The sequence below is a fragment of the Vombatus ursinus genome, unplaced genomic scaffold (genome assembly GCF_900497805.2).
Source record: "Vombatus ursinus unplaced genomic scaffold, bare-nosed wombat genome assembly UNPS02014786.1, whole genome shotgun sequence".
Classification (NCBI taxonomy): Eukaryota; Metazoa; Chordata; class Mammalia; order Diprotodontia; family Vombatidae; genus Vombatus; species Vombatus ursinus.
Genome location: NW_020954564.1, coordinates 44,001,767 through 44,073,855, shown reverse-complemented (window position 1 = coordinate 44,073,855; position 72,089 = coordinate 44,001,767). Strand labels below are relative to the sequence as shown.

Here is a 72,089-nt window from a genome sequence, read left to right as displayed (position 1 = left end):
GATGATGCAGTTGAGGATAGAAGCATGATATAGATATATATTCAGGTATTACTATACCATGAGTGTGTTTAATACCAAAGGAGGGATGTTGTGTAAAATCAATCGCTAATGCAGTCATTCTTGAAATGACCCGATGGTTTAACTTTACTTGATTTTGGCTATGGAAAACCAGTGTTCAAGAGAGAGCAATCATACAGGAGAGGGTGGTCCAATCTCCCTAGAGTAATCCCTTGGTAATCCCTAGATGGGATTACCATCTTCTCATAAGGAGTACCTGCTACACATGCTCATTTATTCCATCAACTCATTTAAATGTGTACCAATTATATTCAGGGAGGAGATGAAGCAGACTAAGCTCCTGAGTGAAACATGAATGAATCAGGATTGTCTTTCCCTTATATGGAAGTTGTTTAGTCCTGTCAATAAAAGCTATGTAAGAACTCAGAAGTGTAGTGGCTACCAGTTATGTGTTTGCCACCTTTGGTATAAAAAACTGAATAAAGTATCAGTCTTTTTTTAAATGTTTACATATATTTATATTTATATCTTAGCTAGTTTTGCTATTTTTCCTCTTTTTTATTCTTTCTTATGAGAGTTGGCTCCCAAAGAAGCAGGGAGAGGTTAAGAACACATTGGAAAATGTAGGTAATATAAATAAAAAAGATATCAATAAAATCATTATTAATACCTATAGTATCTCCTTACAGAGTTGTAAGGATCAAATGAAAAAATGGCTGTAAAGTACTTTTAAACCTTGAAACACTATGTAAATCTCAGCTATTATTATTTTAATATTTTATGGGTACAAATGCAACGGACTCTTATTATTCCTTGTTCTCACTACACTATGAAGTCATCTCTTTTCTCTGCTAAGTTTATCACCTTCTGATGGAAGGAGTCATGAAAATATCACCTGAATTCCTAAATCTTTTCACTCCCTATTCAGAATTTCATAATTCCTAGATATTCTTTCTAAATCAGATAGTGTGGCACAGTAAAAGGCAATGTGGAATAGTGGAATTACAGTTTACTAGAAATTAAGCTCTAAAGTCAGCTCATTGGGTAAAAAAAATGGATATAGTCAAAATTTTCCTCAAAAATCTTTTAAATCATCCACAAGGTACAATACAGGGTGTTCTAAAAGTCTTAGTGCAGCTTTTATGCAATTAAAACTTTTGGGACATCTGGACAGTATCTCTAAACACTTACAGCTTGAAAGGTCTCTTTAAAAGAAGACAGTTTCAGAGAGCAGATGGATCTGAAATTGGTACTACAGAAACAACTAAATGTCAGTTTTATTTTTCTCAACACCAAGTCAAGTTACTGAGAAACTACAACTTCTACTAAAGTAGAAAATAAAAAAGCAAGTGATGACTTAGCCTGGAAGAAATCTTCGAAGCGCTTCAGAGAGCAGGGCTTCTTAACCTTTTGGGGTAGCATGGACCCTTTTGACAGTCTGGTGAAGCCTTTGGACTCCTTCTCAGAATAAAGTTTTTAAATGAACAATATAAAATACATGGAACAACCAAGAAAATCAAAAGCTGGTGAAAATAAAGATGTAATTTTTTTTCCCAACCAAGTTCTCAGACTAGCTACATGGGTCCATGGACCCCAGGTTAAGACTCCCTGTATTAGAAGGTAACTGTTCCTTCTTTCTGCTTCTCCAGGTAGCAGGAGTAGACCCAAGGAAATCAAGGGGAACAGCAGGGGCTTTAGCAGATCAGAAATGCTAGGAGGCTGGTATCTTAAGGATGGATTGCTCATTAATTAGTTCTACCACTCAAAGTAACAGATGAATAAACTGTAGGCATGATGAAAAAGAGACTCTAAATCACCACCCAGAGTAGCAAGATGCTCCCACTACAAAAGGCATACAAGAAGTGGCTGACTGGAGAAGTAATTGATTTACACCTTCTATAACATTCACTTCAGGAAATGCAGTCATTGAGTAGATGTGCTCATTACACAGTGAATTGAATAGAATGGTGGGGAATTGCCAACTCTATTTAACTGCTTAAGATTTTCTCCTTCCTCCCCTTCTTTTCCATCTTCCTCTGCCTCTCTTTCTCTTTCTCTTTCTCTCCCTAGCTGCTCCTCCACCTCCACCTCTCTCTCCAAGCAACAGTAGTGAATTGCATTTGGCAACTTGCTGTTGTCATTCAATGATGTCTGACTGTGACACCGTTTGGGGTTTTCCTGGCAAAGATATTGGAGTGCTTTGCCATTTCCTTCTCCAGATAAGTTTACAGATGAGGAAAAAGGAGGCAAATAGAGTTAAGTGACTTGCCCAGGATCATACAACTAGTGAAATATCTGAGGTCATATTTGAATTTAGGTCTTCCTAACTCTAGGCCTGGTGCTGTATCCATAGCACCCCTAGCTGCTCATTTGACAAGTTAGAGAGGTCTTAACAGAATTTCTGTCACTCTCAGAAGTGTACTCTCAGAAGATAACATACCTTCTAATCAATCAAGTCAGGCCTATGGACCCTCCAAAATGGCCCCTAGACTCTAAGGACTCAGAAAGTCCAACTTTGTCCTTCTTGGGATAAACCTCATGCCTATTGTATAGTTTCAGTGGCTCACAGTCTCATCTTCTTCCCATTCTCATCTGCCACATTCTTCCACTTGTCAACCCCATGACAGTGGTTTCAATTCCTGTCTGCTACCCCAGAATCTCTTCCTTCCTGATTTCCTTTTGAGTTATTTCTTCCATTCTGAAGAGTAACTCTTGGCTCAGATTCTTAAAATCTGTCCCATTTGCATTAGCGATACAAATGCTTAGATTCCTTAAGAGTCTTTCCCATATGGCTGATCTCTAATACACCTTGTCTTTGGCTGAAAGAAGGCTTGGGTCAAATTCATTCAGGCAGGATCTACATGTCATGATTTTGGGGATCTAGCACCCCTAAACCTCAACATTTTGGTGGCCTGTATGGGGAAGCTGCCTAACCCCAACTTCTTCTCCAGTCAAGACTGGGAAGTATGTAAGCCTCCCTCCCTGCCCCCCCCACCCCTTTCTTGCCCTGCAATTGGGGTGGGTTGCTCTCCAAGCACCTAGGAAGGCTTGGAGGTGCTTTTTGGGCAGACAGTTACAAGGCTGTCTCACACTCAGCCTGACACTCTCAGGCTCTCAGTGCACTGGTTCGGTTTGAGGCCATGGACCTGGGTACACCCTCCACAGAGTTGAGGACAAGGACAGATGCCCTATCCAGAAGCATATGCCCAATTCTGTCAGTTCTCTCAGCAATAGGGAACTGGGAAAACTGCAGGTGCTTTTTGTTCCCTGAGGCTTACTTACTCCCTTCCCTCTACGCCCCTGAATCCTCCTTCATGGAGGCTGCAGGATAAGTTAGAACAGCTAAAAACATCTTAGGCAGATTTTGTGATTGATCATTAAGGAGTTTTGAAACAGCTCTTTACAATGCTGGTTACTCCCTTCACCCACTCCCTTCCCTTGAGTTAAGAGGGTATCTCTGTTAATCCCTCTCAAAGAAGAAGAGATTTTCACCCTTTCCCCCTCACTTTGAAATTCACCCTCCTCCACCTGGTGAAAGGAAAGGGGTGGGGAGCAGCAGTTACTCTGTGAGCCCCACTGGCAATGGCCTTGGGCCCTGGGGCAACATTTGCCTGAAAGCATCACCCAGGTTCCTGCACATCCTGCTCATTCCCCCACCCCCTCCTCAACCCCCAACAGCTGTGGGAAGAGAGGGAAGGAGGATGGGTTAAGGTAAAGAAGCTAGCCTCTGAACTTGGATAAGCATGCTCTGCTAAAGTTGTAGTTTTAATTGTTAATGATAAGATGCCAATTCTCTGTGTAGAGTAATTTGAAAATGTATTTAACAAAATTGAAGTCACCTGATTGGTATAAGTTTCAGATTGGTAAACTTTTTGTATCAGTTGTGTGAAGCAACTTTTCATAATTTGGTTACAGCTTAATCAATTTGGCTATTGTTGGTTATTGTTTTATCTGTAAACTTGCCAAAAAGCTTGTTTGGGTTATGGTTTGCTGAGAATTTGCAAGTATACAGAAATAATCTCTAATGACTGGTTTTTTAAACCAGGACAAATTTAAACTTGAGATGTAAATCCTGGAAAAGTTTTTCCTAAACTATGATTACAGGTAAAAGTTTATGGGATCATAAATGATTTCATTATGAGTTGTCTGGTGGATCATAATAATCCACCAATAATCAATAATCCACCATCTGAGAGAAATGCCACAAGCTACTCAGAGAGAATGTGATACTTCTGGGAAGTCTGCATTGGGAAAAGCTGAGAGGACAATTTTAGCCTCAGTCTAAGATGGGATCCTCTTGGCTCAGTTTCCGCATTGTGTTCCTTTGAAAAGGAATGTTACCCACTTAGCTATTCCTGAGACTGGCTATGAGGTGGGTTTGATTCTGCATGGTTGGAAAATGATGAATTATATGAATTCAAGCAGAGCTAAGGATGTTTTATCCTGAAATATTTGGGTCCTACATCTAGTCCCTGCTTTATCCTTTTATAGCAAATTTCTATAATCAGTAAGTGGTCAGTAAAAGATCAATGCAAGTATGAAAGCTTGCTGTTTTGACCTGAATGCATAGTCATTCAATACCCCCAAACAACTGAAATTAAATCAGAAACATCTTCAGTTTGGTTTGGGGAGGAGAATTTCAATGATAATTGAAGTGAAAGTCAATCTCTTAGCAAATTCATTTGTGTAACTATTGAATCCAGGGGTGGAAAACTTCTACTTGCAAAAGTGTTACTTAAACTTTTGAAAAAGTAACAAGATCAAACAGTCCTGCAGGTCAAATGTAAATTATTTTAATGGGGTTCTTACACTTTTATTTCTCCCTATATCTGGGCCCTGCAGTCTTTTCTGTCAGATTTGTGTCAGTTGGTAGCAAACAGTGGGTACCAGCCAATGTCCCTCCATTATCCCCTGGATGTAGACTGTGCTCAGTTCCAGTTAATCTCCTCTTTGGGTCCCCCTCGAGGTAGGGACAGCTTTATGCTCCTTGCCAGCATGAAGCAGTTTCAGAAGTCAAGAGCTTCACCCCTCACCTCAAAAGAATTTAGGTCCTATTTGATTGAGGAGGAAATGATGAGGATGGGATCTGAACTCCTATAAAGGAAAAGACCATGTCTTTGGGATCTGGACCCCAAAAAGGAAAATCCCTGAACTTTCCCAAATCCCTGGCATTTGCCTGAGGCTGTAATCCACTGAACTGGCCTTTCATTGAGGCTACTCCCAATCTCCCAATTCTGTTCTGTTACCTCCAGATTGCACCTGGCCACTTCCTACCCTTAATCCTATCTAGATTACATTCTCCCTTGGTCACCTGGTCCAGGTCCCTGGTGTTCTGTTCACCCCAGCTTACTGGCCACTCCCATCCAGATCCTCCTTAGACCCCTCCACCAGTCATCCCAGACTACTTGACTACTCCTGGATCCTTCCCACAGTCTTTCTGTATATAAGATTCATCGTAGGGGCACCGAGATGGTGCAGTAGATAGAACACTGGCCCTGGAATCAGGAGGACCTGAGTTCAAATCCAACCTCAAACACATAACACTCACTAGCTGTGTGACTCTGGGCAAGTCACTTAACTCCAATTGCCCTCACCAAAAAAAAAAAAAAAAAGGCTTGGATTCTTAAAATCTGGTCTGTTTGCATTAGTGATACAAAAGCTTGGATTCCTTAAAAGTCTGCCCAATTTAGCTGATCTTTAATAAATCTTGTCTTTTGCTGGGGGGGAGGGGAAAGAGTAACTCTTTATCATATCAAATTCTCATGTGTCTGAACCAAATTAAAATGTAATTGGGAAATATCTAGCAAAATAAAAATACAATACAACATAGATAATGTTAATTTGTGGTTTTCTAAGTCAGCATGTGACCTGCAGGAATCTGTTTCTATCTGAGTTTGACACCATTGGCCTAGACCTAGGAGGTGCTTAAAAAACACAGTCTAATTGAGTGGATGGCCTAACCATGTTCCCTTCTGCTACAATGAGTGAGGCTGCTCTGGAAGGACTCCCAGGCTTCTTAAAGAGCTGGGATTTATGATTTAGAGTTGGAAGGAACTATAGAGACTATCTAGTCCACCCCCTTCATTTTACAGATGAGGAAACTAAGTCCCAGAGACATCAAGGGATTTGGCCAAGGACAGACAGGTAGTAAATAACAGAGCCAGGATTTGAACCCATATTCTCTGATGACAAGACCACTAGTCTGAGCTCTGGTTGACAACCTTACTTCTATACATTCCCTGTAGCTCAAAGAACAGGGAATGAGCTGTACTCCAGAACTTCTTCAGAACTTTGAGATGTCTTAAGATAGAAAGCAGAAGCACATAGCTGTGGCCTGGGTGGTCAGCTGGAAACTGGAGGACTGGGTGGTGGACGGGGAGAATCAGTAGCCTCAACTCTTCTTTATCAGACTACACTCAATTCCCTTAGAACCCTCAGGACCCCAGACTCTTCCTTTTTCCTGCCTGGTTCTGGCAATACCTGTATCCCCCAAATTGGCAGAATCTTAGAATAGTAAATGACCTTTTAGATTCTTAAATATAAACTCCCAATCCCTCCTCTGCTTTGCAGAGAGGAAGACTGAAGCCCAGAAAGGGAAAAGGGACTGGAAAAGGGAAAGCCCAGAAAGACACTTGCTTAAGATTATTTGTCAACTTGGTGGCATAGGTGGAACAAATAAGAGCTCAAGTCCCAGACTGGAAATAGTATAGAATAATGGAAACACCAATGAATTCATCCAAAATCCCTGGCCCCAATCTTGGGTCAGCTGTTTACTTACCTGTGTGATCTGGAGCACATCACTACCTCTCCCTCTGTCTCAGTTTCCTTTAAAGACCCTGGCAAGTTTAATAATTTGTGTTTGATACAATGTACAAAGCATGGGATTTAGAGTCAGAAGACATAGCTTGGAATCTTGCCTTGCTTAACTGGCTACCTGTGTTGGCTACAACAGGCTTTATTTTTCTGTTCTTCTTTTTCCTTAGGTAAGGAAGTGGAGGGTTGGACTACTAAAGCAGAAGTTTTTAACCGGGACTGCTTGAATTTATTTCTTATTTTGAAACATTTTTATAACTGCATTTAAATAGAATTGTTTCCCTTTGTAATTCTATGCATTTTATTTTATGCATATATAAACATTTAGGGAGAAGGTGACCATAGGTTTCACCAGACCGCCAAAGGAGGGGGAGTCCATGACACAGATGAGATTAAGAACCCTAATTGAAGGTCTCTTCAAACTTCAAAAATCCATATGATCCTGTGGTCCAGTAATTCCTGATCCAGAGGTCTTTTTTCCCCTATATCTGAGGAAGTTCCCACTACTTTAAGATCCCAGGAGTTTGAACCCACTGTGAGTCCAGGTGCTTGCCCTTCCATAGGAGAAATTTGCTTCCTCACTAGAGAGTATCACACACACACACAAGAGCTCTAAGACTGCTGCAGATGGGTGATGGGTGAAGAGAGGGGATCTAAGTTTAGCATGTCAAAGAACTGGTCTTTTCTGTTAGTGAAGACTCTTTTCCTTTACATTACAGACACCAACAACCAGGGGTCACCACCCTGGGAATTTATAAGTCTGATAGACACTGGAGTTTTCAGGAGAAGGCACAAAGGGCTAGAATCCTACTTGAGAAATCTAACCCTAACCCTTCTATGCCAAAACTCAGGAAAGCCAAGGGGAACTTGATTAGGGATGTGCAGGGATTAGGCCTACCTGAGGCATTCCCCAACCAGGTGTGTACTAAGTGTAAGCTGATCTCACTGTAGTGAGAAGGAATATGGCAATTAGTATAATTTGTCCCAGTTACTGCATAGGAAAGCAGAAAATGGATTGGCAAAGGAAAAGGTAGTACCAGTACCATTCTGAATTGAAAAAGATACAGTGGGAGACACTAAGAGTTCAGGAAGTAGACTGCCAAAAGTCCTGGGGAAAACAGGTAATTTAGATTCCTTTAACATTAACTTACTGATAATAGACAATATCAGCCTTGAGTGATCTAAGTAAGAGTAGGTAGGTCCTCATAGTACCTGAGACCTTTTACATAGAGAACAAGACGTTGGGACCAAGGCAAAAGTACAGAAAGTCTAGAATCATTCTGACCCTGGGCATGCCTGAAAGAGCTAGACAGTTTCTAAGAGCCAAGAATTATGTTTGCCCTGCATATTTCATCTGAAAGAGCTACAACACTTTTCTGAGCAGAGACAATACTGTGGGAGACTGGAATAGCAATATCAAACTGAGGACAAGGATAAGCAGAACTATGTTGGCTGCTGATCAGATTGAGGATCAAGATGAAGCATGGAGGGAGAGCAAATCCAGACTTTGCTCCTTAAAAATGTTACCAGTAAACCAGGATTGCATGGATTCCTGAAAAGATAGAAGCTAAAAAGATGCATGCTGAGTGTGACAACTCTAGCCCCCTGACTTATTTCATTTGTGGAAGATGGTGCAAATCACCTAATGAAGTGCTACAGGTTAAGATGAGGACCTAAGAAATAGAGTGGTAGATCAGTGGAATAGATTAGGTATATAATACACAGTAGCAAATGACCACAATGAACTAGTGTTTGATAAACCTAAAGACCCAAGCTTTCAGGACAAGAACTTACTATTTGACAAAAACTGCTGAGAAAACTAGAAAACAGTATGGCAGAAACTAGGTATAGAACAACATCTTACACCATATACCAAGACAAGGTCAAAATGGGTACATGATGTAGACATAAAGGGTAATACCATAAACAAATTAGGAGAGCAAGGAATAGTTTACCTGTCAGATCTATGGAGAGGGGAAGAATTTATGACCAAGCAAGAGATAGAGAGCATTATAAAATGTAAAATGGAGAATTTGATTATAGTAAATTTAAAATCAATGCAACCAAAATTAGAAGGAAAAAAGGAAACTATGAAAAAAAATTTATAACAAGTTTCTCTGATAAAGCTTTCATTTCTCAAATAAATAGATAACAGAGTCAAATTTATAAAATAAGAGCCATTTCCCAGTTGAATAGTGGCCAAAGGATATAAACAAGCAGTTTTCAGAAGAAGAAATCAAAGCTATCAATAGTCACATGAAAAAATTTTCCTAGTAACTACTGATTAGGGAGATACAAATTAAAATAAATACCACCTCATACCTATAGGTTTGGCTAATATGAAAGAAAAGGGAAATGACAAATGCTGGAGGGGATATGGAAAATTGGGACTCTAATGTACTGTTAGAGTTCTGAACTGATCAAGCCATTCTGGAGAGCAATCTGAAACTATGCCCAAAGGGCTATAAAGCTGCACCCCCTTTGATCCAGTAATACCACTTCTAGGTTTCTATCCCCCAAAAAAAGTGTTTTATAAAAAAGGAAAAAGGATCTATTTGTACAAAAATATTTATAAAAGCTCTTTTTCTGGTGGTAAATAATTGGAAATTGAGGGGATATCCAACAATTGGAGAATGGCAAAACAAGTTGTGGTATATAGTTTTAATGGAGTACTATTGTGCTGTAAGGAATGACAAGCAGGATCGTTGAAGAGAAACCTGGGGGAAGTAAGAAGATCCAGGAGATCATTGTACACAACAACAGCAATATTGTGAAGATGATCAACTATGAATGACTTAGCTTAGCCACTCTAATCAAAACAGTAATCCAAGATAATTCCAAAGGACCCATGAAGAAAACTGCTGTGCACCTCTAGAGAGAGAAATAATGAACTCTGAATGCGGATTGAAGAATACTGTTTTTATTTTCTTTATTTTTATTGTTTTATTTTGTTTGTGTTTTCTTTTGCAACATGGCTAATATGGAGAGATGTTTTGCATTATTTCACATGTATAATCGATAACAAATTGCCTGCCTTCTCAAGGGGTGGGGAAAGAGAATTTTGAAATAAAAAATTTTTAAATGAATGTTAAAATTTGTTTTTATAGATAATTGGGAAAAATATTTTTAAAAGATGAGAACAGAGGTCTACTTGTTTTGTTAATTTGAGTATTTTGTATCTCAAAAAATAATGCTCCGTTTCCTTTAGAATGATGCAACAAACATTTCCAAGTTTGCAAGCAATACTACAGAATTCTTTATCTGGAAGTGTCTATACTCCAAGCCCTCTCCCTAAAGGAATCCCCACCACAAAATACCCAACAAGTGCTATTCTAAGCTCAACCTGAAGATTACCAATGAAACCCATTCCACTTCTGGTTATCTCAATTATTAGGAATTTTTTTCCTTACATCAATCCTGAATTTTGCTCTTTGCAATTTCCACTTATTGCTACTAGTTTTGTCTTTTAGAATCAAACAGAACAAGTCTAATATCTCTTCCACCTAACAGCTGCCATCAAATAACTGAAGACAACTATAATGTCCTTTCTGAGTCTTCTCTTCTTGAAACTAAACAGTCCTAATTCCTTCACCCACTCATCCCATAGATTCAAATGGATTCAACATCCTGATTGCCTTTCTCTGGATGCTTTGAACTTATCGGTGCCCTCAGACTATAGTTTTTAAAACTAAACACGTTCCTCTGTGTGGTCTGATTAGAACGAAGTACAGAGGACCATCACTTCCTTATTCCTAGAAACTAGAAATCTAGACATTAGGAATCCTAGAATTCTAGACTAGAATTCCTAAGAACCTATCTGAATGCAGCCCCAAATAACATTAGTTTTGAGGAGCTGCCACATGATTTTATGGACTCACACTGAGCTCTCAGTCCACAAAAGCCCAAAATCTTTTTCATACTATTGTCTACTCATGTCTTCTGCATCTTGTGCTTACAAAGTTGATTTTTTTTAAGGCAAACATAACATTTTTTATTTGATCCTACTAAATTGCATTTTACTAGATTAAGCTCAAGGCTCTAACCTCTCCAGATTATTTTAATTCTCTCATCCAATATGTTAACTAATCTTTATAGCTTTGTGTCATCTGCAAATATGATGAACACCTTATCTATGTTTTCATCCAAGTCATAGATAAAAATGTGAAGCAGCATAAGGCCAAGCACAGATTCCCCAAATTCTTCCTGGAGATCTCCTGCCAGATTAACATAGAATCCAGCCATTCAGACAGTTCTGAATCCATTTAATTGTCTCATTATCTAGTCCATATCTACTAGAATAGTATGAAATACTTCATTCATTGTTTTGCTATGGTCTAGCCAAACTGTATCTACAGCACTCCCTTGATCTACAATTTTAGTAACTTGGCACAAAGAGGAATAAGGTCAGTCTGGCATAACCAACCTGTTATTGATAAAATCAGGCTGGCTCTTTGAAATCACCATTTCCTTTTTTAGGTGCTCACTAACCATCTCTTTAATGATCTGTTCTAGTAATCAAAGTTCAGCTTATCTACATATGAGTATAGTATATAGTTACATGTAGTAATCTCTAACCATATCCTTGATTTATTTCAAAGTCGTAAGTTTATCATTGCAATTTTGGAGTTTGAGGAATCAATTTTATTGGCCTTGACAAAAACAGCTCTGGGTTTTATTTATCATCAATTGTTTTCTTATTTAAAGATAAATACAATATAATGAATATCAAACAGCTCTTTCCAGATCTATTTAAGGAAGGGCACAAGATAGCTAGCTTCCTCATCATTTTCCTCTTCATTTTCCTCATCATTTCCCATGTGGCTATACACAGGGACTTCATGACATAGTCTCTAGAAACTTACCTTCCTGTAAGATCACATCAACTCTGAAATTCATACCTTCTCAGTATTTCCTGCCCTTTGGACTCCTCCTTTCCTTTAGATTGGAGAGGGTGGAGAGTAACCATGAAGAACTCCTCCAAAATCCTCTATTTAATGAGAGGGCCCAGGGGAGCCACCTTGTCACTTCCCATCTGGCTACAGGACTTCATCATACTCCCCATGCCAGACACCTTCTTTCTCCCCCTTCCCATGCCTCTGATTTTCAGCTTCTTTTTATGTATTATCATCTCCCATTAGATTATGAGTTCCTTTCTTTGCATTCCCGGTCTTAGCACAGGGTCTGTCACATAGTAGGTGTTTAAACTGTTTATTAAGACTGATTGGTATGGAAACTTTAATCGGTTCTTTTTTTCTGACCTGATTGGTTCACCCCTCCTTAGCGAACCTGATGACCTCCCACTCCCGGGGATTCAGTATATTAGCGCCAGACTTGGTGCAGCTATCCAATTGGTTTTAACTCTACTGAAGCTCAGAACTGCTGAATCCAAGAGATCCACGCACTCAGCCTCTTCCAGTAGCGGTAGTTACAGGCATGTGTGACCATGTCCATCTAAACTGCTCCAAATTTCACCCCCTCCCTCACTGTGCTTCATTATGAAAATGGCTATAGATGGAATTCATCTTTATGGGGTCAAGTGTGCAGAATTTCCCATTTTGTCCACCTAAAAAGGGCTAAAAGACAATCTCCATATGAGGCCTCCAATTGATTCAACTGATTTGTTAAAAAGGTGATCATTCCTAAGCTCTGCCAAGTTGAAGAAATCCTGCAATTAACATGCCCTAAATCACCCCTATTAGACCACACTGAGTACATGGAGAAAATTTCATTGTGTCTATCTTGTCTCCACTGGCACCATGTCTTCTGGTGATTTAAGAGATACCAGCATACCACATTGCCTGAAATCCTACCATTAGAACTTCATTCCTTTGAGATAAAGCACTGTCTCCTACTCAAATGTAAATACTGTTGGGTGGAGCTACAATGATCAGTTATTGACACCTCTCTGTGGATAAGCTGATCAAGTCACTGGGCAGGCATCTGGCCCATCTCAACCCTATCCAATCAGAGGGAGGGTAGGGCCCAGTCAGTATTTGGTTCAATTTGTTTTTCCTAGGAAGGATTTCAATGTATTTTCATCATCCTTCTTTAGGATCAATTAAATTCTCTTTCATATTACAATGGTTTCATAGGCAGAGATCTGAAAGAGGCCCCACTTCCAGGGGGCATTGAAGTCTACCATTATATTGAGGTGTACTGGTAACTGAACCAGATGAGGCCATACCAGCAAAACCCTTAGATCAGATGGTGGCTCATATAAGAGGCAAGGGGAGGTGGGGTGGAGATTAACTCAAAGAAAATTTAGAATCCAGCCTCTTCAGTCAAATTTTTAGGGATATATTGGATGGGAAAAAATGCAGATGGTTCCACATGTAGTCTATAATAAACTATTAACACTTGCTCTTTCAAAGAATAAGGAGGAGGTTTTCCTTGAGCTCTGGAGAACTTATATTCCACATTTGGGTATTTTAATGCCTTTCATTTATTGAATTACTAGTAAGTCTGTCTCTTTTAAATGGAGGTCAGGTTATAGCCCTGAGAGAATTAAAGCCAGCTTTCCAGCAGTCTCTTTTCTTGAGCCCTTGTGATTCTATGAACATTATATTCCTAGAGGTCTGTGGTCATAATGACCAAGACAAGTAGAAGTTTTTGTAGGCACCAAAGGGTGGCCAGATTAAATAACAAATGGACTTCTGGAACTATAAATTCCCTGAGGCAGCTGCTTGTTATACTATTTTAAGAAGAAAAAAAAATTCTTTCATGTCATTGAGTCCTACTTGCTACTGAACCATATCATCACCAGATTTGCCCATTATAAATTGGATAATGCAAGATGGGCCCTCTAACAAGATAGGTAAGGTACAAGAGGCTTCTATTACTAAATGGAAATGGTACTCTAAGACTGTAATTGTTCAGGCCTCTCTATAGCATGAGTGTCCTTCATGAATAGGTTGTAACATTGACAGAGGCTGAGACTTCTAGTCCCAACCCCAATACTTTGCCTCCTTCACTAATCCAATAGTCCCCTATATATGTGGTCCCAGCTCTTGAAAAATATTTTTCTTTTGTTTAATGATAGCTTTATCCATTATGAGAAAATGTATGCAACTGGACTTTGGCAGCAATTAACCCAGTAGCTGGGAATAACTTAAGGGATGGGGTTGTGACAAGTCCTTCCAATGGGCTGAGCTGTGAGCTGACCAGAGATTGTCTGTAGGAGGATAGGGATTGAGTTGCTGTGTAGCATTACATGGTATTCTAAATTTTATCTATTGAAGCAACTTATATATGTGCCACCAGGACATATGGTCAAGAAGTCACTCCATTATTTAATAAACTCCAGTGACTCCCTATTACCTCTAGCATCAAAAATAGACTTCTCTGTTTGATCTTTAAAACCCTCACAACCTGGTTCCAATATATCTATCCAAACTTACTAAACATTAATCCCCTTCAACACTCTATAGTCCCATCTAAACTGGCTTTCTTACCAGTCTTCACACAAGACATTCCATTCCCCATCTTCCTGTCTTTGAATAGGTTGTTTTCCATACCTGGAATTAGTTCTCTCTTCATTTCTGCCTCTAAGAACTCCTAGTTCCCTTCAAAGTTCAGCCCCAACATCACTTTCTACATGAAGCGTTTCCAGATTTCCCAGAGCTGCTAGCACCTTTTCCAACAGCAGAAAATTATGTTATATTTATGTAATTATTTTGTATATATTTATATATGTACATGTTGTCTCCCCAATAGATTAGTTCCCTAATGGAAGGGACTTTTTTTGTCTTAGTATTCCCAGGGATCAGCATAAGCTATAACACATGGTATACTTAAATACTTCTCAATTGATAGACATGTATATAAACTTCCAAAATATGGAATGGGACTTACTATATACACTCTTTACTGAAAATATTTATCTTAAATATGGGATAAAAATGCCAAGAAAATCCTCTAGCAGACAGTTCCTCACAATCACTATTGTTACCAGTACCCAAACAACTTTTCCACTTTAGACTGATTTCAGGACCCCAGACTCGTTTTTACTCCTTTTTAATGTCTCCTTTCCATAGTGAATTGTTCAACACTCCTATATCAAACCTGTTATGTTGTTCCTCCACTTACATCAGGCCTATACAACATATGGCTCTTGGGCAGCCTGCAACCCAACAAAGGATTTCAGGTGGCTGTTCCCTGACCCACAGAAACCAACCATTGTCAGTCTGTCTAACCTATCTGTGGCCTGAAGAAGTTTAGTCTATTTTAATTTTGGCTCCTACCTACTACCAAGTTGTGCAGGTCTGATTTACATCAGTGAAATCTTAGAGATAATGAAGGTGTAGGTTATTTGATGGCCCCTTTGCTATGCATTGTCTTCACCTACGAAGCATCATCATCATCCTAAAAATCCCCTCAGTCACAGAAAAACACAGAACCTTTCCAATCCATGGCTCCTATCTCACTATGATGACCCTGTTTTATGGGAGCATTATCTGTATCTATTTCCAGTCTCTGCCTAGATAAACAATCAAGGACAAGGCAGAGATGGTCATCTGTACTGAGCCTATCTCTATACTTCATCTTTTATGTACAGTCTGAGAAATAATGACATGAAGCAGGATCTATGAAGGCTTCTAGGCAAGATGAAGTCCTAGATCTCATTAGAATATCCCTCCATTCCTAGAGAATCCTTCGTTTCCTCTCAAACCTGAGGTTTTCTGAATCTTACTGTTCAAAGTTAAATGCCAAAGATCAATAGTCTCAGTGCATGAATGTTGTGGCTAAACACGTTCATTGAACGTCCTAAGTCACACATGCAGCAGACAGACTAGGGTGTTTGTAATTCCATGTCATATGGTCTTTAATTGTTGACCCTGATTGAACCACTTTTTGTCTATAGCTTGGTTCCTATTAGCCCAATCTTTGTCTCATTCTCCCTTACCCCTTCTTTCTACCAAATCATATCCTCTCCATTCCTTCTAAACTTAAAAAAAAAATACCATTCCTTTCATCAAACGGAAAGTTTCCCTTGGACAGGGACTGTATCTCCCCCATAAGACTAACTGAGAATCCAAAGACCATAGGATCATAGGGTTTTTAATTAAAGGGACCTTAGAGGTCATCCAATCCAACAATCTTATTTTACAGATATTTAAACTGAGGCCCTTGCTGTGTTTCAGCCTCAGATATGCTACTTAACTCCCTGTGTGATCTTAATTTTTCTGAGATTCAGTCACCGCTTTTTTTTTTTTAACAGAGAGTTGCACTCTACGATCCAGGGTGCTCTGCATCAAATTGATAAGCAGCCTGTGTGCAAAGACCAGTAACTCTCTTCCTCTGTATTTTCTGTCTGGACCATTGAACCACATACTGTAAATAACAGTTGCTTAATACATGTTGCCAGTCAGCTCCTACATCTGCCCATTTGAAGGCCTTTTCAGTACAGAGCCTGAACTCTCTCCTACCATGAAGCTTTTTCTGTTCCTTCTCAACTGTGTATTCTGTATTTATTTTATATTTACTTTGTATATAATTATCTACGAACATATTATATGCACTTCTCTGATACAATGTAAGTTCTTTGAGGGCAAGAACGTTTTCATTTTTTTTTTATTTTGTGTTCTCAATACCAAGCTCAATGCCTGGCACATAGTAGGTGCTTACTAAATGTTTATTGTCTGAATAATTGCATCTATCCCTCAGATTTTTCCCCTAAACCCAGCCCATTCCTAATCCCTCTTGAGCCTCCTCACTGGTGTAGAGGAAAGGGGAAATCCTGAAGGCAATCTGTGGGGACTTAAAATTTACCCAAAGACCAAATACTGAATGGATGTGTGAATACATACGTGGATAGAATGAAGCCACATTTGGACATTATATCTTAGAAACGATATTAATAAGCTGGAGAGCTGCTAGAGGAGAGCAATGAGAATGGGAAGGGTCTTAAGGCCAAACCACGTGAGGGTCTAGAATTGAGGATGTGGGAAAGTTTAGCTTGGAAAAGCATGGAAAGCTACCATTAAATATTTGAAGGGCTGTGCATGAAAAACGGATTAGACTTGTTCTACTTGGTTCAAAAGATTAAACTAGGAACAGAAGGGAGGGAAGTGGCCAAGAGCAAGTTTGGGCTTGATATAGAGAAAAGCTCCATGACAATCAGAGCTGTCCAAAAGTGAAATGCACTTTTGCAGTGGCAGTGGGTTTCCCCCTCATTGTAAGTGTTCAGACAGAAACCAGATGACTACTTGTAAGGTCTGCTAGAGAAAAAGATTCCTATTCAGGCATGAGTTAGAATAGATGGCCTCTGAAGTCCCTGCTGATTCAGGGAACAAGTCAAGAGCAAATGTTTGGGCAAAAAAGATGAATCCTGTATACCCCAGGCCTGGTCCCAGCATTAGCCCCCAGTGCCGGACTGGGCTGCCCTTAGCCTCCCACACATCTGTTGTTCTGGCCCTAATGCTGTCCTTCATCATGCTAGCTACCTAAGTGGTGTCTTTCTTTTTTTTCAATTAGAATCTAAAGAGAGAAGGCAAGAATGAAGACTATGCTGGGTTAATCCTTGGGAACATCCTTTTTGTTTGCCAGCCCCTCCCTCTCCTTGGTACCAAACCCCTTCCCCAAGAGCTAAGCCTCCTCTTTCGCCTTCTCCAGACTCTCAAGCCTACCTACTCACAGTCTTACACTTTGTCTTGTTCTCCATCACCCTCTTTCAAGTCTCGAAAGCTGCTTATTCACACAGAGGTATCAATGATCATTATAACCACACACCATAGAATTTACATGGGAGTAGGAAGCAATGCCTTATCTCAAAGAAATGAAGCACTAATGGTGGGATTTCAGGGATAGGGGCACTCTGGTACCCCTTAAATACCACTCCAAATCAAGTTGACATAGTTCTAGTCAAGACAAGATGTGCGCAATGAAAATTTTTCCATATATTCAAAAGGCCAGCTTTTACTTCAGGCATCTGAACCAAGGGATAGTAATACTCTCATAAAAATGTTAGACCTGGAAGTTACTTTAAGAACACAACATTAGACAGACTAGTACAGTGGATAGGGTACATCGATTCAGGATGACCTGCTTTCAGATGCCGCCTCTGCTACTGCCTGTGTGGCCTTGGGGCAAGTCATTTAACTTCCCTGGGCCTCAGTTTCCTCAGCTATAAAATGAAGGGGTTGGACTAGATGGTGTCAGTGGTCTCGTCAAGATTTAGATCTAAAATCCCGTGATAAACATAGGCTGTCAGAAGTAAAAGGGACCTTAGATAAATCACCCAGTCTAGCCTTTTAATTTTATAATGATGAAACTGACACTAAAAAGGATGCCAGAGAAATGCCTTCAAATCACCCAGCAAATTAGGGGCAGAGCCTGGTACTAGAACCCAAGTGGACAAGATGAAACAGTGTGATAACTCCTTGCATTTACATAGTGTTTTAATTTACCAAAAAATAATTTACAAACATTGTCTCATTTGATCCTCACAACAACCCTGTGAGGTGAGTAGATTAAGCATTATTTTACAAGGGAGAAACCAAGGGAAGTAACTTGGCTAATGTACACAGATTAGGAATAGAGTCAAGGGCTGGAACCCAGATGGCTATATACACCAATAAAAGCCTAGGGTGGCAGTTCTGTTTCTCAGCATGAGATGGGTCTGTATGATGCAAAATAATGTGTGTTATTGAGAAGAGTCTCTCTCTCTCTAGCACTGGAGATTTTGTGGTAGCTTCAGGGAAATGGATAAGTAAAGAGACTGGTTCAGTGGGTTTCCAATTAGCCACTTGTTCAGGAGAAGTGAAACTTTCAATGAATTCAATTAGTTGAGTGATAGAGATTTCCCACTCCTAGGTTGGGGGATTAGTATCAAAATCAGAGAAACAGGCATTTCCAGAGTGACCTTCCCATGGCCTTGTTAGCTAGGCCACACTGGAGAACTCACCACGAAGAGAAAACTTTCTTTATGGGAGCTATCCAATTTCTCCAGTGGGCCATCTCCTTTAATCCTGACTCCCTCTCTGGGCTTGGAGTCAGAAAAGTTACCTCTGAGAGACCAGAGGGAAGAGACCAGTCATTCACATCCCTTATGGAGACCTCACTTCCCCTCCTCCCATCTAGTGGCTTATGCTTTAGCCCACCTGCTCTGATCTTCAGTATAAAGACCAGGTTCCCTCCCCTCACTCCTGCCAACAAAAAGACTGAGATCATAGGGGCAGCTAGGTGGCGCAGTGGATAGAGCACCAGCCTTGAAGTCAGGAGGACCTGAGTTCAAATCCGGCCTCAGACCAAACACTTGATACTTACTAGCTGTGTGACCCTGGGCAAGTCACTTAACCCCAATTGCCCAAAAGAAGAAGAAGAAGAAGTGTACAAGACTGAGCTCATAATGTCTTGGCAAGGGCCATAAATTCAGAGTCAGAGATCTGACTTCAAGTACTGACTTAGGTGGGTCCCTCCCATCCACTGGACTTCGGTTTCCTCAACTAGAAAACAGAAAGATTAGTTAAATAATCTCTAAGGTCCCATGCAAATCTAACATTCTAAATTCCAAGATCTTTTCCATTTCTAATATCTTATGTGCAAGGTTCTTTTCAGCTCTGAAATTATATAATTCCACAACTTATTGTATCTCTAAAGCCTAGTCTAAGGCTAAGCTTAGAAGTCAAGAATCTCTGAGGTGAAAGAAACTTCAGAGGTCATCTAGATCAACTTTACCTAAACCAGAACACCCTTCTACCCTGAATAGGAGCATCTCGCCTCTCCTCTGCAGGCTTCAGAGATGGTAACTGGTTCCACTTTGGGCCAACTTCAAGTGCTAGGAAATTCTTCATTCACTTAAACCCAAGTCTCTCTCTGCAACTTCCATCCATGGTTATTCATTCCTACCAAGCCGATCAAGGTGCTTGGTAAATTCTTACCATTTTTTTCATGACCCTATCATGCCAGAATTAGGCCTATTGTCCATCATCCTTCCCCCCAGAGATGAGCCAGGCTTAAGAGTCCTGAGCTATCTCCTTTCTGGGCAGCAACTGTGTGGCGGGAAGAATGATGGTCAAGGGGTCAGAGACTCAAATACTGCCTGGGTGGCTCTGGGCAAGCCATTTAACTTCTCGAAGCCTCACCTCAATTAATTCACCTGTAAAATCAGATAATAATTGTACTCCCTACCTCACAAGTTGTTGTGAGAAAAGTGCTTTTGAGATATTATTTATTATTAATCCCTGTTTCGCATCTTCCTAGCCATGATACCTTTATGGACTTCAACTTCCCAATCTAGAAAATGGGTATGACAATTCTCTGCTCTGTGCAGCTAATCTATAGGGTTATTGTAAGGATCAGATGAGATAACATATGTGAAATTGTCTTGAAAACTCATGCATTATTCAAGGTATTTTCAGTCTTCTATACACACACACACACACACACACACATATACACACACACACACACAAACACATACATATTTCATCTTTCCTTTCCAGGAGGAAAACATCTAATAAATACCTTCTCACCAAGGTAAGTGATCTTGAAAAAAATCACCTAACTCTCTTGGATTCAGTTTTCTTATCCATAAGAGATACTAATAATACTTGTACTACCTATCTTATAAGGTTTTTGTGAGGAAATTGCTTTGTAAAATGGAAAGTGCTATAAAAATATTGTTATTGTTGTTCTCATTAAGACCCCTTATGAAAACCCAGAAAGGAAAGAGCTTAGTGAAAAAGTTCAAAGACAAAAATCAATGCAGCTAAAAATAAAAACAAAATAGGTAACTGGAATGGGGGGGAATCTTTGTAGCGATTTTCTGTAATAAAGGTCTCCTTTCTAAGACATATAAAGAAATTGATTCAAGTTTATAAGAATAAGAATCACTCTCCAAATAACAAGTGGCCAAAGGACATTGAAAAGGCAGCTATCTAAAGAAGAAATCCAAGCTATGAATAGTCATATTGAAAAAAAAATAATCCATATCAAAAATAATTAACTAAATGTAAATCAAAGAAAGTCTGAGGTCCTACCCCAGTCATCAGACTGGTAAAGTTGACCCAAAAAAAGGAAAATGATAAACGTTGAAGAGGCTATGTGAAAAACAGGCTCATTAATGCACTATTAGTGGAACTATGCAATTGGTACAATAATTCTAGAAAGCAGTTTGGAATTATACCCAAAAAATCACTAAACAATATATACTCTTTGAACTACCCCTACCAGGCATAAACTGCAAAAAGATCAAAGAAAAAAGGAAAGGATCACATGTATGAGAATATTTATAGCTGCACTTATTTTGTAGCAAGGAACTGGAAACAAAGTGGATATTCATTCATCAATTAGGAAATAACTGAACCAATTATGATATATGAAAGCAATGAAATGCTATTGTGTTGTAAGAAATAATGAAAAAGTTTCAGAGAAACCTGGGAAGACTTGTATGAACTGATACAGAGTAAAGTGAGTGGAAAGAGAATAATTATAAAATAACAAACAATTTTGAAAGGCTTAAAAACTCTGATCAATGCAATGACCAATCACAATTCCAGAGGACTGATAATGAATCAATCCTATCCACCCCCTGATGGAGAGGTGATGGATGAATTCAGGGTACAGAATAAAACACATTTTTTCAGATATACACAATGTACAGATTTGTTTTGTTTGACTGTATTTGTTACAATAGTTTTTTTTCTTTTTTCTTTTCTTTTTTTTTAATGGCAGGAGAAATGAGAGAGAGAAAACTAGACTTTTGTTCATCAAAAAAAAAAAATAGCTAGGAAAAGGATTTGAGCCATAATGGTATTTAAAGCACTATGATCACCAGATCAACATGGGTAAATCAGAGAGGTTTAGAGGAAAAATACCATTCACCTCACATTGCATAGAAAAGTGACAGAAGGAAAATAGTACAAATAGGGCCAGGCACATGGTGGTATGTACACACCTGTTTCTAGGGTCAAGAAGGCAGTGGAGGAGCTGCAGTTCCAAGTGAGCAGGAGACAAGCAGGAAGCAACTTTGAAAAGATAATTTTATTAGCCTCAGCTGAAGACCCAGGACCTCTTGGGAAATCCAGGGCCAGAGATGAGTACATACTGTCAGGGTCAGCTGCTCCCTCTTCCTGTCCATGGTAACTATCACCAACAATCCCCCAGAAATCCACAATGCAAACACACTAGACTGGACATGAGGGCCATGAAAAGATCCCACTTTGCCCCCTTTCTCCAGCAACCCCACCTCATATCTGAGGTCAATGGCATTTCCCTGGGCCCTGAGCTCATGGAAGAGTCCTTCCCTAGATGAGCAAAGTTCTCTGAGTGACTCATTTGGAGAGGACAGAGGAAATCAGTGCTTTAGAAAACCACATTAGGTTCTGGGGGTTCCAGAAAGCCAGTCAATATTCAGGAATGTCTATCAGAAACCAAAGTTCTAGAGGACTATTCAAGAAATCCAACACTCTGGAACACTAGCTAGGAGTGCAGTGCTCCAGAACATCTGGGAAAGCCAACTAAGGATCCAACACTCTGGAACATGAAACCAAGAACCCAAATTCCAGATCGCAGAACAGGAACCACAGACAGCCTTCTGGAATACCAATGCTTCTCTCACAGTTCAGTAGATGGCCTCTTTACCTTCTGCTTGTCCACTTGGTCTGGGTCAGGCACATGGAATGAGACATAAGGACATGTTTTGACGTTGAGACAAACTAGTTTCTGCAACGTGGCTGTCTTGACAATATTGAAGCCTGTCTCACCACCAAATGTGCTTGGCTTCCAATACTCAGGAGAGCATATGGGGTTCCCCAAGAGCCCTTTGAGGGAGAAGGGGGCCCCAATCTCCACCATGCTCTCCCCAAAGATAGAATTAGGCAGAGATTTCTCTAGAAGCAAGCCTGGGTAGAACTCCAAGGCATCGATGTCTCCATATAGCTCCTCCAGCTCTGCTGAATTCTGCTTCTCTCCTACAAAGAGGGAAGGAGGAAACAGATCAGATCAGTTCCTCCCCATATCTTAGAAATAAAAAGGCATATGCCCAGGGCAACATTGGGAAGTAACCTTCCCTATACACCCTTAGAGGCAGTGTGGTCTATGAGAAAGAACAATAGACTTGGGATCAGACAATTTGGTGGAGTAGTGAGTAGTGTCAGACCTAGAGTCAAAGTCCTGAATTCTACCTCAGATATGTAGTAGCTGTAGGAATCTGATCATTTAACCACTCTCAGTCTATTTCCTCATCTGTATAATGAAAATAATCACAGCACCTGCTTCACAGAGTTTCAGGGGTCAAGTGAGATGATAAGTATTGAGTACTTTGTAAACCTTGAAGTGCTTTATAAGTCTAAAATATTATCATCATTGTCACCATCATCTTAGATTTTTCACTTCTGGGCCATGTAATATTGGGCAGGACACTCAATATAGAGGTAGCATGCCATAGTGGCTTAGAGTCAGGAAGACCTGGGTTCAAATCCTACTTCAGACATTCACTAACTGTAACTCTGGGCAAGTCATCTAACCTCTATGTGCCTTAATTTCCTCATCTATAAAATAAGGGAGTTGGATTCAGTGGCATCTAAGGACCCTTCCAGCTCTAAATCTGTGACTCTATGAGCCTGTGATCTGTATATGAGCCTTAGTTTCTTCTTCTGAAAAATAAGGACAACATCAACCCTCCCTTTAACACAAGAGTATTAGGCTAGGCCCAAATGTGATTTTTGGTGGGAAAACTCACTATGGGCAACAGATAACATGAACTAAGAAATGCATATTTTCAGGAAAGATTAAAATTTAAAATACACAGGAAGTCCTTCAGATCTATTATCTAACAAATGTATCAATAGTTAGAAATTTAATCTCTATAAATGAATTTGAATCTAAGTCTACTACATAGAGAATTGGAGCTAGCCAGGTGCTAAGAGAGACAAAAGAGAAAGTACAGAGAAAAGGATGACAAGGACGGTAATTATCTATGTTTCGTGCTAGCCCAGTCCATCAAGGACCAACAAAGTTGAATTGGGCTCATAGCCCAATTCATTGGCCCACTCCAATATCAGGTCATTCATTAAATGGCTACATAAGATTGTATAAAATGCTTAAATCATCAAACATCCAAGCTACTCTGAGTCTCCAGGGCCTTGACTTGACTCAAGGAGAAGCCAAGAGAAGACGGTCATAGGAGGTAAATGGATATGAAAGTTCTTGGGAAAGTATAAGGCATCATATAAGTGTAGAGCCTCCCCCGTTTGGAGCTCAAGTGTCATTCCTGGTGACCATGTAGAAATTTAGAGTAAGTCATATCTAACAACATCACTGGGTTAAGGCCCTGTTATTGAATGCTGATACAGAATTCCATGGATATACAAAAAAAATGGATATACTGCCCATTTGAAGGAAGGACAACTTGGAGCTGTCTAGAGGATCAGGTAGGGGGTACCTGGAATACAGCCTCCTCCTTATGTATCTTATTTCCTTAGGTACAGAGCCTTGTGAAAACTCCAAAGGACTGGAGACCTACAGTCACAGCAGCAGAGGTGGTATACCCTAGAAAGGCAGTTTCTGACAATAGGAAAAAGTACCTGCTTGGAGCAAGTCAACTGTCACCAGGAGAAAGAGCCAAAGCTAGGGTGGCACCAAGGCAGGAATCAGTATCAGAGAGATCACAAATACCAAGCTCAGTGGATTGATGTGAATAGGTTAACGTAAGTGAAATGTAACATGGCTAATTAGCAATCTGGCAAAAACTGTCCTAGGTCTCAGTGGGGCTTGAATAATATTAGACTCCCACATGAGCTTCTGAACTCTGTTCTGGTCATTCTACAGTGTTCACTTATGATTCTCTTGTGTTCATCATGACTTTGTTCAAATAGGAAGAAATTGCCTATTCTATTCCCAATTCATGTTTGTACTTTCAGTACCTCTTTTACTTCTGTCCCCTTTTGGGGGAAGGAATCGTAGGCGACAGCCCAAAACAGACATGTCTGAGAAGTAGCCAGGGTGAAGGTAATGAGAAACTGAACATGAGTGGGGTGGAACCCAATATTCTGAGGAACAGCCAGGCTTCCCTAGCAATGAATCAGGCATACAAGCAGATGGTTAGATTACAGAACAGGGAAAGCCAGGTACCCTGAGATTCTGTGAGTCCTAGTAGTGGTTGCCTGTAGCCTCCACGCCAGACAAATGGAACAGATTATTAATGCTAGTAGTAGTGGTGGTGGTGGTGGTGGTGGTGGTAGTAATAGTAGTAGTATGCCTCCCCTCAAGTCTTCCTTGGGAGGCTTTGTTGTGTTTGAAGGTGACCCTGGGGATGCAAAGGCCAAGCCCCTAAGACACAAGTGTTTGTAGGTCCTACACCAAGTTGAAAAGGCTTGAATTATGTTCCCAGTAATAGACCATCCATCTATTGTCCAAGGACCAGCACCAAGTACAGGTGACCAAAATTTTGCCACAGATGCTTAGGAAGACCACACATATTAAAAGTAAAGAGGCTAGCACCTCTCCCTAACAAGAAAGGATCCTCTAAGTATTACGATTCTCAGTACTATTACTGTTAAATTTCAGCCTTATTCCCACAGCCTCCTTTTCCCTTCATCTATTCCAATGCTCAGCCCATGTCATAAACTCCCTTTCTTCTCTGGGGTCAGAGGCTGGGGGAAGCACGGTGCCACTGACCTGTGAGCTCCTGGAAGGAGGTATAGGGCTTCATGCCAAACCGTTTGCGGTATTCATTGAAGGACTGCAGCCTCAGCTCCCGTGACTCCTTAATGGTGCTCACAGCCACATATAACACATGATCGTTGATGTTCCTGACCCCACCAATCTAGGGAAGAAGAGGCACAACCATGTCACAGCCAGAGAGTAGGAGCCATGTCCAAGCATTTAAAAAAAAAAGATCTCTGATTTATGATTTTGGTTCATTAAAACTATGGGTTAGTGAATAAGGTACAATGATACCTATTTATTCCTATATATAGGAGTACTCATAAGATCTAGAACTAGAAGGAACCTTAGGGATCATCTAATCTGATTTTGATAGCTAGGTGGCACAGTCAATAGTGTGCCAGGCCTGGAATCAGGAAGACCTGAGTTCAAATCCGGCCTCAGATACTTACTAGCTGTGTGACCCTGGGCAAGTCACTTCACCCTGTCTACTTCAGTTCCTCATCTGTAAAATGAGCTGGAGAAGGAAATAGCAAACCACTGTAGTATCTTTGCCAAGAAAACCCCAAATGGGGTCACAAAGAGTCAAATATGGTTGAAATGACTCAACAACGACAGCCTGACCTCCTTCTCCCCTTTCTACACATGGAAAACAGATCCAGAACAGTTAAGGGACTTGCCCAATATCAGCTGAAAACGGTAGAGACAGGACTTAAAAACCTGAGTTTTCTGACTCCTCTTTAGACTATTTTCCCACTTCACACTGTCTATAAGGAATAAATTCATCAGGTGAAAAGTGTCAGAGGTTTTCCTACAGAAAACTGTCTTTCCCTGTTTTTTAAAAGCACAGGTGAATGGGAGAGCATCCCCTTTTTCCAGTTACCTGTACCTGCAGGGAGCCTAGCTATTGGGACTGTAAAGCCAGAAGGCAGAAACCACCAGCTACATCCACCTGGTGGCAGCTTTTTAACCACAGGAGAAATAGCCAGGATCCCATAAAGGCAGCTGGGTGGCACAGTGGCCAGGAGTCAGGAAGACCTGAGTTTAAATCTGGCTCAGAAACTTAGCTGGGTAACCCTGGGCAAATAACTTAATACTGTTTGTCTCAGTTTCCTCATCTGTAAAATGAGCTGGAGAAGGAAATGGCAAACCATTCCAGTATCTTTGCCAAGAAAACCCCAAATGTGGTCATGTAGAGTCAGACAGGACTGAACAACAACAATAAATGCCATAGGACTGAAGATCATGTGCTTAGATCTGGGGGACTTAAGAGGTCATCTAATTCAGCCTTTTCATTCTTACAGAGAAGTAAACTGAGGCTCAGAGGGAGGTAGCTTGCCCAGAATCACACAAGTAATAAGTGATAAGGCTGGGATTTGAATCTAGGTAATAATAATAATAATAGCTAGCATTTATATAGTATCTTAAGGTTTGCAAAAACACCTCACAAATATTATCTGATTTGATCATCACAACAACTCTGGGAGGTAGGTGCTATTATGATCACTATTTTACACCTGGGGAAACTGAGGTAGACAGAAGTTAAGTGACTTGCTCTCAGGATCACACACCTAGTATCCACATTTGAACTCAAATCTTCCTGACTCCACATCCAGCAATCTATTCACTGCATCACCAAATCTACCATACACTCCACTCTAGTGTTACAATAATTTGTTAATATTATAATTTGGGCAATTTCTGGGGGAGAAATAATAGAATTTATATTTGGACCAATATACTGCTTTGTGACCTGTAGCATACAAATCACTTTCACGTATGTTATCTCTATCTCTCTCACAGGATTGCTACAAAGAAAGCAACAGATAAACCCTAAAGTCATATAAAATGGGGGCTATTATTACTTCACTTAACCTTCATTTTTGTTATGTTTGTTCTTTCCTTTTACACAAATAATGAAACTGAGGTTCAGAGAGGGAAAACCTAAGGACTCCAACCCAGATTTCATAGGATGATAGTATTTAAGAGCTAGAGAGCATTTAAGAGGTTGCTTCAGGGGCAACTAGGTGTTGCAGTGGATAGAGCACTGGCCCTGGAGTCAGGAGGACCTGAGTTCAAATCCAGCCTCAGATACAACACTTATTAGCTGTATGACCTTAGGCAAGTCACTTACCCCCAACTGCCTCACCAAAAAAGAAAAAAAAAAACACCTCACCCAAAGACCTTCCTTTGACAGACAAGGCTCTGGGCCCCTGAGAGTGACCTGCCCAAGGACACTTAAGTAGTAAGCTGGGATTTGAACCCACATCCTCTCACTCCAAATTCAATACCTTTTCTACACTACCATTTTTCAGGGTATGTCTGCATATTTTTGTTTCCTGTTGCAGGATTTCATTTTAAGAGTATTTTGTTTATTTGGAGCAATATCATGATACCACTGCACTACAAACTAATAAATATTGCTGCTGATGGCATTGTAATCACTACAGAGCAATCCTCTCTATGTTCCTCTACATGTACCTTTTTTGTGTTGCTTTGTTTTTTGCTAGGCAATGGGGTTAAGAGACTTGCCCAGGGTCACACAGCTACTAAGTGTCAAGTATCTGAGGCTAGATTTGAACTCAGGTCCTCCTGACTCCAGGGCCAGTGCACCACCTAAATGCCTCTACATGTACCTTTTTTTTTTACACTAGGCCTGTGATTGTATTGGTATAAAGAACTCCCAATGAGAAAATTCCCTCTACCAACATAGATCAGACCCTACTCTACAACTTACTATTGCCCGGGAGCACTGAGAGGTTCAGTGCCTTGCCCAGGGTCATACAGCCAGTGGGTGTTAGGTAAGGGACTTGAACCCAGGTCTACCGGACTCTAAAAGTCACCTGTCAAGTCACTACACCACAGCTGCCTGTCCTATGGGAACCATAAATGTGTTCTGAATTTACTGGCTTCTAGGGATTTCATCTACAGTTGGGATCTGCTGCCACCTGGTGGTTAAGCCTGGCAGCACCTGGTTTAGGGTTTTACATAACCAACAGCTAGCTAATCTTCCCACACTTAGTAAATCAATCAATCAACCAACCAACAATGATTATAGTTATCATCTATATAGTGCTTTATGGTGTGCAAAGTGCTTTACATATGTTAACTCATTTTAGCTGCACAACAATTCTGTGAGGTAAGTGAAATGTATTACCCCCACTTTAGAGAGGAAACTGAGGCTGATCTAGGTTGTGACTTGCCCAGCATGACATAGGTAGCAAGACTCTGAGGCAGAATTTGAACTCATATCTTCCTGACTCTAAATCCAACGCTTTATCCACTGCACAACCCAGCTGTCACTAACAAGCTTTGGTAGTATAGTGAATAGATTGATGGACTTGGAATGAGAAGGACCTGAATTTGATTCATGCCTCAGATACTTGCTTCAGCAAGTCACTTAAACTCTCTCTCAGCCTCAGTTTTCTCATCTGTAACATGGGGGCCATAAATTTGTTGTTCAATCGCGTCCAATTCTTCATGATCCCATTTGGGATTTCCTTAGCAAAGATATTGGAGTGGATTGCCATTTCCTTCTCCAGCTCATTTTAGAGATGAGGAAACTGAGGCAAACAGGGTTAAGTAATTTTCCCAGGGTCACATAACTACTAAGTGTCTGAGGCCAGATTTGAACTCAGGAAGATGAGTCTTCCTGACTCCAGTCCTGGCATTTTATCCACTGTGCTACCGAGCGGCCCTGAGTGATAAACAGCACCCACCTAACAGAGCTGTTGTGAGGATCAAGTGAGACAGCATGGGTCAAGTGTTCTGTAGACCTTAAAGTATTATATAATTGAGAGATGGTAATAATAACGATAATAATAATAATGATATGTTACAACATGCCTGGCACTGTGTACTGGAATACAAGTACAAAGAATGAAAGAATCTGTATTCCTGAGGAGCTAACAGAATAAATGATTGCTTTCCCAGTCAACTCTGTTTTCAAAAGAAGTAAAAAAAAAGTTTCCTCATTGCAACAACAAACACTTGTATCCTGCACTGTACCTTCTTGTGACAGAGCCAGGATCCAAAGCCAAGCCTTCTGAACCCACTGCCATTGCTTTTTCCATCGCTGCCTCATTTTGGTAATGGCAGAGGTGGGATGGGAGAGTGGGAATGGGGGGGGGGGTCAGCCCTGTCCTGGGACCTACCTGGCCTGCCCTCTGTCGGGAGAAGGCTTCCACCAGGGCTTCCACACCATAGTCCAAAAGCATGGAGGTGTTGAACACAAACTGCTCATAGCTGTATTCCTGTTGTCCCACCACAAAGGAGTCAGGCATGAGAGGGTGCCAGTGGTAGAGATGGTTAAACTCCACAGAGATGCGGTTTTGATACTGAAACTGGACTCCAAAAAGCATTTCTGGGTCAAACTTCAACTTCAAGAAGTAGCCACTGAGGTGCTGCACGTAATCCTCAATGACGATCTTGATAGTCTCCCCTAGAGGGATTGATCAGGACAGAAGGGTCAGAGGACAGAGAGGCAACAGGCCATGGCTCATGCCTCCCTTTCTTGACCTGAGCTAGGTCACGAATGAGGCAGTGTCCAGAGAGGCAAAGTAATGTCATACAAAGACTACCAGATTTGGGGGGTCAGACAACCTGAGCTCATATCCTTGGTCTGCTACTTACTACCTCTGGGACTTTGGGTAAATTCCTTGACAGTCAGGCCTCAATGTTCTTATCTGTAAAATGAGAGGGTTGGACTAGATAATCTCTGAAATCTCAAATCTGGGATCCTATCTGGGGACTCCAGACCCTCCTGACCCCTCAAATTCCCTAAAGGCTCAAAAGGCAGATTCTTCAAGGGTCTCAGGTGCCATTACACAAGGGAAAACCAACCCGCTAGTCTCAGAAAAGGCAAAGCACTTTTTTAGCTGATAAGGAAGTTGAGATGAAATGATGGCCTCAAGCATGTAGGTAGAATTAAAGAATGTTACAGCTGCATTGCACCTAATCTAATGTTCAAATTTTGAAAATGACAGGTCATTGAGATCCATAGAGGTTATGGGATTTGCCAAAGGTGATACAAGAAATAAGTAGAATAGATGCAGATTTTTACATTGATTTTGTTTTTCTTATTTTTAATTTTTCAGTAATGGGGTAGAAAGGTCAATGGAGAAAAAGGAAACATTTGTTAATTGAAATATAAAGTACAATATAGAAATAAGTATCATAAGATTCAAATCCAGGTCCCCTGTAAAGTCCAGCATTCTTTCCATGACATTATACTATCTACTTAATATCTATTCACTCTTTCAGCCAAACACAGAAGAAACTCTTAGTGCCCCAGAATGAGTGCTGAGAATCTTAATCACAGGTTTCTCTCTATCCAATTTGCTGAATGACCTTTAGCCAGTTATTTGACGTCTCTGATCCCTAAGTACTATTACCAATGAAATACAACTGACTATCCTGACACACAGAGACCTTAGCTGGAGGAGAAAAAGATGAGAAGGGGGTGAGGTAGATGGGCATATGACTGCTAGAGATCACTCAACTCTTGCTTGTCCATTTATCTTGCATCTTTTACTCTCCTGGATTTTTCCTGTCTCTCCTCCAAATCCCTGGTGAATTATACTAATTCTAGTTGAGACAAGTCCCCATCCTATAACTTCCCCCTAGAGAAGCCTATCTGTTCAAGAGGACAGGAACTGATGAGTCAGAGGGAAAGGAGGGAAAGAGAGGGTCACCAGAGTAATGGCAGGGAGGGACCCTTCAGGCTGGCTAAGCAGGAAATGGTCTGACATTCAGGCTACAGTGGCCCCAACCCCAGGAATACCCAGTCCCTGAATCATCCCTGCTCTAACCAACAAAGAAGCAGGCAGGTGGGAAACATTCAAAAAAAACTCAGGTAAGGCGCTCTTCGTTGGAGGGCCTCACACAATCTGCTACACAGCCTGGGAGAAAGGAAGGAATTCCTCACCAGGGCCTTCCCCTCTCCTGGCAGGGGTGGTTTGTGGGGACACAGAAGCCTCTCCCAGCCAGAGTGGTGGATTGAGAAGTGATGTGAACTTGGAAGAGCTTATTAAATTTGAGTATAAAAACCTCACACTCACCAGCTATGATAGATAGCTTAAGGTTAATTTGTACCTGATAGGATTTTTTTTTCATTTTCATCTACAACAATTTATTTCAAACGTCCAACATGCTCCTTTATATATCAATGGCAATTGATGTTTCACAAATTTTAGTGAACTTGTGATTATATCCTTCAATCATAAAATAAATTAATATAAAATTCAAACTACTAAGTGTGAGTACCAGCACTGGGAAGCTTCTGAATGTATAAAGTACTTGTCCTATTCATGCCTTTGTCCTCTGATTTATGATTGTGCCCACTTTCTAACTACTCTGTGCATATTTTCTATGTATCTAGTTATTTTCATGTTATCTCTCCCATTAGATTAGGAGCTCCTTGAGGGACATGTTTTTGTCTTTCTGCTCCCTTTGGTACAATGCTGAGCATATAGTTGACATTTGATAAATCTTTATGACCAGCTAACTTGTAATTAAAAGTTATGAGAATCTACATGTATTCAGCTAATGTAATCACTAAAGAAGATTATTAGTTCAATAAATGTACTAATTAGTTAGAAGAAGGAAAGCTAGAGTAATGGATTTAATTCACTTCCTTATCTATAGTGAGCTGGACTCCCCTGTGGAAAGAATGCAATGGTAGACAAGAGAGAACCTTGTTAACAAGAACTTTGAATTTCCCTAGAGGAATAGGAACAACTAGGATCCTAAGCCCTTCCACACTACATCCCCTGGCCTAGCCTCCTAGAAGCAGACCTGGCTAACACAGGATAGTGGGGGAAAGGAATGAGCTTTATATAATAGTTATCATATATGCCGCATTTTAAGGTTTTTCAAAGCACTTTACAAATATTTTCTCATTTTATTCTCATAACAATAACCCTGGGAGGTAAATGCGATTATGATCCCCATTTTGCAGATGAGGAAAGTGAGGCAGACAGAGGTTAAGTGACTTGTCCACAGTCACACAACCAGTAAGTATCTGAGATCAGTTATGAGCTCTGGTCTTCCTGACCCCAGGTCTAGTGATATATCCACCGCACCATCTACCTAGAAGGGAGCTCCACACATAAAAAGTTAGAAAACAACCTAGAATGTCAGCACAAGAGATCTAGGCAAGTGACATCTAGCTGTTTGCCAAAGATCACATAGCTAGTGCTTGGTATATAGCCAAAACTCAACCTCAAGTCCAGTGCCTTTTGTTTTATCATGTTTCCCAATACTCCCCAATCTGCTCCCAAATGCAGGCTTTGGGGAGAGGAGCCTATGGCACTCTCTTGAGGAATCTGGACTCAGGGACAGATCTTCCACTCACCTATGAGGATGAGTCGGGTCGTCTGAAAGAGCTGCTCATCATTCCAGGTGGGGTGCTCAGCTTGCAAGAGGTCACAGACACGGTTGTGTTCCCGAAGCCAGATTGTAGCATACATCATGAGGCCTGGGAGCAGCCCAAACACCTCCTGGCCCACAGCCATCTGTTGGGTTTCAGGCACATTTGCAGGGTACTTCATGTATGCGTGAGTCTCAGCCACTGATGGCGGATACATCTCCCCATCCACCATCTACAACAGAATCATCCATGGACTTGATCACCCATGGAAGGTCAGAGCTCATCTCCTCTAGCATCCTACCTAGAACAGGAGTCTCAGGAGCAATGCTGACAAGTGGCCTTCCAACCTTCTCCACTGGCAGGGAATTCAGTTTCTCCTAAGGCAGCCAGTCCTATTGCTGGACAGTTCTGATGATTAAGAAATCTTATGCTGTGCTCAAATCTGTCTCTGTTAACTATTTAAATTTCTGTCATGATAGCCTTGAAGAGATTTGAAGTCAGTTGCAATGTAACCTCTTCATCCATCAGGCAACCCTGCCCCTGTTCCTGCCCCTGAACCCACTCCATCTCCTCATTTTGTATACTGGACTCTCAGGGGTAGTGTGGAGAGGGGTAGGGGACCATAGGATCATTGGGCATCTCCACCTCCCAGCTGAACGCTTCTCACCCAAGGCACACCCAAAGGAAAGGAAGCCCTTTGCGCCTTAGAAGACTGATCCCACCCCCATCCCATACCAAACCTTCTGCACCTCCTTCTGGCCACTCCAGGGCAGGCAAGTGCTCAGACTTTATTTCTGAGAACCCCAGAACTACCTGAAACTTCAGCTTCCCATCCTCAAAGAGGCGGAGTTGGTGCTGGCGCGCCAGGCTGTTTCCATAAATGTGGCTAAGGTCCACCTGAAGAAACCAGAGAGAGGACTCAATTAATTTGGTCAAGTTTTTCCTGCCAGTAAATTAGGACTTTGAAGGGAGGTTAAGATAAAATATAGACACTAATGCCAAGGCAAGGGATAGAGTATGAAGATACTTCCAACCAGACAGGTCAGCAGAACTCCAGGTGTGACAAGTACAAGTAGGCCAGGCAACCCCAGCTCAATGGGCAAACCACCATCCCCAGGACCCATGGCATGACAGGCCAGCCACCAGTCCCAGAGGCCCCTGTGCACAAAGCCAGTGACCAGGTTCTTGGCCCCAGCACAAGAAGCTTTGGACAGTGCCCCCTGTATGCCAGGAACAGAGTTCAACTTTAAAAGTCATGAAATAGGCTGGAAGACGAGAATAAAAAACAAAAACAAAAACAAAAAGCCCTAACCATAGAAAGCTACTATGGCATCAAGGAAGATCAAAACACAAAATCAGAAGAGGAACAAAAATGTCAAAATGCCTACATGCAAAGCCTCAAAGAGAATATGAACTGATCTCAAGCTCAAAAAGTCTACCTAGAAGAGCTCAAAAAGGATTTTTGAAATCAAATAAGAGATGTAGAAGAAAAATTGGGAAAAGAAATGAGAGTGATGCAAGAAAATCGTGAAAAAAGAGTCAACAACTTGGAAAAAGAAAACAACTCCTTAAAGAGTAGAATTGGTCAAATGGAAATACAAGTACAAAAATACACTGAAGAAAAGAACTCCTTAAAAGTAGAATTGGCAAAATGGACAAGGAAGTACAAAAGCTATGTGAAGAAAATAATTCCTTAAAAATTAGAACTGGGCAAGTGGAAGCTAATGACTCTATGAGACATCAAGAATCAATCAAACAAAAGCAAAAGAATGAAAAAAAAAGAAGAAAATGTAAAATATCTCATTGGATAAAGAACTGACTTGGAAAATGGACCCAGGGGAGATAATTTAAGAATACTGAGCTACCTGAAAGCCATGATCAAAAAAAGAGCCTGGACAGCATCTTTCAAGAAATTACCAAGGAAAACTGCTCCAATATCCTAGAACCAGAGGGTAAAATGACATTGAAAGAGATCCCAAAATGAAAAGTCCCAGGAATATTATAGCCAAATTCCAGACCTCTCAGGTCAAGGAGAAAACACTGCTAGTAGCCAGAAAGAAACAGTTCAAATATCAAGGAGTTGCAGTCAGGATTACACAGGACTTAGCAGCTTCCACATTAAAGGAGTGGAGGGCTTGAAATATGATATTCCAGAAGGCAAAGGATCTAGGATTACAACCAAGAATCAAATATTCAGCAAATTGAGCATAATCTTTCAGGGGAAAAAATGGACTTTCAATGAAATAGGAGACTTTCAAAGTATCCAAATGAAAAGACCATACAAGACTCAAGAGAAGCATAAAAAAGTAAACAGAAAGGAAAAAAAATTATGCAATAAGGTTAAACTGTTTACATCTCTATATGGGAAGATCATGTTTGTAACTCTTAAGAATTATATCTCTCTTAGGGCAGTTAGAAGGCTTATACATAGACAGAGGGTACAGATATAAGTTCACTGTGATGGGATGATAACCAGAGAAGTCTGATAGAAAGTAAGCTGCCTGAGAGCAGGGACTGGATAATTTGGTTTGGGTCTTTGGTCTTATATCTCCAGTGCCTGGCACAGGATAGATGATTGCTAAATGCTTATTGACTGACTGGAATTCTTGGATGCACAAGAGTGCATGTACACACATACAGACACACACAGGCACATACATAAACACATGAACACAGACATATACACATGCCTACATACACTGTACACATTTACACACATGCACATAGATACTCATGGATACATGCATGCACACATATAAACAGACACACATGCACACACACATACAGAAAAGTACTCTTGGGGAGAGTAAAGTCACTTTGTATTTAGAACCTTCAGTCTCATTATCATTACCAAGTCACATTTCTATAAAACTTTAGTCTACAAAGAACCCTGTCTATGACCACCTGAGGTAAATAGGCACTTTGTAAGGATTAGTGGCCCATTTTGCAGATGAAGCAACTTCTCAGACAGATAAAGTGACTTCCCTAGGGTCATATAGCTTAGATCACTGAATCTGGAGTCAGAGGCTGTTACTTCTCACCTGTGTCACCTTGGACAAATGACTTGCCCTGTATAATACTCAATTTCTTCATCTGTAAAATAAAAAAACCTAAGAGCTATTTCAGCCCTAAATATTATGATGATGGGTTAGAGCCACAACTCAAATACAGGTTGCAGGGTCACAGATTTAGACTGGAAAGGAATCTCAAAGCTCACCTAGCCTTAACTCCCTTATTTTGTAGACAGGGAAATTGAGGCCTTGAGAGGGGAGCTTAAGTCACATAAGTAGGAAGGAGCAAAGTCAGGATTCGGCCCTGGGTTTTTTGCCTCCATATTCCACACTTCCCACCACACCACAGTATCTCCCTGTCTTCTAACTCCAAAGATCTCTCCCACTCCAAAAGGGACTTTGATGATCAAGTCCATTCTTCTTGTTTTTCAGATGAGGAAACTGAGGCCTCAAGAAGAGAAATAACTTGCTCAAGGTGACAAAGTCAGATCCTTTGACTACAAATGTCAAGGTCTTTACATGAATTCATGTTATATTTAATAAATATAAAAAAAGTTGCAGGGAGAGTATCCCACTAGGGACAGCCCTGGAATGGGGGTAAACGAGGAGAGGACCTAGGAAGGACTTACCCCATGGCCCAGGGCTTTAGTGAAGCCAGGGCCCATCTTGCCAGATGTCTTGAAGAATTGATGGGTGAAGTGCTGGGCAAAGAAGGCAAACATAAGATTGGTCCCAAGAGGGTCCGGCACAAACTCATTCCGCATTAGGAAGTGTCGGGCCAGCAACTCTGGGTCTGGCAGCTGCTTCTTCCCTGTGAAGAAAGGAGTCAGGGTGGGACAGGTGAGGAGGTACATATAATCTAGCCAACCAAAGGGACATTGTTTCTCTCCCCTCAATACCTCTAGGGCCCTCCCCCCGCTACCCAACTCAATTAGGTCAGATTGGGTTAATGTACCAAAAAAAGCAAATGATCAAAAGTCTGGAAAGGTGGGTTATAATCTGTTCTGTACACTGTCTCAACTATGTTAGCTTGGGGAAGTTACTGAATATCTTGGAGTTTCAGTTTCATCTGTGATAGGATAACAATTTCTACCTTGCCTACTCCATAGGGCTGTTCCGAGACGCGATTGAGGAAATCACAAAATCTGAGAGTTAGACAGCCCCTCAGATGTCCTCTGGTCCAAATGGCTCCTAAATATGCTCAATAGCATCCTCACCAGGGGATGACCCAGGTTATACTTATAGATTGATAATGAAGGGGAAACTCACTACTTGTCAAGGCATGACCCATTTCACTTTTGACCAATTCTGAGTGTTAGGGAGTTTTTCATTATACTGAATTGAAATATACTTCTGCTATGGCAACCTTACTCCTCCCCCCCTCCACCTCACTCTTTCCAATTAGTTTTGTCCTTGTGACCAAGTAAAAATCTAATCTCCCTTTCATATGATAACCCTTCAAATTCTTGAAGAACTATGTCCTGTCCTTTCTAAATCTGCTCTTTTCCAGGCTAAATATTCCAAGTTTCTTCAACTCGTCTTCAGATGTCATGGTGTCACCATTCTGTTGGTCCTCTTTGGAAACTCTGCCAGACTGTCAATGTCCCCCTAATATACAGGACACAGAACTCAACAAAGATGGAGTTTGACCAGGGAAGAAGATAGCAAAACAACTATCTACCTCCCTTCAGACACCACATCTCTATAAATTGTGGTTTGGTGGAAAGAACTCTGGATCTGGGGTCAAAGCACCTGAGTCTGAACTCAGGCTCAGCTACTTCTTGGCCATGTGACCTTGAGAAAGTCACTTAAGCTCAGTTTCTTCATCTACAAATATAGGAATTGAACTAGATGACTTCTGAGGGCCTGTACAGCTCTAAATCCTATGACCATAATATAGCCTAAGATTGAGGAGACCCTTATCACTCACCACTGGTCCCTGGGTTGTTATCATTAAACCCCCACCCAAGCCAAAGAGTTACCTTTGACCCCCATGGGAGTGGGACAATCTTCAGGTACAGGAGCTAGTACCCGAGTATAGAAGCTCAAATTGGAGTAGGACTCCCAGCTGATGTAGCCATGTTCCGAGGTGTAGGTAGGTGGGCTGGGAATCAGGTTTGCTCGAACTTTGGGAGGAGAGGGACAGAACAATCACTTGGACACACAGGCATTCAGGCCACTGCCCTCAGGGATTCTCCATAGAAGAGGGAGACAGGACCCTTGTGGGCAGAGCACACCCAGTGGAAAGGGGAAGGGGGACAGACAGACAACCCTTGACCTCAGGAAGCTGCCCAGGCTGATAAGGAAGACAGGCCCTCCCCTCCAGGAAGAACACTGCCCAGTCTGAAGGGGAAGATAGGGAACATAAGGTCAAGAGAACCCCAAGGTTCCAGCCTAACTGGCAAAAGCTTTATCTGACATCAAACTGCCTCCAGTACTCATGTCTGCTGAGCCTTATCAGACGCTCTGAATTCCTCTAACTTAATGAGGCAGGACATCTTGGTTTGATGTTCCACAGATTAACTGGAACTCAAGGCCCAGACCCACCCCAAATTCATAATTTCCTTTAAAGCTGCTGTCCTCTGCACCAATATAGTCACTCCAGACCCAGTACTTACCCACTGACCTCCTTGGGTTAGAAGGAGTGAGGACAGTCAATTGGGGCATTCTGGCTCTATTTTCTGGTAGTCTATGTCTTAAAGTCCCTTCCAGTTTTATCATTCTAATTTCTCCAATTTTAACTTTCTAATTTCTAACATGGTTTGCTCTGAGATACCTTTCAGATTAAAAACTATGATCTATATCTTAACACTTTATTTTCAAAGTTCCCTTCCAGCTCCTTTTAGGTATGAACAACAGATACTCATGGATGGAGATCTCTCCAAGGTATGACAGGGGTTGGAGCAGAGACATACCTGTAAGCACAAGCCTCATGAGAAAATCTCGTAAGAAGGTAGAGTTGATAATGTTCCAGATCCACCGACCATGGGTCAGGATGAAGTGGTAGAAGGAAGGACTGGGGCGTAGGGCTTCCCGGATTCTAGTCCATAGCTCCGCTGGCGTGGGAGGGGATAGGAGGCAGAAAGCTCATCAGACACCCTTCTCCCCAGGCTCAGAGGGATGTGGAGATGCAAGAGGGCAGGAAGGATAGGGAGTCAAGGAAGGAAGGGGAGGTGAGGCAAAGATGATAAAGGATGGGGGCACAGGGAGCAGTACTCACGGGTGGTGCAGTTGGGGCCATGGTAGCCAGTTCGTGTGCAATCACATTGGTAGCGGTTTAGGCCAAAGCGCACACAGACACCTTTATGTTGACATGGGAAATAGCAGCAGGGATTCACTGTGGGGAGATAGGATACATAATTGTTAAAAAAAAAAAAAAGCATCTCTGAGGACTCCATAAAATAGTCCCCAATCTCTTACCAGTAACCAACCCCCAGAAGACTCAGTGCCCAGGGAGTATGTCCCCCATGTTCTCTCCCCTGACAAGTGCCACAGCAGCACTCACCCCTCCTTTACACATGTACATAGGATCACATCAATTAGAGCTGAGAGGGGATATAAATGGCACCTAGTTCACCTGCCTCTTTTTATAAATAAGAAAACTGAGGCCCAGAGAAGTTACATGATTTTCCTAGCATCACAAAAATAATAAGTAGCAGGGTCAGGCTTCAAACCCAAGTCCTCTGACTCCAAATCCATTATGCCAGATTTTCCCCTGCCCTCCCCCCACTCAATGCTGGTCCTCTCTGAGAGGAATCTGCCAGGGCCCCAGCCTTCCTTCTTCCCACCTCATTAACCATCCTGACATCACCTGCTTCTCACCTACCTCTCCCCCACCACCATATATTCAGGCATCCAAACTATCTGATAAGGAACCTGGTGGAACCAATCCTGAGTAAAACCACTAATGCTTTCATCTGAGTTTTTGTGACATTGGCATTTTGTGGGTCTCTTCTTATCTGCCTGAATAATCTTTATTTTCCCTTACGGATCTTAACCTATGCCATACCCCTATCCAAGGACTATGTCATAGACCCTCCTATTCTTTCTCTAGCCATCTTCTCTTGGTGATCTTATCAGCTTCCATGGCAAAAACTCATTTTTATTCAAATGACTCTCATATCTATACATCCAAACCTCCTTTTTCTCTTGAGGGAGACAATCTGGTTGCAGCTTTACATATCCCACTTCCTGTTGGATAGTTCCAGCTGGATGTCCCATAAGCATCTCAAACTCAATGTGTTGAAGATCAGTGTTAGACCCAATCAAGATGACCACTTGAATGGAGGCAGCCTGGTTCTCTTATAAACATTCCCACAAAAATGGAAGAAATCCAATAAGAAACTACAGTGAATGACATCTTTCTCCCCAGAACTACATAAAGAATCAACCAAATAGCCTACTGGTGATAAGAAAGGGGACTGCAAGAAAAGCCAGCATCAGTGCAGACAAACAAGACAGTGACTCACCAGTGTGGCCACAGACAGACCACAGAGGTATATACCCTGCAAGGTTCTGTATTCAGAGGCAACAAAAACAGAGACTCCCACAAGGACTCCCTATGTGGAGTGGAGGGATGGAAAACCACCAACAAGTAGCTGGAGACAACCAGGAGTGGCAGTGATCAGTCCAGCCATGGCAATAGGGCTCAGACCAGAATGCCCCAAGACCAGAAGTTCCAACGTCCCCAGAACTCTGACCTGAGATACCATAAAGGGCCCTGAAAATCCAGTCATCTGAATCTCAAAGGTCCAGGGGGACCTAAACCCAAGAGGCAGAGGTCAGGCAACTAGATGACACAGTAGATAGAGTGCTGGGCCAGGAGTCATGAAGACTTGAGTTCAAATCTGGCCTCGAACACTTACTAGCTTATGTGACCTTGGGTAAGTGACTATTTGCCTCAGTTTCTTTAACTGTCAAATGGAGATTAATAATAACACCAACCTTCTAGGGTTGTTATAAGGATCAAATGTGATAGTATTTATAAAGCATTTAACACAGTGCCTAGTACATGGTATGTGCTATATAAACATTTGCTGCTATTATTGTTATTATTATTACTATTATTATTATCAGAGTTGATTCAAGTCAAGATGAAAATCAAGCAGGGTTGACCACCCTACTCAAAAGAGTACTCAAAAGAATAGCCAGAAGCAAAGCCAAGATGGCAGAGTAAAAGCAGTGACTTGTTGAGCTCTCCTTCAACCCCCTCCAAATACCTGTAAAAAATGACTGTAAACAAATTCTAGAGCAGCAGAACCCACAAAAAGACAGAGTGAAACAAATTTCCAGCCCAAGACAACCTGGATGGATGGTCAGAAAGGTATATCACACTGGGCCGGGAGAGGAACACAGTTCAGCGTGGGTGCACAGGTCACAGCGAATCTGGAGCAGGCCTCAGGGGACTGAATCACAAGCAGATGTGGCAGTTTTCAGACTTCTCAACCCACAAACACCAAAGATAACTCAGAAGGTCAGTAGGAAAGGTCTGTCAGACCTGGATGAGAGAGGATCTGTGGTCCTGGCCCCAGCCCTGGTGCAGCCCTGGGGCAGTGGCAGCAGTGCTGCTCTCAGCCCACAGATGGTGCGGCAATCAGGCAGCTGATTAGAGGGGGATTGCAGGAATCTCTTTGCTGGCACTGAGGCAACATTCTCTTTGCCTGTGCTTGGATTCTGGGTCATAGTTCTGGATGGCAGTTGTGGGGTGAGGAGGAGCACTGGTGTGGCTGAACATATGGCAGCAGTGGGAGGGAATCCTCCTCACAGTTCCAAGGCAGAAAACAGTGCTTGTGGTCACTCACAGATGAGAGCACAGGCCAGAAAAGGACTAAACACTTCGCCCTTGATGGTACCACTATGGAAGAACTGAAAATTTGCAGGTCCCTAGAAATATCTCTGAAAACATTTGCACAAAACCCCTGCAGCTTGAGACAGTACATTCCCCACACTGGAAGCAGACCCTTACCTTAACAAAGAGTTTAAAAGTCAAGTAATCAGCTGGGAACATTAGCAAATAGTGGAAAAATACTAAGACTATAGAATCTTACTTTGATGACAAAGAAGATCAAAACACACAACCAGAAGAAGAAAACAAAGTCAAAGCTCCTACATCCAAAGCCTTCAAGAAAAATATGAATCAGTTCCAAGCCATGGAATAGCTCAAAAAGGATTTTGAAAAGCAAGTAAGAGAAGTAGAGGAAAAATTGGGAAGACAAATGAGAGTGATGCAAGAAAATCATGAAAAACAAGTCAACAGCTTGCTAAAGGAGACCCAAAAAAATACTGAAGAAAATACACCTTAAAAAATAGCCTAACCCAAATGGCAAAAGAGGTCCAAAAATCCAATGAGGAGAAGAATGCCTTAAAAAGCAGAATTGGCTAAATGGAAAAGAAGGTCTAAAAGCTCAATGAAGAAAACAATTCCTTAAAAATTAGAATTGAGCAATTAGAAGCTAATGACTTTATGAGAAATCAAGAAGTTATAAAACAAAATCAAAATAATGAAAAAATAGAAGACAATGTGAAATATCTCATTGGAAACACAACTGACCTGAAAAATAAATCCAGGAGAGATAATTTAAAAATTATTGGACTACCAGAAAGCCATGATCAAAAAAAAAGTGCTTAGACATCATCTTTCAAGAAATTATCAAAGAAAACTATCCTGATATTCTTGAACCAGAGGGTAAAATAGAAATTAAAAGAATCCACCAATCACCTCCTGAAAGAGCTCTCAAAAGGAAAACTCCTAGGAATATTATAGCCAAATTCCAGAGTTCCCAGGTCAAGGTGTGGTTGCAAGCAGCCAGAAAGAAACAATTCAAGTATTGCAGAAACACAATCAGCATAACACAAGATTTAGCAGCTTCTACATTAAGGGATCAGAGGGCTTGAAATATGATATTCTGAAGGTCAAAGGAGCTAGGATTAAAACCTACCCAGCAAAACTGAGTATAATCCTTCAGGGGAAAATGGGCATTCAATGAAATAAAGGACTTTTAAGAATTCTTGATGAAAAGACAAGAACTGAATATAAAATTTTACTTTCAAATACAAGACTCAAGAGAAGCATGAAAAGGTAAATAGGAAAGAGAAATCATAAAGGACTTATTAAAGTTGAATTATTTACATTCCTACACGGAAAGATGACACTTATAACTCATGAGATTTTCTCAGTATTAGGGGAGTTGGAGGGAATGTGTATGTGTGTGTGTGTGTGCGTGTGTGTGTGTGTGTGTGTGTGTGTGTGTGTGTATGCATATATATGTATATATACAGAGAGAGAGAGAGGGCACAGGGTTAATTGAATGTGAAGGAATGATATCTAAAAAATTAAATTAAAGGGTGAGAGAGGATTGTGCTGTGAGAAGGAGAAAGGGTAAATTATCTCACATAAAAGAGGCAAAAAAAAGGTTTTACTATGGAAGGGAAGAGGGGGGAGGTGAGAGGGAATAAGTGAGTCTTACTCTCATCAGATTTGGCTTAAGGAGGGAATAGCATACACACTCAATTGGGTTTGGAAATCTATCTTACCCTACAGGAAAATAGGGGGGAAGGGAATAAGAGAGGGGAGGAAGATAGAAAGAAGGGCAGATTGGGGGAGGGGGTAATCAGAAGCAAACACTTTTGAGAAGGGACAGGGTCAAAGGAGAGAATAGAATAAACGAGGGACGGGACGGGATGGAGGGAAATATAGCTAGTTTTTCACAGCATGACTATTATGGAAGTGTTTTGCATGACTACACACATGTAACCTGTATTGAATTGCTTGCCTTTTCAATAAGGATGGATGAGGAGGGAGGAAGGGAGAGAATTTGGAACTCAAAGTTTTAAAAACAAATGTTAAAAATTGTTTTTACATGCAACTGGGAAATAAGATATACAGGCAATGGGGTATAGAAATCTATCCTGCCCTACAGGAAAATAGAAAGGGAAGGGGATAAGAGAAGGTGGCAAGGGATGATAGAAGGGAGGGCAGATTAAGGGAAGGGGTATTCAGAATGGACATTGTCTTGGAGCAGGGGGAGAGGAAAGATGGGATGGGGAGAAGGTTTGGAACTCAAAATCTTGTGGAAATGAATGTTCAAAACTAAAAATAAATTAATTAACTTTAAAAAAAAAGAATAGCAGGAAATGGATTCTGGACCTGGCACAAAGCCCCAGTTCAGAAATTGAGCTTAGAGACATAAGTAAAAACAAGAAGATATAGACTACTATAAAGAATTATGATAGATCCAGAAATATCCAAAAATCCAACCAAGGGAAAGGCAAGAATGTCAATAAGCATTTATTAAGAACCTAATATGTGCCAGACACCATGCTAAATGTTTTACATATAAAATCTTATTTGATCCTCACAATAGCCCTGTGAGGTAGGTGCTATTATTATCCTCATTTTACAGTTGAAGAAACTGAGTCAGACAGTGGTTAAGTGACTTGCCCAGGGTATCACACATACTAAGTGTCAGAAGCTGTATTTGAATTCAGGTCTTCCTGACTCTACACCTAGCCCTTTTTCCAATGTACCAGCTAGCTGAAGGAGGAAGTAGCTCCAAAGCCATTGCAAGAAGAGACTAAAAGGAAAAAAATGGATTTTCCACAAAGGTAACATGAATACCTAGAAGAAATAAAGCAAGAGATAAAAAATTAAACAAAAGGCTTCTATTTGGAGCAAAGAATTGAAAGAGTATAGATTAGAATAAATAAATAGCTTAGTTCTAAATAACTTAGAACAGAAAGTGGTAAACTTTAGTTTTTCACTAAGTAATGTACTCCCTAAAAATTAGAATTAACCAAACAGAAATCAGTGAATCCATTCAGTTATATGAAATGTCAGATCAAAATCAACAGATTGAAAAAATAAAAGAAAATGTAAAATATTTGGTATCAAAAACAAGTGAAATAGAAAAAGATCAAGCAGAGACAACCTAAGAACCACTGGACTCCCCCAAAATCCTGATTTAAAAACAAACAAACAAACCTTGAGCAATATATTTCAGGAAATTATAAATGAAAAAATTGCCAGATCTCTTAGAACCAGAGAGCAAAATAAAAGCAGAAGGAATCCACCAGAGGGGAAATGTGGGAAGGTGAGAGGGAATGAGTGAATCTTATTCTCATAGGATTTGACTTAAGGAGGGAATAACATGCACACTCAATTGGGTATGGAAATCTGTCTTACCTACAGGAAAAGTAGGGGGTGGGAAAGGGGACAAGAGAGGAGGGGGATGATAAAGAGGAGGACAGATTGGGAAAGGGGGTAATCAGAAGCAAATGCTTCTGAGAAGGGACAGTGTCAAAAGAAAAAATAGAATAAACGGGGGAGGGCAGGATAGGATTAAGGGAAATAGAGTTAGTTTTTCACAGCATGTCTACTATGGAAATGTTTTGCATAACTGCACATGTAAAACCTATATTGCGTTGCTTGCCTTTTCAATGAGGGTGGGTGGGCAGGGAGGAAGGGAGAAAATTTGGAACCCAAAGTTTTAAAAACACATGTTTAAAAAAAATGTTTTCACATGCAACTGGGAAATAAGAAATGCAGGAAATGGGGTACAGAAATGTATCCTGCCCTACAGGAAAATAGAAGGGGAAGGGGATAAGAGAAGGGGAGGAGAGATAGAAGGGAAGGCAGACTAGGAGAAGGGGTATTCAGAATGCATGACATCTTGGGGTGGGGGGAGGGGCAAGATGGGGTGAAAATTTGGAACTCAAAATCTTGTGGAAGTAAATGTTGAAAACTAAAAACAAATAGATTTATTAATAAAAAAATTTTAAAAATAAAAATAAAAATTTTTTAAAAAAAGAAAGACTCTACCAATCACCTCTTAAAAAGAATCTCCAAAATTGAAACACCCAGGAATATTATGGCCAAAATCCAGAGCCTCCATGTCAAAGAAAAAATATTGTAAGCAGCCAAATAGAGTTCCAATACAAAGAATCATAATCAGAATAATATAAGACCTGACAACTTACACTACAAATGAGAAGAGATCTTGGGATGCAATATTCCAAAAGGCAAAAATAAGGGCTTGCAGGCCAGATTAATTTATCCTGCGAAGCTAAACATAACCCTTCTTCTCACCCGCCCCACCAAAAAAAAAAAGGATCTTTAAAAGATAAGAGGACTTTCAAGCATCCCCAATGAAGAGTCCATAACTGAGTAGGAACTTTGAAATGGAAACTGAAACTCAAGGGGAACCTTGAAAAATAAACATATTTGAGGAATTAGAAGGGGCTATATGATGATGGAGGGTTAACATTCTAAAAGGAAGAGAAAAAGCAAGTGTCTCTTTGGAACATTAATATATTCAAAGCATTTTGAAGAAGAATCCTGTTCTGAGGGTTTCAGATGGGAAACAAAAAAGAAGATAAAAGGAACACATGACTATATAAAAGAGGAAGAATGGGGTGGAACTTACCATTTCTTAAGGGTATGTACAAAGTCTGTAGAGTAGAGGGTAAGGAGAATAGATGTCAGATAAATTTCACTCTTATATGAACTAGACAAACAGGAGTTGAACACACACACACACACACACACAGAGGTGTAGAAATACAACAAACTCAACAGAAAGACAGGCAAGAAAAGGAAGGGAGGAATTAAGAGGGAGGATAATAACAAGAAGGGAATAGTCATAAGCAAATCAAACTTCCTGGTCCTGAAGGAAAGATTAAAAGGAAAAAAAAAAGCAAAAAATTGGAAACTGAGGGCCTATCATTCAAGGAATTGCAAAACAAATTTTGGTATGTTAATGAAATGTACTATTACTATGTCATAAGAAATAGCAAAAGGGAATCCCAGGAAGTAGGAGCTGGTACAGAGCGAAGTGAGCAGAACCTGAAGAAAAATGTTTACAATGTTTACAATAGCAACAACATTGTAAAGAAAAACAAAAATATTGTAAGCAGCCAGAAAGGTCAAAAGACCTAAAGATTCTGATTAAAACAACAACCAACCACATCATCAAAGGATCTATGATGAAGGATGTTACTCACCTCCTAAAAGAGAGCAGCAATGAGTTCAAGGTGCAATAGAAGACATATATTTTTGGACATGCCCCTGTATGAATTTGTTTTTGCTTGATTACACTTACTTGTAACAAGTTTTTTTTTTCTTTTTTAATTAGGGTAGCAATGGTGATGTCAAAAAAAAAAAGGAAAAGAAAAGGAAAAAGAGGAGATCCATTGAAACATTTTAAAAGCACTCAGAGGAATGCAGAAGGAAGTTCCAAAGGAAGCACGGACAAACAGGACTGTTTTGAAAGTAAAGGGTTGAATTTATTATATATTTTTAAAAAGCAAGTATAAAATAGAAATTCACAATTTCATACACAATCTTCTCTTTGTGTTCTGCTTTATATATGCAGATGCTCATGTCCTTTTTTTTGTTAAAAAAAAAATAAAAATAAGACAACAATGTCATTATATTTTCCCTAAAGCCACCCTTTCTCCTAAATTTCCACTTTCTGTTGAAGGCAATATCATCCTTCCAGTCACCCAGAGTCAAAGTCTAAAAGGCATCCTCCACTCCTCACTCTCACTCACCCTCCCTATCTAATCAGTTACAAAGACCTGTCTATTCTACCTCCAGATCATCTTACAAAACATGCCCTTCTCTTGACTCATACCACAATCACCTTAGTTTCAAGCCCTCTTCAGCACTCATGTGGATTACAATAGCTTTCTCCTAATAGGTCTCCCTAAGTCTAGCCTCTGCCCCTCTCCAATCCATCTTCTTCCCAACTGCCAAATTGATATTGCAAAAGCCCAGGTCTGACCACATCACTCCATAGCTCAAGAAGTTCTGGCGGCTTTAAGATAAAATACAAATTTCTTAGACTGACAGTTGCTGCCTTTCATAATTCAGCTCCAGGGTTATTACATAGTAATCTCTTTCACAAACTCTGTATTCTAACCAAATTAGCTTTCGTGTTGTTCCTAGTAATAATATGCCATCTCTCATCTCTGTGAGATGAGACTGACCTCCATGACTAGAATTAGGTCCTAAACCTTTCAGAACCCTAGCTCCCTTCAAGGACTAATTCCAATGCTACTTTCCTCAAGAGTCCTTTCTCAATTTTCCTGGTCATTAGTCTCCTCCACCCACCCCAATCATCCTTATTGTGTATGCGTGTGTGTATGTCTTTATATTTTGTATTTCTTATATGTGAACATGCTATATTCCCTTAATACAGGAGTCTTTGACCCTTTTTGGGTCTTGTGAAACCTATCGACCCCTTCTCAAAATGTTTTTAAATGCATAAAATAAAATATATTTAATTATTACAAAGGAAACCAATTACATTGAAATACAGTTATCAAATCACTGTCAAGTTATAGGAAAATAAATTCTCATCTCTATGTCTTTTTTTGGCCACCACAAATGTATGTATAACACTCTTACTTGAAATTAAATAAGGTTTTGTGAGATAAAATTTTAAAAAGAAATAGTTATCAAAATATTTTAAAAAGAAGTTCACAAACAGCAGGTGAAAAACCCCTGTCCCAGTAGAATGACAGTGCTCTTGGGGACAAAGGGATTGTCTTGCTTTTGAATTGATATACCCAGTGCCTAGTACAGTGCGTGGAACATAACAGGTCCTTAATAAATGCCTATTCATACATCAACATTATTGTCAGAGCTTAGGGTGCTCTAAGGTTTACAAACTGCATTTCACAAAACATTCCTGAAAGGAACCTGGGGGAATAATATTAATCCTGTTTTATAGATGGGGAAAATGAAGCTCATAAAGTCCACAGTTACACAGCCAGTAAGTGAAGAAAGTCAAGTGAGGTCAATAAGCATTTATTAAGTGCCTATCCTATAACCAGGCATTGTGCTAAGCACTGGAGATACAAAGAGAAAAACAGTCCCTGCCCCCAAGGAGCCCAAAGTCTAATGGAGGAGACAACGGGCAAACAGCTACGTACAAACAAGTCAGACACAGGATAAATTGGAGATAACTTCAGAAGGAAGGCACTCGGATTAAGGAGGACTGAGAAAGGCTTCTTGCAGAAAGGTGAGCCCTAGCTGGGACATTAGCTGAGACTTGAAGGATGACAGGGAAATCAAGAGGCAGACACGAAGAGGAAGAGCATTCCAGACATGAGGAACAAGGGCCAATAAAAATGCCCAGAGTCGGGAGATGGTGTGTCTTGTGTAAGTAATAGCGAGGAAGCTGATGTCATGGATCACAGGGTATATGGTGACGGGATGTCATAAGAAGATGGGAAAGGTAGGAGACTGAATTTGAACTTGAATCTTCTGACTACAAGACCACTACACTGCTCTGAGGAAGTGTGGGTTCAAGTCTGCCACATGCTAGCTATGAGACTTGGGTTAAGTCATTTTGCTGGTTTCTTGAGTAACATAATAAGTATTATAATCATAACAAAATCAATTATGCTATATTGATTATATTATTATATTTTCTTATATAAATTATATTTGCTATAATATATTTATTATAATAATTATAATTGTAATGAGTATTATAATACCTTTCTATCTACTTTATAGGAGTATTGTGAGGCTCTAATGAAAAAAGGGATACAAAAGTACATAGAAAAGTATAAAGCACCAATAGTAATGGAATCTAGTTATCATTAATTAGAAGGCAGCTACTGCTGAAAGAAATATGGTCTCTCTCCCTGAGGAAATCTTTACCTGAACTCTTGCCCAGCTCAGCCGACGCCATCAGCATTGTGTTCACTGTGGGATCGGCTCAGAGCAGAGAATTGCTGCAGCTGGATTTAAGGTCTGAGGCCCTGGGTTTGAAGCCTGTGGAAGCTCAGGCCAGTCACTTAATCTCTTTGGGCCTCAAGGCCTTCCTCTGCAAAATGAGGGGAATGGCCTCGGCAGTATCTAAGGTCCCATCCAGCTAAGGCACCAAAAGTAAAATGCTGACAATTGACACACTGTCTACTTTCAAGGAGCTCACATTCTACTACTGATGAACAATATCCTCTGGGCCTAAAAGGGCTGGCAGATGCGACTGTAGAGACACTGTCCATGATAAAAGAAAGGTCTTGGGATATGGAAGAGGTACCATAAGACTGGAAAATGGCAAATGTCCCAATTTAAAAAAAAAAGTCAAGCTTTTATTAGGAAAGAGAATAGAGTCTGCAAACTATAGCCCAGGAAGCTTGACCTCAATTCCTGGAAAAACTCTAGAATAGACCATTCAAATGATGGTTGGCAAACACCTAGAAAGGGGAGCCAGCATGGCTGGCCACATGAATTGCTTTCCTTCTTTGACAATATTACAAAACTAGTAGATAAAGGAGACACTCTGGATATAGTTTAGCAAGATTTTGGCAAAGCTTTTGATTAAGTTCTCATACTATTCTTGCAGAAAAGATGGAATGGTGGGGAGGGAAAAGAATCAGCATTTATTAAGTGCTTAATTAGTGCTACTGCACTAAGTGCTTTGCAAATATCTAATTTGATCCTGACCACAACCCTGGGAAGTAGGTGGTATGATGATCCCTATTTTACAGATAAGGAAACTGAAGTATGTAGAGGTTAAGTGATATGTCCAGTGTCACACAACTAGTAAGTGACTGAGGCTAAATTTGGACTCAGGTCTTCCTGACTCCAGACCCAGCACACTGTGCCACCTAGCTGCCTCAGGATGAAGAGACATGAACTAAAAATGATACTTCCAGATGGATTCAGAACTGGTTGGATGACCAGGATCAAAACGTTAATTGCTAATATTTCAATGTCAACGTGGAAGGAAGTCTCCAATGGAGAGTCCCAGGGATCTGTGCTTGGCCCTATGATGCTTAACATTTTTATCAATGATTTGATAAAGGCATGGATGTTATGCTCATCAGGTCTGCAGATGACACAAAACTGGGAGGGAGAGCTAACACAATGAATAACAGAATCAGGACCCAAAAAGGACATTAACAGGCTAGTACATTGGGATGATGCATGCACACAATAAGACAAAATTCAGCAGTGATAAATATAAAGTCCTGAACCTGGGTACAAAAAATCAACTTCACAATTATAAGATGTGGGGAGGCATCAGAACAATAATGATTATTCTGAAAATGATCTGAAGGATTAGTGCAGGTTCAATACAAATCAGCATTATGACAGGACAGCCTAAAATGCTAATTGGGTGTTGGACTAGACTAAGGGGGCATGTCTTCCAGAAGTAGTGAGGCGACAGTCCCACTGTACTCTGCCTTCATCAGACCTCATCTTTAGTATTGTGGTTCTGGGCACCACAGTCTCAGAAGGCCATTGATAAGCCAGAAAGTGTCCAGAGGAGGGCATCCAGGACAGTGAAAGACCTTGAGTCCATGTTATATGCACATTGGGTGAAGGAACTGGTGACATTTAACCTGTGGAAAAGAAGACTCAGAGGGAATGTAATAGCAGTTTTTAAAGGTTTTGAGGGTTGTTATAAGGAGGAGAGATGAAACTTGTTCTGGGAAGAACAGGAGAAACATTGCAACACCAAAGGGCAAAATGCCCCACCTCACCCTCCCAAAAAAAGGCAAGAAAGTGAAATCCAAAGACAATTACGCAGTGATAATGAAGGGTCTCAAGATCATACCATATAAGAATTGATTTAAGGAATTTGGGGTATTCAGCTCCAAGATAAGAAGACTTAAGGGGCACATCATAGTTACTTTCAAGTTTTTGGAGGACTGTCATGTGGTTCTTGGCCCCAAAGAGCAGCAGGTGGAAGCTGTTGGGCTTGATATAAGGAAATGCTTCCTAACAATGAGAGCTAGCCCAAAATAGAATGGGTTGCCTTGGGAGGTAATGAATTGGGTCTCCCCAAGTTTTCAAGAGAAAGGTAGATAGGACTTTTCCTGTCTAGCTACTGTTTGAGTGAGACAGAGGAGAAGCTTAGACCCTCCCCACGTGAGACTGACCTGTGGTCCATGAACACTGGCCTCCATTCTTTGCCTTTTGGTGTTTGTTCTTTCCTATTTTAGGGGAAAAGTGATGACTGTTGATATTGTGAGCTTCAACTAAGTCAGGAGCTAGACTCCAAAAAGATATTTGCCTGTAGTCAGATGGTGAAGGCCCAAATCATAAGGGCTACTCCAGCAGTAGAAATGCAGACTCATCTACTCATTAGCCATGCTGCATTTGGAAGTGAACTTAGGGGATGAACAGAGGAAACACTATGTAGAAACTGAGTCATGCCTTAGCCCACTTTCCCCAGGAACTGAGGTAGTACAGGGGAGTGTAGCCACAGGTGTGGACAGAAAAGAGGGGAGGGGCCAGTAACTATTTGGGCATTATTCTTCAGGAACAGGTTGATCATAGTGGTTTTGACGGTTTCTTTCCAATTCTGCCATTCTCCGAACCCACTGCATTCTGGTGTCTACCTCTGCAGGTCCCTGCCCAAGGTTTCCTTCAGGTCCCACTCCCTAGTCTCCCAAGGAAAACTACTTCCTCCAGTGCCTCTCAAAGCTGGCTCATGGCACCAAATGCCAGGAAACAACTGATAAGAGGCTACCCTGCAGCCTTTGGGGGCAGTCACTTCCTGCTGAGTCAGACCCAGGCCCACTGGGCAGGAGAAGGCAATGATTGGGGAGATGGGGCAGCAGAGAAGAGATATGGGGCAGAGCTGATGGAACAGAGGCAGCAGCCTGAGGCTGAGAGGACCTGGAAAGGAAGCTACCCCAAGCCATCTCCCACTCCATCTCGCCAGTTCAGGCTCTCTATCTAGCCTCAAGGAAACAGGAAACTGTAGTCAAGTCAGCTGAAGAGTTTACAAAGCCATTGCCTAATTTACTCTGGCTCTGGCCTCATTTTTATGATGCCCTGGGAGCAACACAGTGGAAATAATCCTGAACTGGGCAGCAAATTAGCCCTATCTCTGCTGTTACTTACTGAATGATGCTGGGAAATAACCTTATTTCTCAGGGTCTCATTCATCTGTAAAATGAGAGATCTAAACTAGGTGTTTTCTCAAGCCTTCTCACACTTTATGTCTTGAGATCCTTTGTGACTCTCACATTCTATTACTTTCATTTTTTTTTGTTTTTGTTTTTTAGGCAATTAGAGTTAAGTGACTTGCCCAGGGTCATACAACTAGTAAGTGTCAAGTCAAATCTGATCTGAGATCGGATTTGAACTCAGGTCCTCCTAACTTCAGGGCCGGTGCTCTATCCACTGTGCCACTTAACTGCCCCTACTTTCATTTTCTAAGACTAATTTTTCAAAGTATTTCAAACCCATTATCTATCTGATCTTCACAATACCTCTGCTAAGTAAACAAGTAAAGGTGTCATCATCCCATTTGACAGATGCTGAAACTGAGTGCCAAAAAGTTGAAGAGCTCAATTAAAATTCAGAGTGAATCAATGAAAGAACCCTGGGTCTCCTAACCTCCCATATACTGGGAAAAGAATTGGGGAATAAGCACTAAGCAACTACTATGTGCTAGGCATTGTGCTAAGGGCTTTGCAAATATCTCATTTGATCCTTACAACTCTGGGAGGAAGGTGCTTGTTATTATCATTCCTACTTTACAGCAGAGGAAATTGAGTCAGAAGATAAGTGACTTGCCTAGGATCACACAGCTAGTAAGTGTCTGAGGACCCATTTGAAATCAGATCTTCCTGACTTCAGGCCCAGTTCTCTAACCACTGTACTACCTAGATGCCTATAATAAGTTATTCATATAGACCTTTACAAATATTATGTCATTTTATCCTTACAACAACCTTGGAAGGCAGGTGTTATTGTTATCCCCATTTTACAGATAAGGAAACTAAGATTTAGAGAAGTTAAGTGACTGGCCCTAGGTTTGATCTCAGGTCTTCCTGCCTTTCTGTCCAGTGTTCTCTCCACTGCATTACCTAGCTGCCATTTATAGTGTCCTTTGTTGACACCATCTCACTCTCCCACCTCAGCACCCCCAAGTCTCAGGAAAAAGAGTTATGTGCAAAGGCATATTCTGTCAACACTGAGGCCAGATTGTCCTTCCTCTTCTCCTCTGTCCCTGTCTCTAACTTAATCTGTCTCTTCCCCCAGTCACAGTCCTGACTCTTTCTTCCTCCCGCCCATTCCTAAATGAGTGTTACCTCACTCAAAATAACACCCACTTCTCACCCTTTCTCCTCCCTTCTCCACTGCCACTCTCAGACCTTCCCTCCTGCCAGCTGTGACCCTAGCCTGCCACATCTGGAATTAAAGTTTTCTTTCATTGAAAGCAGTTGGGGAAATGACAGTCCCCCTCCAACCCCCAAGCAGAAAGAACAGTCATATGGCCAGAATACAGTGAAAAAGAAAGAGAAGGCATGCATGACAGGGTTCTGGCTTCTGGGAAGTCACTCTATTTTGACCCCCTCCCACCTCCTAAAACCCTAGCTGGGCACACCCAGTTCTGGCTGGCGCCACATTCTCACTGGATGGGGGGGAAGGGAGGGGTCAGAGAGGAAGGTGCAGGAGGGGAGGGAAGAAAGAGGCCAAGAAAACAGAACAAAAACACTTGGAAATTTTCAAGTGTGCAGTAAATCATAGGCTCTCAGACCAAGAAAGAACTTAAAAAGTCATTCTAACCATCCCCCTGGTTCCCATTCCCAGAGCCCCAAGAAATTCAGGAACAAACAACATATATGCCTATGTGATAAAGTGGGAAATTCACTAGCTTTGTAGTCAGAGAAGCTGGGTTAGAAGCCTACTCAGTATTGTCACTTAAAACAGCGATCTTGAACAAATCACTTCACCTCTGGGCCTCAGTTTCCTCATCTGTAAAAATTAAAGGATTGGACTACATTTGCCTAAGATCATAGATCATTACCTAAGATCACTGCTGTAGCGCTGTAAAGAACCTTATTGGACATTTCAGCCTAAGATCACTGCTGTAGCGCTGTAAAGAACCTTATTGGACATTTCAGCCAAACTCCTCATTTTACATTTAAGGGAACTGAGACCCAAAGAACTATGAAATGATTTGTCCAAGGTCATAAAGCAACTTAGTAGCAGATCTGGCGTAGACCCTGGGACTTGAATTATCAGCAGACTCAGGCTTCCTTCCTATTTTGCCAGGGTTAGGCAGATATTACATTGAGGTGATCATATCTAACCCATAGGGGACAGAAGAGATAGCCTGGAGTGTGGTTTGGGGGAGGGAATACTGGGGGGTTATGTGTGAATCCACTAACTTCTGGTTAATGATGGCAGAGGAGACTAGCTCTCACTTCCCTACTCTAGCAAAGATGTAAAAAGAGTATAAGACCAAATAATGCTCAAGAAATCCAAAGAAAAACTATAGTAAATGCTTTAATCCAGCCAGAAGCCTGTGGGCATTGGGAAAGAGGTCCTGACCAAAAAAAAAAAAAAAAAGCCAGTGAAAGTGAAGATAAGTCAAATGCCTTCAGCATAGACTGAAGATTCTCCAGGGGGCACCTGAAGACTGCAGCATTCTGTACTTTGGTTCAGGATGACTAGAGTGTTCAGATGAGAAAGCCCCAGGGTGGTAGGAAGCCCTCAGCATTCTGATGGTGAACGGCTCTCAGATCAGGGCACCCCAACGATGCTGGAAGTTCACAGTCAAGCCCTGAAGACTTCAGTGCTCTGAACTAAGTTGATCTAGGAGGGCTCTGAATGTATAGGAAACTGAGGTCAGGACCAAGCAGGACCCCACTACTCCATCTAACAGTGGAGATTGGGGCAGAGCCTGAACCTGATACAGTCTCAAATTAGGAAGTGAAACTGCAGACATGTGTAAATAGAAAAAGATATTGAATGCTATGAGGAGATAGTATAGATCCCAAAATGGTCCAAAAACAAACCCACGAGGAGAGAGTACTTCCACAACAATTACAAGCAGAGAGTCAGAGGGAGAAAAAATGTCTTAGCCCTAAGGACTAGAAAAATATATGGAAGAATTAAAGAATTAAGAGAGAAAATGAAATACAAGTAATATAAGAGCCCTAGGGGTAAGAATATAAAAAGCTTAGAAGAGAAGGTAGAAAACCAAAATAAGAAAGTCCTTAAATATTACAGTATACCAGGGGAAGCTTGGTGGCACAGCGAATAGAGCACCAGCCCTGGAGTCAGGAGGACCTGAGTTCAAATCCGATCTTAGACACAACACTTACTAGCTGTTGTGTGACTCTGGGCAAGTCACTTAACCCCAATTGCCTCACCAAAAAAATATATATATATTTATATTACAGTAGATCAAACTGAAATTACTGACTCCATAAAATAAAGGATGTCCCAAAATTTTAGTGCAGTTTTATGCTATTAAAGTTTAACATGTGACCATGTCACAGCTACTAACGTTTAAAACTGTACTCAGATTTTTTAGTTATTATTAATATTGTTAAGCTAATTGTTTTAAGTGATAAAAGCTTAATATGTGACCCTGTCATCATTATTATAGCTTAAAACTTCACTAAGATTTTTGGGACACCTTGTATGAGAACAAAATACAAATATTTTAAAAAGTGAAGAAAATGTAAGGTATTTACTATCAAAAATAACAGATCTGGTAAACAGGTCAAGGAAGGATGATTGAAGAATCATCTTATTCCCTGAAGACCATGATTTAAGAAAAAAAAGCTATATACTTTATTTCAAGAAATCATAGATGAAAACCAATAATACGTACTAGAATGAGAGTACAAAGTGAAAATAGAAAGAATTTACTGGACATCTCTTGAAGTAAACCTCAAAATGATAGTACTCAGGAATGTCATAGCCAAAATTGAAAGCTCCCAGGTTAAATTTAAAAATACTGCAGGAAGCTATAAAGAAGTTGTTCAAGTACTAAGGAACTGGAGTCAGGGTCATATAATACATGGCACTTACTACTATAAAGAAGAAAAAATCTAGAACTGTTCCATAAGGCAGAAGATAAGGGCTTACAATCAAGAATAACTTACCCTGAAAAAGAGTCTATATAAAAGAGGAAAAATAGACTTTTGGTAAAAACAGGTCAATTTCAAACATCCCAGAAGAAAAGACCAGATAGATATGAGCAGAAACTTTGAAATACAAATAAGTCAAGAGACACTTTGAAAAGTAAATTTATTGGAGCAATTGGAAGGAGCTAAATAATGATGGAGTTCTTACATTATAATAGGGAGAGAAGAAACAAGTGTCACTTTGGAACCCTAATGTCTCCAAGGGTCACAGAAGGGAGTTAAAAACAGAGGGCCTAGGGGTAATTTTATTTGGTTTCAAAGATCTTGGGAGAAGAAAGAAAAGGCAGGGGAAAGGAATATGTTTGGAAGAAAGGTGGAAGAAGAGGATAGAACTTAATATTTTTCATTATCAAGGTGCTTGAGAAGAAAAGTACAAAAAGATGGAAAAGGAGGTTAAGGGGAAGGGGCTTCACATGAACACCATTCTTATCTGAACTGTACATATGAAGGCTGAAAAGGCACAGTGTTTGGTGGAACAATACATTAAACTCAACAAAGAGACAGGAAGGGATAGGGAAGGGTGAAAGGAAATCCTAAAAGTAAAGTTATCTTGAAGAAGGAATCATCACCAAACAACAAACCTCAATTTCAAAGTATAGATCATTAAGGGAGAATTAAAATGAAGAAAATAAAGAGTAAGAACTAGTTATTGGTGTCTGGGCAAATGGAAGAGAAAATGGTCAGAAGAGCTGAAGGAAATCACTTCAATTATAGATCATAACTGTTGCTCACACTCCTTTTTCACCACTTTTTTTCTTTATAAAAGGTATGAGAATAAAGAAAGGGAAAACTAGAAGAGTATATGATGCAGGGAAATACATAATTAACAGTCATAACTGGGAATATGAATGGCATGAACTCACCCACAGCAAAGAAGGTAGAAGAACGGATTATAAAGCAGAAGCTTTATAGAAGAAACACACTTGAAACATAAAAGATTCACACAGATAAAAAATAAAGGACTGAATTCATCATGCTTCAAGTGACCAAAAAAATCAGGGGGAGCATTCATAATCTCAGACAAGGGAACTATAAAAATAGACATAGTTAAAAGAGAAAAACAGTGAAATCATATCACACTTAAAGGCACCATAAACAATAAAATCATATCAGAACTTAACATATGTGTATGTATATACATATATATGTATAAAAGAAATAGCTCAGCATCTACATATTAAGGGAAAAATGAATCAAATTATGGAGAGAAATAGTGAAACCATAATAGTTGGGGATCTTAACATGCCTTTTTCAGGTCTAGACAATTAACAAAAATATAAAAATTGAAAAGATAAAGACCCAAACAGAACTTTCGAGCACTTACATATGATAGATTTCTTGCAATTCTAAAGAAATAGAAAGGAACATAGACATTTCTCAGATGTTTATGACACCTTTACAAATGGTAGGGTATAAAATCTTCACAAACAAAGAAAAGCAAAGATAATAAACATATATCCCTTACTGACCAAAATACAATAAAAAAAGCATAATAAATAGTGGACCTTTGAAAAAAGGATTTAAATTAGAATGGAGAATAATTTAATGCTGAAGAATTGGTGGGTCAAAAACAAGTCATGCAAAGCATTGAGAACTTCAAATAACACTACAAAAATGAGGCTACATATCGAAATTTTTGAGAAACATTCACAATAGTTCTTTGGGGGAAATTTATATATCTAAAAACTTTTACTAATGAAAGAGAAGGAATAGATCAATGAATTAAGTATGCAACTAAACAAAAAAATAGAAAAGGAATGATTTTCTTAAGAAAACTAAACACCAAAATGAAAATTATAAAAAATCAAAGAAGAGATTAATAAAACTAAAGACAAAAGAGCCATAGAATTGTTAGGTAAAACAAGGAGCTATTAAAAAATAATAATTAAAATGGATAAACTATTAGCCAATTTGCTTTTTTTAACAGAGAAACAAAACTTAATTGCAAGTAACAAAAATGATAAAGTAGAATTACCAAAAAAGGAAAAGGAAAGGAATTGTTTGCCATATATACTAACAAAAGTTACAACGAACAAAACAAACATATTTACACAAGTATAAAACTCCCAATTTTTTTTACTTTATCTTTCAATTAAAAGACATTTATTTTCTCTCCTTTCTATCCTCTTCCCAATTTAAAGGAAAAAAAGAAAAGAAAAACAAAACTCTTATAATAAATGTGCATAATCAAACAAATTCTCACATTGTCCATGTCTATGTTGCATTTTCCATCTTGAATCCATCACATCTCTATCAGGATGGGTAACCTAGTTCATTATCAGCATGCTGGAATTAAGGTTGGTCATTGAATTGATCAGAGTCCTTAAATCTTTTAAAGTTGTTTGACTTTACAATATTGTTGTTATTATATAAGTTGTTCTCTTGGTTCTATTCACTTCTGCGTCAGTTCACACAAGACTTCCCAGATTTCTTTGAAATGATCTTTCATAAGTTTTATGGCACAATAAATTACATTTGTGTCATCTACCATTACATTCACATATTGTAATTTGTTCAGCCATTCTTCGATTGTTTCCAGTTCTTTATCATTATGAAAAGATCCATCCTAAATATTTTTGCAGATATAAGTCCTTTCTCCTTTCTCTTTTATATCTTTGGAGTATTTGGCTAGCAGAGGTGTCAGAGGATAAAATTAACAGACAAGAAATGGAGAAATTAAATAACATAATCAGAGGAAATGAAATTGAACAAGACATAAATGAATTCCCAAAGGAAAAAACCCAGGACCTAATACATTTACAAGTGGATTCTAACAAACATTTTTCAAAGAACAATAAATTCTAGCATCATATAAATTATTTGCAAATAGGAAAAGAAAAGATCCTACCAAATTTTTTCTATTGTACAACTATGGCCTTGATAACGAAATCATGGAGAGACAAAACAAAAAATGAAAACCATACACCAATATCCCTAATCAATATAGATGCAAACATATCGAATAAAATATTAAAAGAGAGGCTACATCAACATACAAGAAGATAAATACATTATTGCCACATTGGATTTATACTAGCAATAGAGGCTTAATTCAATATTAGGAAAACTATAAATATAATATGCCATATTAATAACAAAAACAATAAAAATCATATAATTACATAAATGGATTAAAAGCTTTTGATAAAGGAAAAAGTCTGTGCAGAAAGTTTCTCTGACATCCAAGATACAGATGGAGCTGATTCTAATATATAAAAGCAAGAGTCATTCCCCAACAGACATTAAATGGTCAAAGAATATGAAACAGGCAGTTCTCAAGAGAAGAAACCCATGCTATCAAAAACCATATGAAAAAATGCTCCAAACCAATAATGATAAGGAACAATTCAAATTAAAACAACTCTGAGATTCTACTTCACAACCACTAGATTAGCAAAGTTGACATGAAAAGGAAAATAATTGTTGGAGAAGTTGTGGAAGAACAGATATACTAATGCACTGTTGGTGAAATTGTGAAGTCAACTGATTCAGTCATTTTGGAAAGCAATTTGAAACTAAAAGTCACTGAACAGCGTATTATTAATCTACAGCTTTATTAACCTACAGCTATTAAGCCTAATCAGTGAATAGAGAAAAGAAAGTAGGAAAAGATATGTGCAAAATTATTTATAGCAGCACTTTTTGTGGTAGCAAAGAACTGGAAAAGAAGGAGGTACTGCTCATCAACTGGGAATGACTGAACAAATTATAAGTGCAGCAGCAAATAGATCACTGGGCCTAGAGTCAGGAAGATTCATCTTCCTGAATTCAAATCTGGCCTCCTAGCTGTATGATCCTAAGCAAGTAACTTAACCCTGTTTGCCTCATTTTCCTCATCTAAAATGATCTGGAGAAGGAAATGGCAAACCACTCCATTATTTTTGCCAGGAAAACTCCAAAAGGGTTCATGAAGAGTTGAACACAGCTAAAAAATACTGAACAACAATGAATAAATTATGGCATATGAATATAATGGAATAATAGTACATCATAAAAGAATTATGAAAGGGATGGATTCAGAGAAAATTAGGAAGAGTTAGGACACAATGACTACAATACTGTAAAGAAAAACAACTTGGAAAGACTTAAAAATTGATTGATGCAATGAGCAATACTTCTTTACAAGACCATGCTGCCTACCTCCTAAAGGGAGGTAATCAGCTCAGGATACTGAATGGGACATACATTTTTGCTCAAAGTGGACAGTAGATACCATACTTCTTTATTACAAGGAAGAGTTTGTTTTTAATTGTTGGGGAAGGAATAGGAGCTCAGGAGGAGAGCCAGGGGAGAAAGAATAACACTAATAAGGCTGGAAAGAAGGAAAGAAATAAAACTGTCATTGGGAAGTTTTTAAATGTATTTAACAAAAGGAAGTTCAGAGGAAGGGGCAAACAAAAAGACAACTTTGAAATTATTTCATTTATTCAGTTAAAAATATAAGCTGTATGTAATTGAGTCTCAGGTTCATATGTGAACCTCTTCTGCTCTTCTCTGAAGATGGAAATGTTCATGTTTGTTGGTGTATATCAAATTCAGAATAACAAAAAAGAAAAATGATTAAAAAGAAAAAAATAGTGAATCAGCCACCTAGGAACTTTAAGTGTTAATAACTTGCTAAGATGACATCATCATCTGTAAAATCTACATTCTAGAGGGTATATGTGATTTCTAAGGGTTTTCCACTTCTAAAATGTTATGTTCTAAAGTACCTTCTAGCTCTACATTCTAAAGTTTCTTTCAGCTTTTAAATTTATTCTCTGTGTCCTGACATTTTTGTTCTAACATCTTGTTTATATTCCATATCCCAAGGTCTTTTCCAGCTCTGACACTGTAAAGTCTCTTTCAGCTATAATAACCTACAAATCTATGGGGGTGGGGGAGAGGGACTGAAGAGGAGTGCTGGGTACACAGAATGAGGAGAAGGGGCAGATACAATAGCCATCCCCACCCCTAGACAGGGCCTCCATTCAAGGTCAGACAACCAGGTACAATGGGATGAACTCTGGTTCTAGAGTCAGAGGACCTGATGACTATTACCTGTACAACCTTCGGTTCGTTACCTAACCTCCTGGGCCTCAGTTTCCTTCTTCAGTAAATGAAAGCATTGGACTGGAGAGCCTCTGAGATCCCTTCCAACTTTCCTGATCTATAATCCTACAGTTTGTGGAAAGTAGGGGAGAGAAAAGAGAAGGGTCAATGGTCCAAGCCCTACCCTACCCCCAGACACACACAAAGCATGAGAAAATTATGCAAATAATTTTGCTTAATCCTTCAACTGCACAATGGGCATTGTTTGGTGTGAGCTAGGATGCTGACTGCATAGGAGGAGGTCTGTGAAGGGTTAGGGTCCTAAAGTGAAAGAACAATAATAATGATAACTCTCATTTCTCAAGCACATTCCTCATAACTTGTGAGGGAAGCAGGACAAGGATTATTGATCCCCATTTTATGGAGGAGAGCGAAGCTCAGTAACATTATGTGATGTTTTCTACAATGCACTTCTTGCAACCATTATTTCCATTTTACAGAGAAGACTAAGGTTCAAAGAGATGAAGGGACTAGGTGATCCAGACAGTGAGTGGCAGAGCTGGGACAGAAACCCAGGTCTTGGACCATAAGTCAAGGTACCCTCCTTTACCATGGCAACTCCATGAATTGATCAAATGCTGGAAGGAGCACTAGGCTGGGGAATCAAGAGGTTAGGGTTCTACTCACGGTTCTATCAATAATTAGATAGGCAACCTTGGGCAAGTCACTTCCTTCCTCTGAGCCTCAATTTCCCCATCTGTAATGTTACGGTGTCATGCTGGACAGTCTTCAAAAACTTGTCTCAGCTGTAACGTTTCAGAATTCCATGACAGCAGGCCTTAGAGGGGCAAGTCCTGGCATTATATTCTAGCCTAAGTATCTCCTATTACAACCCTTGAGGTCTGCTCCATGAAATCCAGTCATTGGGTTATCAGTGGGCTCAGGTCCCTGATACAAACCCACATTGTCCCAGCTTCCCAGCGTCCCCAGAAAGTCTAAGATTGCAACTGAGAGACTGAGGGAGAATAGACAAGCTTCTTCCCCACTCCATCCTGGCCCAATCACTCTACCTTCTCTGCTCTCCTCTTACTCTTAGTCCCCATCTCTTCATTTTTTCCTCTTCACTGTTGTCCCCTCCTGCTCTCCTCTCTCCTCTTTTTCACTCTCTCTTCTCCTCCCCCCTATTCTCCCTTCCCCTTATTTTCCTTTTTTTTTTTATTTTTTGCAATAAACATCAGGAGCTTCAGGACATTTAAAGGTCTCTTAGTCACAAGGTACACAGCTGAGGAGCTGTGAAATTTACCCCGGAAGGGCTCAAGGCACGGCATTTCCCCCAATTCCTTTCTCTACCCTGCCCCACACACACCTCCTATTCTCTCCAAAAGCTGTCTACAAGGCAGCAGTGATCTGTGTCTGGGGTAGAGCAGTGCTAGGAATTAGCATGAGGATAAAGCCAGGACAGCTGTCAGGGGCTCCCTTGAGACCTCCTTATCCCACATGGTCTGGCTTTGACTTTCCCCTCATTCTCACTTTTTCCCAGAGGACCCAGCTTAACAGATGAGGAGATTCCAGGATCTCTGAAAACCCTGACTGGTGGAAATGACTTTAGACGGTCATATTGTTCATTTCCCTGTCTTCAGGAACAACCCACACATTCCTGTTATACTGAACAAATGAATACAGAAGAACCCCAGATTGGCTCCATGGACCTAAGCCTGGAACTCAATTCTAACAGAGTTCTTCCCAAGTTTTCGTTCTGGATTTCTTCTTGGGATGGGGGAGGGATTGAGCAGTGGCCACCCTTCATCACCAGCCTGGAAGGGAGAGATGCTCTTTTCATGGTAAATGGCTATTAAAGAAAGGGGATAGGTGGGCATCAGCCCAGGGCTCCTCCACATACCATTCCTCACTTAGGAAGGACTTCCTCCTATCTAACCTAAAGCCCTCACTCTGTCTCTGAAGTCTATTTCTTTCTTTCTTCATTTGGACTTGACAACACCTGCTGGAGTAAGAGCCCAGACCAGGGTCTCAGAAACATTTGCTCAATGTCTGGCTAGCCCTCCTCCTCTATTACATTTAGGAATTGGACTAAATGACCTATAGACTCCATGCCAACAAACACTCTTTGTTCCAAGATTTTCAAAAGTTCTGGCATTCTGTGTTCTAAGGTCCTTCCCAAGTTCTAACATTTGAATTTCACTTCCAACTCTGCCATCCTTTAATCCAGTGTCTCATCTTACTCTAACAAATATCATTCTAGAAAAAAAAGCCTATGGTCTTCTCTGTTTTCAGCTCACCCTATTGTTGTTCCTTCAAGCTTTCCTATCTGAACTCCCCTCCCCATCCCTGGGGCACCAAAAAACTCTCTCTGAGCTCAAACTGCATAGCTGAACATGGACTTGCTGGGGTTCAAGTCTCCTCTAGTTAGGTGCATGTAATTCAGGGCAGGGAGAGGAGAGGCCTCTGTGGGGAGTAAAGAAGGAGTAATACCCAGTCTTGGATAAGGTGGGGAGAGGCTTGGGTTTGCTTTTCCATAGTCTGCTAAGAATAATATTTAGAGAAGTTTGCTAAAGTCCCGTTCCAAAGATATTGAAATAGCATAAACAAGAGATGCTAGATTCCTCTTGGGGGGTGGGGTGGAAGGGGGTGTGTCTAACTTACCTAATCCCTCCAACTGGCCAGGCTATTCAGACAAGGCCTGTAATCGTCAGCAAACAATCCACAGCTGTTCAGCATACCCTGTCTCCAAATAACTGGAGCACCAGTTGGATGGGAGTGAGGGGAAGGTGAGGGGGAGGGGCCCGCAAGGAACCCTAATCTTGCCTCCTTCCTCCTTCCCTCCATATGAAAACTGGAATGAGAAAAGGCTGGGGGCAGTGAAAGCTGGATAGAATGCAGCCACAGCCTGCATACAGTCTGTAAGTGGGGGTCCTTGGGATGGGCAGGGCTGGCAGTCATCCCACATTCTTTCCCCATGGGCACCAGCCCAAGAAACACCTGGACTTTGCCTGGGTCTCTCCCCATCCTGATAGCTTCTGTCCATGGGAACCCAGAATAATAATATGGTCAAGAGGCTTCACCCCCATCCCCACCCCTCCACACACAAGCATGCACACTGTGGCCTTTTCCCAGTTCCTGGCTCCACTGGGATGAGGGTGGAAAGGTTTAGAGCCCAGGGGGGCTCCAGGATCCCACCCTCACCCAGTGTTCCACTCTTCTCTCCTGCCCTATGAGCAGAAGATTTTCCAAAAAAGATTTCCCAACCCCAACCCAAGAATTTTAGTACCTCTTCTGTGGGCAGATATAGCAATTCTAGGCACTACATACCTCACTTAAAATGTGAGGGCCAGTCCTCCCATAAGCAAATACAATACTATCTCACTGTACTAAAAAGCCCGAAGGGTTTGCTTTTCTCTGAGTGAACAAATTCATCCTGCTATAGTATATGTCTTCACAAAGTGAAGATTGGACCATATTGGCACAGGAATTATGGCGCAGTGCTGGCTTTAGAGTCAGAAGGACCTGGGTTTGAATCCTGGCTCTGACGCTGACTAGCTTGAGCACTTTCTGCTTTGGGATTCAACTTCCTCCTCTCTAATATGAAGGAGCTAGACTAGAGGGCCTGAGTCAAGAAGTATTTATGAAGCACCTACGTGCCAGGAGCTATGCTAAATAAATGCTGGGGGTGCAATGAAAAGCAGAGGGAGAACATTCTGCCTCAGGAGGATGGGAGTAGGGGTCTAGTGTAGACTAAGACCCCCTAGGGATTCAATGCTAAGCACTGTGGGGGGAGGCATTCAGGATCCTAGCCCCCAAAGTTGCTTTTTGGGAAAACAAGACTCCCACACATGAAAAATTAACTCCGTCTCCTCCTCTTCCACTCCAATGCCTCCACCCAGAGCCCAGGTCCTCCTCACTTCATGCAGGAGTAATTTGTTCTTCCTCCTTCCAGCTGCTTAGAGTGGCCTTCAAGGCCTTCCCTAATCTGGCTTCTACTTCTCTTTCCACCTTACTTATCATCCCCTCCCTTCCACATACTCCATGTCCCAGCCAAGCTGAGCTAAGCAGCTCCACAAACACACCATTGAATTTTCTGGTTCCATGCTATGGCTCACCCTGTTCCCCCTAACCAGCATGTTCTCTCCCTCCCCTCTGTCTATGCAAATCCATCTACCGATTCACAGAATAGTGAATGCTAGAGCTAGAAGCAATATGAGAACATATGCTAGTCTATGTTACATAATGAAACCTAGAACACTGGCCCCTGAGGAGACCTTAGAGATCTCGTCATCTAACCTCCCAATTTTGCGGATGAAGAAATCGAGTCCTACTGAGGGGCCATAGGTCATACAAGTCACTCTCCAAATTGAAGCTCCTAGGAGAAAGATATCCTTAGACCCCTTATATCAATCCATCAACAAGCATTTATTAAGGGGCAGTTAGGTGGCGCAGTAGATAGAACACCAGCCCTGGAGTCAAGAGGACTTGAATTCAAATCTGGCCTCAGACACTTGACATTTATTAGCTGTGTGACCCTAGGCAAGTCACTTAATCCCATTGCCTAGCCAAAAAAAAAAAAAAAAAAACCCAAGCATTTATTAAGTACTTACTATGTGCCAAGCACTTTGCTAAGTACTTGAAGATACAAGGACAAAAACATAACAGTCCCTGCCCTCAAAGACCTTACATTCTACAGAGAGAAACAATATGCATTCACCTAAATAAATACAAAGTAATGGGGGATAGGTGGAAGGGGGGGGTGTTGCCTAGCATCTGGGGACGGGGGCTCAGGAAAGGAATCATGAAGAAGTTGATTTTTTAATTGAGCCCTGAAAGGAAGCAGGGATTCCAAGAGCTGGAGAAAAAAGGTAGTGAATTCCAGGCATGAAGGGCCAGCCTATACAAAGGCCCAGAGACGGGAGATGGCATGTTATGGCCAACACATAACAAGTAGACTAGTTTGGCTAGAACACAGTGCATGATGGAGATTAATACATAATATCCCTGGAAAGATCAGATGTAGCCAGACCATGACAGGCTTTGGAGGCTAAGCAGAAGAGTTCATATTTTATTCTCAGGGCAATGGAGAGTCACCAGGGCTTTTTGAGTTGGGAAATATAGTGGATGGATTATCAAGGGGAGAGACTAGAAGCAAGGAGAACAATTAGGAGGCTGTTTTGATAGTCTGCCTAAGAAGGGATAGGGCCTGAATTAAGATAGTTATGGTATAGGCAATAAGGAGGAGAGAGAGGAAAGAGAATTTGGGGATTGTAGGGGGAGGTCGTTGAACTGATCAAGACTTGGCTGATAGGATTTGGGGAGAGAGTAAAGAGTTGAATATGACTCATCACCTAGTACAGGATCTTAAAAGTTGAAGCCTGAATAAAAACGTGTTGCATGAGAGCACAGAGGCAAAGAAACCCGAGTTCTAATCTCTAACTTGTTATGGGACCCTGGGCAAGTCATCTACCCTCCCTGGACCACCTCCAAAAGCTAGGAGGCTTAAAGGCATGGAGTGAAAGGGCTCCACATACTGCAGGGGTGCCCAACATCCCTCTGCCTCAAGGCAATAGGGGGTGGATTGGAAATTGTCAAATTGAATCGCTGAACATGGAATGTTAGAGCCATAAGAACCTTAGAGCAGAGACCAAAGTACTTCCCCCAGTTTCCCCATACATGTATAAAATTCCCCATATTCCCCATATATGTACAAAATGAGAATAAAAACAGTTGCTCTTTGATGTCTAAAATTCCTTCCAACTCTAAGTTCTCTGATCCTGGGATTTCCTGGAACCCAAATTGGGGAGACTGGCTATGAGGCACACAGCCCAGACTCCCGGGCCCAGAGCTGCTTCACCTAACACCAAAGGGAAGGAGATTCTGAGCCTGCCTCTTCCTACATCATCCTCAGAATGATGAAACTTAGGATCCCTAGTAAAGGCAAGAAAGCATCAGAAAGTGAGATGAGGTGAAAGGGGGGAGAGTCTCTGGGCCCAGTGGTTTTGATAAAGTCAATGGGAAAGCTCATAGTATTTTAAATCTGAATGGGGGTTTAGAACTCACTTGTAGGACCACTGGCAAGTCGCAGACTCTCTGAGACTCAGTTTCCTCATCTATACAATGGGAACAATAATACTTATATTAACTACCTCACAGGATTGTTTCAAGGGGCTCCCTTCCTTTTAATTGAAGAGTTCCTATCTTCGCATTTTGGATCTGGTTTCCAATCCACATTTTGCACCTTATTGATCCAGGCCTCAGTTTCCTCATCTGTAAAATGAGGGAGTAGGGCTAGATGAGCTCTGCTCTAATTCTAAGATTCCTCCCAGTTTTAAATGTTTGCTCTTACAATCTGATGAACACAAAATATTACAGCCAGAAAGGATCTTACAGATCATCCAAACCAATTACATTACGATGAGGGAAAATGAGGCCCAGAGAGATGAGATTTGTCCAAAATTCACAGACCTTGTAAGTGGCAGAGCTGGGGTTCAAACCCTGGTCAACCAACTCTTAGATGTCTCTTTCCACGAAAGACCACATGCTACCTTTTCAAAAGCAAAAGAACCCCTAGGTATGAACCAGGAATGCTCAGGCAGCTGGGTAAAATGGTTTGAAGGCTATACCTGAAGTCAGGAAGACCCAAGTTCAAATCCTACCTCAGACACTCCCTAGCTTTCTGAACCTGAGCAAGTCACTTAACCTCTGTTTGCCTCAGTTTCCTCATCTGTAAAATGAGGATAACAACAGTACCTACCTTATAGGGTTGTTAAGAGGATGTTATAAGATAATATTTGTAAAGGACTTTGCAAACCTTAAAGTGCTATACAAATATTATTATATCATGAGAGGAAGCAAAATGTCCCATAGGCCCTCAGATGTGAGTAGGAACCCCAGGTGTATATATACCAGCATCTGGAAAACTTCGTTGGGCTACTGATTTCACAGAGGAAAACATCAAGTCAAACCCAAATATAACCAGGTACCAATAACACACCAGAAAGGCATTCAATTCACTAAATCATTTTGGATAGAGAGAAGAGGAGAGAGGAGTATATGAGAATGAAAAGGTAGAGACTAAGGAATGGCAGGTCAGAGGCTAAGAGATCAGTAGTCTCCCTCATTTCCTTTCCTTCATTTCCATGATGGGAGATGGGGAGGGAGTCCTCAGGGTATACTAAGGTGACACCACTCTCTCTCTCCTTCTGCGCAGAGTTGGGAAGAGATAGAGAAGGGAAACATTCTCTCTAGCCCCTCTCTGTCTGTATCTTCTTCCCTCATCCCATTTCTCTGGAGCCCACCTCTTCTTTGGTAGCAGGAAACAACCCCACCAGTGGACAATGCCTGCAAATGGAAGGGTCAGAGGCAACTTCTTGGTGGGGTGGTGAGGAGGAGGAAGCGGGGAAGGGGGAGAGAGGAAGAGAGAGAAGGTGGGGAAAGTGAAGTGAGAGGAAGTTTCTTCTAACTGAGCCACTGCCCCTCAAACCAGCCTCCCTGGGAAACAGGGTAAGTTTAGCCCAACTCAGACATGGCCCATCCTCCTTAGGCACTGCCTCCCTTCCCCCTAGACATTAGGATATAGAGTGTTAAACTTGGAAGGGACCTTAGAACTAGAATATTAGATCTAGAAGAGTCTTAAACATAAAATTACTGAAATTAGAACACAGAATGTGAGAGCTGGAAAATTCCTTAGAACGGAGAACATTGGATCTGGAAGAGCCTTAAAATATAACATTATGGAAATTAGAACACAGAATGTGAGAGCTGGAAAATTCCTTAGAACACTGAAACAGAGAACATAGAATACTGAAACTCCCTGTTTTACAGATGAGGAAACTGAGATCTAGAGAAGTGACTTTCCAGCTGATGATTGCTCTCCCAGCCATGAAGAAGGAGGAGGGAGGAGTTGGAGATGGGCACAAATGGTTCCAATAGGGCAAATCCACAACAGACTTCCTCTTCCTGACTCCTGACACCAGAATGGACCACTAGAACCCTTCCTTTCTCCCAGACCCTCAGAATTTGCAGAGCCCCAAATGGAGACCCTCCTGACCCTTTCCCAAATTCCCAGATGCATCAACAGGCAGACTTCCCCACCCCCAGGTTCGTGGCAGGGGAATGCCCAGAAGGAGCCCTACCTGTAGCAGGGGTCCCTGCAGCAGGAGACACAGTTTGCAGGAATAGCAACAGACTGAGTGAGAGATGCGGCCCTGGGAAGGAAAGAGGTGAGAAAGGTCAGGATGGGGAGAAGAGGACAAGTGGGGAATGGAAATAAAGAAAATGAGATAAATAGGAGATGGGGCAGCAAAAGAGAACTCAAGAATGGAAGGAAAGAAAAAGGGAAAGGAGACAACAATGGGGGGGCCAAGATGACATGAGGAGGGAGGGAATAAAAGGAAAGGGGAGAGAGAAATAGAAGAGGGGAAGGAGAGGCAAGAGGAAGAAGGGAAGAGTAAGGGAAAGGGGAGGGCGGGGAAGATAAGTGAGGAGACAGAGGAGCCCCGGCTGGGAGCAATAATCTGACCTAACCGAACTCACAGCTCATGGTGGGCAGAGGGAGTTTAACAAAGCCTAGACGCTGGCAGGCAGCCGGCCTCCGTCCGCTCGGTGCCAGGAGCCCTGACCAGTGCGGGCTCCAGCCTCTTGTAGCACTGGGCTGCCTGTCTCGGCTCCTCCCAGTGTTTCTCCTCGCACTCCTGCTCTCTAAACCTCCAGCCAGCCCCGCCCTCTAGGACAAGGGGGGGTAGAGGGAGGGATGAATGGGGCCCCATGGGGTCCTGCAGTCATCGGGGAATCTGTGGAGCGGTTTCCTGGACTTTTAGAATAGTAGACTCACATAAAATGAAAGGAAGCCGCAAATGCAAACTCCCGCTAAGAGCCCTCTATAAAATCAATGACTAAAGGTTGCTTGAACTCTTCCAGGAACCGGTCCTTCAGTATCTGGGAGGGCAAGAAGCTCCTTTTGTGGTTAATTTCATGTTAAATTACTTCTTTCTGCTAAGCTGAACTCTGCCTCCCGTATCTCTCACACCTCACCGTCCCCTCTTCTATACCAGGTGGTCTGGTTCTGGAATCTTTTCACTGTCTGCACTGCACGAACTATTGTTCCTAAAACAGTATCATGGAATTATAATATTTAGAACTGAAAGGAACCTTAGAGAACATCTAATCCACCATGACCCACTTTCCAGAGAAGGAAGCAAAGGCCTAGGAAGGGAAGTGACTTGCCTGAGGCCCTCCCAGCTAGTAAATAGCAAAGTCAGGATGGAAACACAGGTCTGATTCCAAACGGACAAAATAGGCATGCCTGCTTCTCATTTCTGAACCTGACCCATTCTCCTGCCTCGGTTTCCTCAGCTCCAAGCTAGAGAATAGTGAAAAGGGCACAGAATTTGAAGTAAATAAAAGAAACCTTCAGTTTGAATCCCAGCTCTATTACTTACTATCAGTGTGACCTTGGGGAAGTCACCCTTTATGGCCTCTGTTTCATCACCTGGAAAATGAGTGGGTTTGATCACATGATCTCTTCCTCCTCCAAGTCCTGCGATCATACAGGTATAGGAACAATAGGCATCCCTGAGTTGCAGTGTGTCAAGGACTCCCTTAAAGCCAACACTAAAGATCTTCTCTCTGCTGTTCCATAGTAAACCAGTGGAGAACATTGCCACAAGAAAAGGATGAGGCACCCGCTCTTCTGTCCCCACCCAGGCAACTCCCAAGCTTCTCCCTTAAAAGCCAGTGGCTCTAGGGCCTGCACAGATTTGGGAGGTGAGACAGGAGAAGGAGGAGGAGGAGGAATGGGAGACCACAAGGCACTCACCCACCTTCTGGAGAAAACAGTGACAGCCTTTCCCTCCCATTCAACCCAGAGTAAAGTTCCTCCCTCCGAGATACTGCATAGAGGAAGGTAAGGAGGCTGTCACTTCAGGAAATGAGGCATTTTATGAGGGGGGGGTTAGTGTTTTGGGTGAGGGATTTATTATGTTCTCCTATGGAAAGGAGACTTGGAACATCCTATAGTATGCTTCCTTCCCCTTCTTTCTCATAAGGAGCCAGTGCTACCACAGAAGCTTTAAAGAATGGTGCAGGAGAAACTTGCTGCTTCCTGGCCTCCTCTGTGCCTAAAGGCTTAACAATTATCCCTAGGTTTAACAATTACCTTAGCCCTACCCTTTCTCCTCCCCAAAAAGTAACATGGCATAATCTAAAGGGAACAGGATTAAAAATCTTGAGATCTCGATTCTTCGAGTCCAGACTTTGCCACTAAGTTGTGTCATGTTGGTTCAATCCATTCTCCAGACCTGTTTTCTCATCAGATAAAT

At 41.0% G+C, this 72,089-nt stretch overlaps 1 protein-coding gene across 1 annotated transcript; it reads right to left on the bottom strand.

Annotated features, from left to right (window-relative positions):
- Positions 1 to 21,794: 21,794 nt before the first annotated feature.
- Positions 21,795 to 70,431, bottom strand: LOC114047083 (prostaglandin G/H synthase 1-like). The gene is made up of 11 exons (XM_027867791.1): positions 70,306 to 70,431; positions 69,906 to 69,977; positions 39,038 to 39,154; positions 38,733 to 38,873; positions 37,800 to 37,943; positions 36,447 to 36,628; positions 33,620 to 33,703; positions 32,792 to 33,038; positions 29,592 to 29,878; positions 25,450 to 25,597; positions 21,795 to 22,742 (listed from the first exon to the last, which is right to left on the bottom strand). The coding sequence occupies exons 1-11, from the start codon at positions 70,310 to 70,312 to the stop codon at positions 22,387 to 22,389; spliced, it is 1,785 nt and encodes a 594-aa protein (XP_027723592.1). The 5' UTR covers positions 70,313 to 70,431; the 3' UTR covers positions 21,795 to 22,386.
- Between the last annotated feature and the right edge of the window lie 1,658 nt (positions 70,432 to 72,089).

What these genes read in the sequence shown, in the direction of transcription:
- LOC114047083 (XM_027867791.1), bottom strand. An exon ending in TGCAGGGACCCCTGCTACAG is followed by an intron (nt 39,155 to 69,905) that starts GTAGGGCTCCTT and finishes ATCTCCCCACAG; the next exon opens with TGAATCCCTGCTGCTATTTC. An exon ending in CTAAAGCCCTGGGCCATGGG is followed by an intron (nt 33,704 to 36,446) that starts GTAAGTCCTTCC and finishes TGGTTTCTTCAG; the next exon opens with GTGGACCTTAGCCACATTTA.